Source organism: Myiozetetes cayanensis, unplaced genomic scaffold, assembly GCF_022539395.1.
Source record: "Myiozetetes cayanensis isolate MyiCay16 unplaced genomic scaffold, myiCay2020 scf4, whole genome shotgun sequence".
NCBI lineage: Eukaryota > Metazoa > Chordata > Aves > Passeriformes > Tyrannidae > Myiozetetes > Myiozetetes cayanensis.
In genome coordinates, this window is record NW_026087631.1 from 12,682,135 (window position 1) to 12,749,853 (window position 67,719).

At 39.4% G+C, this 67,719-nt stretch overlaps 1 protein-coding gene across 1 annotated transcript; it reads right to left on the reverse strand.

Moving 5' to 3' along the window:
• Positions 1–15,634: 15,634 nt before the first annotated feature.
• SUSD1 (sushi domain containing 1) lies at positions 15,635–58,472 on the reverse strand. The gene is made up of 16 exons (XM_050328608.1): positions 58,382–58,472; positions 56,380–56,511; positions 54,790–54,945; positions 53,987–54,139; positions 52,479–52,655; positions 50,865–51,044; positions 48,704–48,883; positions 42,097–42,191; positions 40,470–40,659; positions 39,436–39,530; positions 38,148–38,334; positions 26,092–26,185; positions 24,745–25,000; positions 20,361–20,400; positions 19,435–19,528; positions 15,635–16,691 (listed from the first exon to the last, which is right to left on the reverse strand). The coding sequence occupies exons 1-16, from the start codon at positions 58,470–58,472 to the stop codon at positions 16,553–16,555; spliced, it is 2,259 nt and encodes a 752-aa protein (XP_050184565.1). The 3' UTR covers positions 15,635–16,552.
• Positions 58,473–67,719: the final 9,247 nt, after the last annotated feature.

Below are 67,719 nucleotides of genomic sequence, written 5' to 3' on the forward strand. Positions count from 1 at the left end.
GAGCTGTGCAGACTTCTTTGGCAGAACTTCTTTCACCAGAACTAATTTTAAGGTAAACAGCCCCTTCACTATAGGATAACGCTAGCAATGACTTCTGCAGAAACACTTTTTATGAGTAAAAGGTTCAGTCTATTTTCAAAACTTACATGAAAATGACTACTGCTGTAATGAGAAGTACTGCTTCCCTCAGCTGTTTTTGGAAGTGACTGCAGAGGTTTGATCAGGACTTCACCATGAAATTGGAAATGCTTGAAGTTTCAAAGGAGCGTGACACGTGATTACTGCAGCATTATTTTATACACAGATCGCTGATGACACCATTTTACATTTCATTTTGTAATAAGCAGCTATCCTCCTATTTTCAGTAGCAACTAAATTTGGGATTCACACTGTTGGTACGTTCCTGCAGTTTACTGGTTATTAGAGTCTTTTCCATGACCTTTCTGCTTCTTTTTCATCTAAGTTCTGCTTCAGTGTCTCCATTTCTCCAGGCATTTTCAAGACTTTTGATATAACAAAATCTCAGTTCCGTAGTTTAATGAGAGTGACAAGAACCAGGTTAGATTTTGATATGGTTTGATTGCAATCTGTATAAAGCTGCCTGGTTTCTCCAAACTCCATGAAAGATCATATTTTGCCCAGTGATTTACCAGTTCATCTGGGTTTCAGTAGTAAAAACAGCTTAAGACAATTTTTAGTCAGCCGTGGCATTTGCACATGTTATCACTATAAAATTAGCCAAGGTGAAGCCCATCTATTACTGATTAGGCAGAAATGCAATGAGTGTTTTGCAAACCAAATTAAAGTGTGAAAATGATACTACTGGGTTTTGACATATGACCACACTGTTATGGTATCCATGGATCAACTCAGCATACAGGCTTGACCACACCTTTAATAATTTAAAATAGCAGTGAGTGCTCAGCTACCTAATTATCTAACTATATTTAATGTGTATACAATCCCTTAAATATTTCATTTCAGCACTGTAAAAAATCGTGTTAATAACAGAAAACACTTTAGCATGGGTGAAGATTTGCAAATGTGGGTGAGATAAAATTAGTGGTTTTATTTTAGTAGATAAATACAACAAGTGCCATGCTGTAGACCGATGCCACTGTATAAAAGTGTCCTTGGTAGCAAAGATGGTTTGTTTTAGACTGGCTTGATTTGTCTGTATGTTAAAGATTTCATCCAGGCACACAGCATTCTGCTGGACACCAATCCATCTTTAACATTATTCAAAAGTACTTATTTGATTGGACAACATTGAACGTACACATTAAATTACATTTAAAGAGATAAGACAAAACTATTGTGAAAGACCCATGAAAAAAAGCAACTGTAATACCATTGCATGTTACCCATTCACCAAATCAGAGCTGGAGGATTAGGAAACCTCTGAAGAATCTTTCTATTTCCATACCACAGCAGACAGGAGACTAAACCCTGGAGACTGGGGAGCACTGAGTGAATTTATAATTAGATTACTACTTCTGAAAGCATTTTCTAGAGCTAAGGTACTGCACAAACTTTGGACTCTTACAGTTTACAGAAATTTGGAATGGCAGCTGTAGTCCAATCAAGGACTTCATCACAGGGACAAGCAACACCAACGTGATTATTCCAGATGAGAAAAGAAAAAGCACCCTTCACTCTACTAGCAACATCCATTCTACAGGGTTCCTAATATTAAGCAAAATCTTTTTAGCAGAAAGAGGCTTCTTTACTGTGTAGGTAACAATGTACTGGAATAGATTGCCCAGAGACAATGTGGAGTCTCATCACTGGAGATATTTAAGAAGTGCCTGGACACAATCCTGTGCCATGTGCTCTAGGCTGATCCTGCCTGAGCAGGTGACTCTACCAGTGGTGCCCTCCAACCTGATCCATTCTGTGATTCTGTGAAGAAAATTGCTGTCAGAGTTTTAAGACTTTGAATTTTGGTTGGAACTTCCTGCTTTTAGAAGTAGTCTATTATCTCCATATATTCAAAATCTGATTCCAGTGCATACTGAGTCTTTTTATCTCAGAAGACTTAAGGGTCTTCTAGAACTGTTTGAATGGGAATTCAGTTTGTCTGTAACTACTTCTAAACTTTTCCTGTAATTCCTGTGCACAGCTTAAAGTTTCTGTACACAGCTTACCTGGAAAAATAACACAGGAACACTTGTGTGTTATTTTTTAGCAAGGACATGATGTCACAGCTTTCAAATTTAAAGTATTTTTTCTAAAGCATAAAGGTGTTTGCATAAAATTGCAATGGTTACAAAACTTAGTATTTAGTATGAGCCACAGGGACCCCATAAGAAATTTTTCTTCTGGCTGTGCTGGATTGTCTACTGAGCTACATGCTGATGAATGCTTTCAGATGAAATCCGTGAAACCTGAAAGGTCTTGGAACAGTGGGATTGATACACTTACCACATTGACTGTCTTTGTTTTGTTTGTTTGTTTGTTTGCTTTTAAATTTGAAATCCTGAGCATCTGGAGACTGAAAAATTTACTCTGTGGCTGTAAGGCACAATGTCTACCATAGCAATTAAATGTAAAGTACTACTAACCTCCTCTCTATAGACAACTACTTGCTTTCAGAAATTATGATGGGGAGGGGAGACAGCCAAGAATTTAATTTAGCTTATTTAATTTGGACTGGTAAAGGCATAAAGAAAGCAGAAATGGTCCTTACTTTCTATGGTATTTCTTCTTCTGAGCTAAAAATGTGACCTGCACATCCAATGAATCTTTGTCTTGTTGGATCTCCAGTGGTCCAGCCACCTGTCCCTGCAGCAGCAGGAACAACGTAAATCCTTGCATTAACAGGCTGGCTGGAACCTCCAGCAGTGGTAGTCTCTGACCTTCCCCCCCTCGACGACACTCAGCATCTGGGACAGTACAGTGGATCAGAACTACTTATATCAACTCTTCTCTGTAGTGTTTGAGACTTGTGCAGGTCTCAGCTGAAAAGCAATTAATTGGGAACAGCTATTTGCAGGGATCTAACTTATTCTACCAGAGACAAAAAGAGGAAGGTATTTTCTGTTGATTTGAAATCTACAGATTTAAGAAACCTGAACTTTTTCTGTCCATGTAAAACACATTATTGTTTTTTCTCCATTTTAATTTCTTCCGGAGTCAAGGGCCTTGATGCAGCAGGAGCCTGGCCTGCTCATCCTATTCACCTGAATACCTTCAGGACAAAGAAAGTCTATCAATGACTGCAGTGTAGTCCTGATTTTCTGTCACTATGCTCTGGCATAAATGAGGACTGATCATAGTCATCAATTAAGCATAACACAGTGTTAAAGGCTTGAATTTGCTTGATTTCTCCATGGCATTTCATGGTTATAATATTAACCTTGCTAAAGCACTCAATGAATTGCTATTAAGAAGTGCTAGAACATTTTAAAATACACAATGTTTCAAAAGTTTACAGTCTTCTGGTTTTCTTTTCAGCACTGTTTTCCAAACTAATGCAAAATACAACTAAGAAATCTGTAAGACTCTCCAAGTTGACCGTATTTTTACTCCTTCGACAAATTTGGAACACTGATGTTGACAAAACCTTTGGACTGTAATAAATTTTCTTAGGACAGAGGAGCAGAGCAGGATTTGAATCCTTGGCAGGGAATGAACAAACCAACAGGGCAATTGTTGCACTTCCCACGTCACCAGATCTTACCAGCGCATTTGCCTTTGTGTCCAGCTTACTGCCAGATGCACCCCTTGCTCCTCGTCCCAGGGGCGCTGTGCTGAGAGCTCCAGGTCTTGTGGCTCTTGCTGTATCAAAGCGCTGGTGCTGGTGCGTGCCCCTCTGTCAGAAGGAAAGCTGCATCCTCTTCCCCAACCTGGCACTACAAGGAATTCAGTTGATTTCCATATTCTTTGCTTTGGGTGGATGGCTCACAGAAGAGAACCAAGAGAAAGAAAAAGGTGGTGTTTTCCCTCGGGCCCCTTAGTTGAAAAAGCACCTTGCTGAGTGTTCCCTGACCAAATTTTCCTTCTCTACCACGGCCAGGTACTGTGCCAGTGCCTTCCTCTCGGTTCATAGGGGCAACTGCCGGTGCCCTGTGCCACTCACCCCATCATGGCAGCTCCAAGGGGAGCAAAGGGCTCCTGTGCTGGCCCAGCCGGGGGCGGGAGGCTGCGCTGCAGAGCGCTGAGCACTGGCAGGGGATGTGGGGAGGGGCTGCCATTGCAGCTCTGGGTGCTCGCCCTGCAACTCCAGCATCCAGCACGGTGCTGCAGAGCCCTCTGCACAGCCAGGCCAGGCCCTCACATCACAGTGGCTTAGGAAGTGGGGCAGGAGCAGGGGGGGCTGTTTGCGGGATCCCATCACAGACCTCTCTCCCGAGGTGAGGAGGCTGTCACGCCGGGTCCACACGTGTGGAAGCACCAAGCGTGCCCCTAACCCAAACCCCAACCCCCAACAGCTCCCATTCTGCAGCCACTGCCTGAACACCCCCCTGGGTCTGCAGAGCTATTCCAGGAGTGAACCCTCAAGAGTTTCCTATATTGCGTTTTCTGTGTTAGATTTTTGCTCCTACAGATCACAAGGGAAAGGTGCCAGAGGAAGAACCAGAGCAGATGATGAGCCATAGAAATGTTCAGGTAGAGATGAGCCAGGAGATTTGGGTCAGATTGGATCAGCTGCACACATGGCAGCAAAGGCAGATGAGCACAATGCAACCTGGAAGCGGTCTGTACGAGTAGCACTGAGATGTAGGGGAATTTACCTGCAGAGCACCCGGCCCAGGGGTTCTCTGCAGCCCAAAGCAGGGCCCCATCAGGCTCTGACACAGAAAACCCCTGATGAGGCACAAGCTGGTTCCCTGCCTGTTGTGTGGCTGTGGATTACACTCACTTGTGGGCGTGGGGGCAGGTCACTTGCTGGGATGTTCAAGACTGAGAGGTGCCAGCCAGGGTCCCCTAAAGCATGTGTCCTTGCTTTCATCTTTCCTTCCTTGCCTAGGATCCTTTGACTTCAGAGACATCCTGGCCCTTGGGAGTATTTTGCCTGAGGGAAAGGACTATTTGTGCAGCAGAGCTCAGGTTTTCCCAGTGCAGGAGCCAAACTCCCAGGAGGCCGAGCACAGGACTGCAAGCAGAGCTGTGCCTGGCTGGTGACACAGCACCAGCCACTAGTTCCTTTTTTACTGTCTGCCTCATAGAATTCATACCTTTGTGATGATGAACAGGATGGTGTGACGTTTGGTCAGAGATCAGGAAAACAAAGGCCACAGTCAGTACAGGGAATCACATGAGTGGGATTTCCAGAAATGACCAGTTTTGTTTCCAGGTACAACTGAATGTGGGCTGAGTTCTAAAGAAATTAAACAAAAAAGCCCTCAAAAAATCAAAGCCATACTGCATTTTCTTTTCAGATTACTGAAAAACAGTTAGTAGCTTCTGTGTGATACTGGATGAACTGATGAAGGTACAGTAAATGTGTTCTCAGCTTCAATGCTGTAGGAAGATTGGCAGCACTTTGAAGAGGACCAAGGCTACTCCTTTCCTGATTATTTAGTTGAAATGGGATTAAGTAGCCTGTCATTCTGTGTATTTGCTTGGTATGCTCACCTGGTGGTATTTCAAATTATAACAGAATTATCATATATATATATATATATATATATATATATATATATAAGGGCAGACTAAGGATCTCAAATATAGTGATTTATGATTTTATGGAATATTTGAGGGTGCTGTGGTGCTGGAATAAAGGTAATGTCACTCTAAGGGAGAATGGGAATTCAGCTAAATATGGATTCAAAACGGCTTGGAACATGCATGCACCTTTGTCAGAAAACTGCCTCTGCCACACCAACCATAAAGATGTGCCTGATCCCTGACAGTTCTGGGAGAGCAGAAGGAGGGGGAAGGAAGACCTAGTTTGAAGTGTGAGGGTTGTGTGAAAGAACTGACCCTCTTACAGCAAAACTACTTTGCAGCAAAATTGCTGGAGGTGGTCAGGCTCTACTGGCCTTCACAAGTACTTCCAGGCATTCTTACCACTTAGGCTGCAGGGATGCATTTTTTTACACTTGAGTTTTAACCAGCACAGTGTCTCTCAAGGGAAAAAATACAATTCCTGGCCACAGGGCCCAGGCAAGGCTCTATCTTAAAAGAAATGCTTCAAAAGTATTAATATCTGCACAAGACAGCTTGTGGCTAAAAATGGGGTTGTCCTAAAAAATGTTCTCTTTTCTGGCTGCAGAAAATTCAATGATCTCTTTGTGTTTCTAAATGACAGAACAAATATGTACCTGTGTGATAAGCCTGTATATCTTAAACCAGAGGGTCTGCAGTGCTGTTTCATTCCACATACCCCACCTCAAGTCTGCTTTCTGTTACAGAGTTTGTCTGTTGCAGCCAGTGGGTTCATCAGCCTGCTTATTGTTGCCAAACTTGCAGCACTGAAACAATAAAGATGATGCTAGTGCCCCCAAGGTGTATGATAAACACTGGAATACCATTTGCTGGGTGGATGGGTATTTGCTTTGTACTGTTACTGTGGAAGTGTCTACGATTATGGTATGCAGGGCCTTCTGCAAGAGAAGAAATTCAAATTGAAGCTCCTTCTCGCAATTACAAAGATCTGCCTTTTGATAGATCCTGAATGACCAGGTTAGAAAGGTGTCTACAGGTGCCTGCTGCCTCCTGAGCTTTGCAAAATTCAAGTCAGATGGAAAATTTCAGTGTTTCAGGAAGGGAAAAAACCCTCCTAATGTTTACAGGGGAAACTATGATCTCAGCTTTAACCTCAGGTTGCTTCATCTGTCCCCACTCTTCCCACTGCACCATTTTTTCTCTGTTGGTAAACACTTTTTCCTGCTCCCCTCCCCCTACCAGCACACCAGAGTGACCAGGATGTTACAATCACTATGCCCATGCTACTGACTTGCAAATGACCTGTCGGGCTAGCCCCTCAAATTGACAATTAAACATGGCTGGCTATGATGAACTGGAACAAAGATGGACATTGGGGAAAAAAAAAAGGTACAAAAAGTAGAAGTGGTGCATTCATCTCTTTGCAAATTTTGCCTGCTTTCTGTTCCTTTCTCTCTTGCTCTAGTCATTCCCCTCCTTAACCACGTTCTTGTGATAGTTTGTTTTCAGTGGCCTCTCTCTAAAGTTTCTCTGTCATAATTGTACTTTCCCTAGAAAATGCCTGTATTTTCCACCAGTGATTTATCTGTGGACCAAAAATATGACTGTTGGCCACAGCTTAGCACAGTTTTTCAGTTTCATAGAGGTGTTTTTTCACAAATCAGGAAGAAGAAAACTATAATTTCACTAAAATTGGCTGCTTTTTATTTTCCTTACTGGTCCTGAGGCCAAAAGGATTTTCAGCCATTTGTCATGCAGTAGCCACAATATTCAGATCACCAACCCAATATTCGAGGCCTAAGAACCCACTAGTCAATGCTTCTGATATTTCTAAACTCTCAGTCCTTGTACCCTGTACTAGTCACTGACAGACAAAGAGTATGAGAGCAACCAGATGACTCCACTGAAGTCCCATAGGGAGTACTGTCCTGTTCTGCCTCTCAGTACTGTTTTGGAGCTGTGGAAAACAGGGTACTGTGGGTTTAGCTGGTGGCCAGTTTAAAGCAACAGAGACTGCAAAGCTCACAGCAAGGCTGAGCGGATCCGCACAGGTAACGCTGCCTGTTGTTGACACTACATTTGCAGAATGGAGACAGGTTGCTTTACTCATAGTTTCCTTCCATAAGCAAGCTCACTGGTCTAATAGAGACCTGTGATCTCCTGCTCTTTCTGAAAACCAGTATCAGACATGCAGCTACAGAGTATTTTAGCATTTTTTTCATAGATTAGTACCCTTCAGTGCAACATACACACAGATAATTCTCACCAAACAGTTAAAAAATAAATAATGCATGAATTCCTACAGGATGGAATATTTTCCACCCACTCTCAAAATACATCACTCTAATCACAACCATAAAAAGGGCTAAAAATGCATGAGAAATACCCCTATACTAGCAAGCACCTTATGTAACCTTATCAGTCCCCAAAGTAATATAAAATCAATCTGTAAAATGCTACTGAAAACCAGGTCTTGATCACAGACAGGTATCTGTGGCAGAACCAGCTTTTAAACCACAAAAAGACAATTATCAGAAAAGAAAGGAGTAGTATTCTCTAAACCAGAGCTCACAATACAAAACTGACAGTCAAACCATAGCACCTCCAGTTTTATGCTCTTACCAATTCAGTCTGTGGCAGTCAGTACAACGCCTAACCTCCCCGTTCTTCATGCTTTCTTATGGTAAAGTGCTATGGGTTTATTGGGGAAAAAAGATATTCTATAAAGCACATGTAATGATTGACAGGTGTGGGAGTAAGATGATTATCTATATTCAGAGCCAGAGACAAGGTTTCTCATCCCAGTGAGCTGCATTTGAAGATAACTAACCCCAGCTAAGCAGCAGAAGAGACATCATAAAAGTTCTGTTGTACAAAGGGAAGAAAGGGTGTTGAGTACTAATACAGCTTTTCCCCAGTACAAAGGAGAAGCAGCAGTTGAAAACAAATAAGGAAGTGAATACAGCAATGCCTAAAAAGGCAGACTGCCCTGAACAGTTACATATCTTTTTCTGAAAAGCAAAACTGGATATTTTAATACTTTAAAAAAAACCCAAACAAACCTCCATATTTATTTTTGAGAACCTCTGACGATACATGTTTTTTATCAGTATTTTTCAAAAGGATGAACTCATAAATGATTTAAAGGGGTACCAGTGCCTCAGTTGCACAGAGTAACATAAGTAAACATCTGACCACAGATATGTATCCAAGTCCCTCATGAAAAACACTAAAGGTACATGCCCCAGACTTATCTTCCAAGCAAAACTTACCAGCATTGCCTTGGTGCAAACCCTAATTTACTTCTACAACATTTTGGAATCTTGTCTTCCTTACTCTTTTCTGTCTTATTCAAATTTTCTGTACTTTTTTGAAGAGAAGTGTACAGACTCCTGAAAAGAAATCTAAAGAAGTTAGGAGGCACTGCCTCTCTCTGTGCCTGACACAGCACTTTTAGGAACTGCAGCTTCAAAATAACAGCATGCCTTCAGTCTTCTCTCAAAAGGGGACCTATTTGGGCAGTCTTGACATGAATACTATTTTTTTAAAAAAAACAAAATCCCTTGATTAAAAATCTATTGGCAAAGACTGTCACACAAGCAAGTATCTGACAACTCTTCCTGCCAAACACACTAGAGAGATTAACCATGAGTCCTGGTCTTAAGTCACAGATGGTTTATTAAGAGTGCCATGGACTGGAAAAAAAAAAAGGACTGGAAGTCTTAAAAAAACCAAATCATAAAAAAAGCGCAATTGATATCCAGAGAGGAGGGCCAGTGTTGAGAAATAATATCTCTTTTAAGTATTGCCGTTTCTATACACTGCATCAAAGTACTTCAAATGATTTTCATCATGCCTTTATTCCTCTAATGAAGCATGTCCTGACTGGAGCCACTTTACCCACACAGACAGAGCATTTTATGATATGACACAGGAAGCAATTACTCAATACCCAAAGCATACTCATACTTGCCAGGGAAATATCTGGGAAGGGAAATTCCAAGTAAGCCAGATAAAACACCTGGAGGAAAAAGTATTTCACTATTACCCTGCTTTACTATTGTCTCCTGGGACATGTTTGTACTAAATCAGGTGACATCTAAATGGCATTAAATTGGATTGCTTCTCATATTAACTTAGTATTCTTGCTTGCTGATACTCTACCAAATGGCTGGGGTTCATCCCTCCTATGGTTACAAATCATTGTCATTTAAGTCTTATTTTGTCACACTAAAAGCAATTCTCTTTCAATGCACTAACTCTGCCTTTTGTTTCAGAGGGTAAACTTGGGCGAACCTAGAACTGGTGTTTGCATTAAATCGTATTATTGGATAAAGAAAGGCTTTCTTGTCAAAGACGGCATGGCTCTTCATTGCAAAATGCCCAAAGGCCAAAGTCAATACATGAAACCAGCCTGGATTCTCTGAGTAACATTAATCAGTCCTACTGTGGTAATTATCAGGTTGTGCAATAGAAAAAACAAACTCCAGGAGTGTCAGCAGAAAGCAGAAAAGAGCAACAGGATCCTAAACTAACTCCAATAATCCTATTTAATCTCAAACGCTATTAGACAGATTAAAAGAAAAATCTTTCAAGAAGAAGTTAAAAAAAAAAAATGGAATCACACAAAGGCAATATGCAGCTGGAAATTCCCATCTACCTTGCTTCACAATGACCTCCTGCATAGACAAACAGTGGATAAATAATAGTAGTGCTGAAGAGTCTTTGCTTTGGATACTGTTGTGACCATTGCAGGAAACATTCTTGCAGCTACTTTTCAATCTTTTTGCAAAAACACAAAATATATTCTTCTTCTCTTTCTGTCTTGAGTTAAAACATAACAGCAGAGTCTAAGCTAATCTCAGTATATGCATCATTGTAATAAATTTAGAAATAACATTAGAAACAAATGGCGTGGGGCAGTAACCTGGAAGACTCCATACTTTCAAGGGAATTTCGTGAAAATCTGGGGCAGAAAATTGAATTTCTCAGAATATCTGGATATATCTAGGCCCAATGTTGAGCCTGTTTTATTTTAATAAAAATTAACATCAGGCAGATTAAAGCCATGAAGAGTAACGTGATTAAGGTAGTATTTAGAAGAACCAGAAAAAGCCAGATTTCATTAAGCCACAAAACGCTCAAATCATCATTCTGAAACATGCCTCCTAAACACATAATAATAATATTATTCATTTGCCAGTAAGAGATTAGTATACCGTAAAATTGCAGAACTGCTGTTGAAGCACTATTTCCCTGTCTCTCAGCAGATATTCACAATTGCGACTAATTTGTCATTTCACATTCACCTGGCTCTGCTCTTCTGTACCCAAATGATTACTCCAGATTAGAGAAAAAGAATGGCCAATTGTAAACATGAAAATAAAATACCCAGAATGGGTCAGAATTCACAGAAATGCAGAACAAAATGGAACATCCTAACATCTTCCTTAGCCAAGAGAGAAACCGAGAAGGTCCTTTTACACAGTTAAAAGATGAAGCTGAGAACTGGCTTTTACCAAACCTACACTCTTGTTATGTTAGTCTTTATCCAACATATCAGCACAGCTGATTTGTGGCCATTAGTTTGAAACATCTTCACCAGACTGCTCTCATTTCATTTCTCCTAGGATGGCTACAGGAGTGACTTTTATATGGACTGTCACCAAAGTCAGGCTAAAATATTCTGGGCTAAATGCTGCTGAGGAAAATCTGGGCCTTTAGAAATTACTTTCTATTAAGATATGACTTTATTTCTATAACTTCCCATTCTATTAGGGTTTTTTATACTCTTAGGGGCAGAAAATAATTTCCTACAGCAGAAATACTTTCATCTGACCTAGAGACCTGCAAACTCACATGGGACTGGCTGAACTGTGCTGAATATGAAATGGCCCCTCAAAATAATGCAAGACCTCTTGTACTATACAGAAATGGTGACTGAGAACAGTTCAATCTGAGAGCATACATAGACACATGGAGCATATTGTCTTGCTTATGCATGTACAGTTGATTGATAATATAAATACTGAAACAAACAAGCCTGGACCCCACTCTCCAGAAAGTCTGCTGTCCTTCAGGGGCTCGAATAAAGGACATCACTGGAAAACTCTCCAGTCTAACAAGGCCCTCTGATTGCCATCCACTATTGGTTTTTCAGAGTGGCAATGAAAAAATAACAAAGAGAATGCCAAGGGCAGTCAGAGGAGACTTCAGTGGGATGACAGGCCAGGGGATCAGGAGCATAGGTAGTGATTTCCTTAAGTCTTCTGGTAATGAGGAATAGTATTGATAAGAATAGGCCAGTCTATCAGCTCAATGAATGGCTCTGAGGATGGTGTAATGGGAAAAATTTTGGGTTTTTTGACCATGGGATGATCTATTCAACATCTGGTCTACTGACACCTGAGGATGCACCTATCTCAGAGGGCAAAAAGAGTTCTAGCTTAGGAACTAGTGGGGCTCACTGACAGAGCTTTAAACTAGTTGGGAAGGGGGAAGGGGGAAATACCAGTCTTGGCAGCAATGAGCAATGGGACAGTGTGCCAAAACTTGAGGAAATGGGCATTAACGGGGTCTGTCAATCTGCTTCATGAGGTGTTGGCTACAGTGTCCCACACCTGGAATGTTTCTATACAGGGCACGCAGTGTGAGGAGTGAACCAGAGGAGCTCAAAGCTTTGTCCCAGTCCCAGAGATTTGACATCATTGGCATAAGAGAAACCTGGTGGGATGAGCCCTGTGACTGGAATGCCCTGTTGAATGGTTACAGGCTCTTCAGGAGGGATAGGCAGGGCGGAAGAGGCAGAGGGGTGGCACTGTGTGTACCAGAAGGGTTAGGATGTGTGGAGCTCACAGCTGGTAGTGGCACAGTGGAGAGCCTCTGGATAAGAATCAAGGGACAAACAAATAATGCAGATGTCACTGTGGGAGTCTGCTATAGACCTCCCAGCCAGGAGGTAATACCAATGAATTATGCTTTGAGGAACTAAGGAACACTTCCAAGTCAACTGCCCTTGTCCCTACAGGGGACTTCAGCTTGCCAGCAACAACTGGGAGCATCACACAGCTGGTGCAGCCTGGGCCAGAAGGTTCCTGAAAAACCTGGATGACAGTTTTATGGAACAGGTCCTAAGGGAGTTGACTTGGACAGACGCCCTCCCTGATCTGCTGCTTGTCCACAGAGCAGATCTCGTGAGCAAAGTGGAGACTGGTGGTCGTCTTGGCCAGAGTGACCGTAAAGTGATCAAGTTTAAAATATCTGCTGACAGGAGGAAAAGTTCAGCACAACCTCAGCTGTGGACATGAGGAGAGCAGATTTCAGGCTGCTCAGGGAATGACAGAGTAAAGTCCCCTGGGAAAATGTTTTTGCAGGTGCTGGGATCCATTGGTGCTGGTCACTTATCGAACAATACTCCCTAAGGGTACAGGAGCAGCAATTCCCAAATGTCAGAAGTCAAACAAGTGAGGCCAAAGGCCGGTTTGGCTGATACAGGATCTTCTCTCAGAAATAAGGCAAAAAAGGAAGGTGTATGCCCAGTGGAAGCAAGGTCAGGGGACACTGGAAGAATGCAGAGATGCTGTTTGCCACTGTAGGTAGAAAATTCATGCAGCCAAAGCTAAACTGGAGTTGAAGCTGCCAGAAATGTGGAGACAATAGAAAGAGATTTTTCCAAGTATGTTAATGGCAAAAGGCAGTATAGAAATATCATCACTGTTACAGGATGAGGATGGTCCCCACACAAACAGGGACAGAGGCAGGGCAGAGGTGTTTAATGCATTCTTTGCCTCTGTCTTCAACATGGATGATGGACCAAGGGGGTCTCAGTGCCCTGAGCCAGAGGATCGTGAGTGCAGTGATGATCAACTCCCTGAAATTGTGTAGGATCTGCTGCTCCAGCTGGATCCCTACAAATCTACAGGGCCTGATGGGGCCTCAAAGACCTGCTGATGTCATTGCAAAGCTCTCTCGATGATTTTTAAGCTGTCATGAGACTCCAGGGAGGTCCCAGATTACTGGAAGCTGGTGAATATTTTCTCGATTTTCAAGAAGGCCAAGAAGGAAGACCTTGTCAGTCTCACTTCAGTGCCTGGTGAAGTTATGGAGAAGATTATTCTAGGAGGTCAACACCTGGAGGACAATACAGTCATCAGTCACAGCCAGCATGGTTTCATGAGAGGAAAGTCCTGCTTATCAAACTCAATTTCCTTTTATGACAAGGTAAGCCAGTTAGTTGATCAAGGGAAGCCAGTTGATGTAATATTTTTGGATTTCAGTAAAGCTTTCAATACTGTCTCTCACAGGATCCTTCTGGACAAAATGTCCATCCCCCAGCTGGATAAACACATCATGGGCTGGGTGAGCAATCAGTTCACAGGTGGAACACAGGAAGTGATAGTGAATGGGGTTACATCAGACTGGTGATCTGTCACTAGTGGGGTGCCACAGGGTTCCACCTGGGGCCCTGTGCTTTTCAACATCCTCATAAATGACTTGGACTGGAGAGGATGCTAAGTAAGCTTGCAGACAACACAAAAGTGGGAGGAGCTGTTGACTCTGGCAAAGGCAGGGAGGCCCTGCAGAGAGACCTGGACAAATTAAAGACTGGGCAATCACCAATCACTCTGTGGTGACCTCTGACAGAACCCAAGGCAATGCCCTGAAATTGTGTCAGCAGAGGTTTAAGTTGGATGTTAGAAAGAGGTTCTTTACCCAGAGTGTGGTTGGGCACTGGAACAGGCTCCCCAGGGAAGTGGTCACAGCACCAAGCCTGACAGAGTTCAAGGAGCGTTCGGACAATAACCACAGGCACATGGTGTGACTCAGGGATGGTACTGTGAAGGGCTAAGAGTTGGACTTAGTGATCTTTGTGGGTCCCTTCCAACTCAGGATATTCTGTGATTCTGCGAAAATAGGCTCACAGCTAGAGATAGGTCTGCCAAGAGTGATACAGCAGGCAGAGGGAATGAGGGAAACTTGCAGGGCTGTAGCTGTTATGGAGAACTGAAGACAGCAGAGAATCCTGCCTTGTATCTTCTCCCTTATCAGACCATTCCTGACCTACACTGTGTGGAGATGTCCAAATGAGTCATTAAATACATTGTTTAAGTCCCAGCAGAAATATAGATGTTTCTATATATATAAGAAAAAAATCTGCTGTGAAAACTTTACATTATGAAAAAACAAGGTAGGTAAAGAAGGGGCACACAGAAAAAAAATTACTTGTTGAAACTCACTGGAAGACCTCCAATTTTCCAACTATACCGACTGACAAGATGGATATTCCTGATTCTGCTTAACATACTGGCACACTGCTGGTCTTAGCAAAGTGTAAAAGAAGTTTGTTTTTTTCACAGAGGATGGAACATCTGTCTCTTTAAATAATTTCCTGATTCTCTAGCTCTCCTTTATACAGGAATAGCTGCTCATGAACTCTCTCACAGGACCAGAGCTGTAGGAGATTGAATCAGAATGAAGTCGTGCAGTTTGTACTGCTATACCAAACCTTGCATTCTATTCAGCTGGGAAAGGGAATCAGGTGTGGAATGTGTGAGAATGAATTCCACAGGAAAAACTGAAAAATTAAGACATAGTTGTTCACTATGAACAGTTAAATCATCCTGTCTCAATTAGCAACAGAAAATGCCATTAACTCTTAATCTCTAATCCAAATAAAAGTGTTCTTACTCAGTTACTGACTAACTGGAAGTAAGTAGTGGAAATACTGGATAACAGAAAAGTACCCAGACCTGAAAAAGGCACTCTCAGTTAGATGCTGCAATTGAAAACTCTCTTTGGCTATCATTCGTCTCTGCTACTAAGTATGAAATCTTCTGTTACACTTTCAGTACCAAAAAATCGATTACACAGCTTAGAAAGACACAACATCTAAATTTATAAAAACAGTAGGAATCCAAAATACTTACAATTCCAAAAATGGGTAACATATATTTAAAGTGGTAAGACACAAAACATAACTTGAATAAAATCACAAAACCTAGTAAAAAGCAAAACTCTTGTTTCTTTATTTCATCAGTTCATAGAATTATTTTGCTAAAATGTATCAAAGCAACTTCTGAACAGGAGTGGAAGTAATCAAAACCACTTAATTCTTTCTTACAGGAGAAAAAAATATATTAACTGGGAGTATGCCATAGGAAATTGGTTAATTGTACTTTATTGATTCTAACCAGATGTAACACACCAGCCCATTAACCAGACAACGATTTAATGGCTTTACTCAGCAGTAATTACAGAATAGAGATTAGCAAACTGTACTTAACACAGGTAGGTTCTTCCATTAATTAGTTTCACGTGCCATTAAAGCTACTCAGCTTTTTGGCAAACTGCAGTTTTATAGATTGATAAATTATTTGCAGTGATTGCAATAAATGTGAAACACATCTGTTGCTGACACCATTTAAATGTGACAGCAAGGGTACATGTTACTGATGTACCATTACTCCTAAGTGACTTAAAAGTGTTCTACCCTTATACTTGGAAATACAATAGGTACTTTATCTCATATAAAGGTAGGTCTGTATTTTCTCTCATAATGGGTCAGTTTATGTGTCCAAAGGTATCTAAAGTAACAGTTAATCCTCAGACAGTCTCAACTGGATCAGGGGATTATGCATGTAATCGAGTACAATACAAGCACTCATTATCAGGCGCTCATGCAGCTGGAATAGCTGAAAGCCTGTGGCCAACACACAGGATGCATGATAATGTCTCTGATACAAATCCGTTTGTGAGGGAAGGTTCTCCTTTACACACCACATCATCTGGAATAAGGGAAGACAACAAACATCTCGCTTCCCATGACAAACGCATTTCAACTGCTATAGTACATATGTGACATGCAGATATGTCCATGCTTGACAGATGCTGGCAGTGATAAGAGTACATTTTCTCTTTGCTGACTTCAGGGGATAACTCATCAGAGAAGAGAGACATTTTCAGTCTCTAGGAAAGATGATGTAATCCTTGTTTGTGCCACATCTATTGTAGCAGATAAATGTACAGCCTCACAGGCTACAGCAGCAGGTGGGGGATGCACTGTGCTGTGGAGATAAGAGCTGAGGAAAGAAAAAAAAAATTCCAGTTAAAAAAAATACTTACAAATCATTCAATACTCAAGCATGGACCTGACAAAGAACTTATATGTCTCATATTGATGGGATACATGACAGTGTTTCTAAAGTTTTTTTAGGACCCACAGTGCTGATATAAATTCTGAACATCAAGGCCAATGTGAGATGAATTGAAAGCATTTCTATAGGTTACCTGATGAGTACCTGACCAAGGTTAACCTCACCATCAACAGCATTCATGCCTAGTGCAGATCCACAGAAATCTAAATTTCTGGCACTGTCCTTATGCATATGAATGGGTATCACATGTAAAGGAAAGCAAAGAACTGAGAGGAATGGAGCAAGGTGTGTGACTAGCCACTTTAATAACTATGGACTAACATATTTTTTTTATGAAAAAAATTAACATCTAAGGACATCAGAGTCAGACCTCACTGTGTGAATCCAGTCTCAGACTTTTACTCACTGAGGAACAATTCAAACTTCTGTCAGCAACCATGCTGGTGGGAATTCACAATCCAACCCACTGCAGTAACATAATCCCTGAGGCTGCAGACATGTGGCAGGCGGGTGAGCACTTGAATATAGTGGTTCTTTGTGACAGAAGCTTACAGGGACCCCAAGAAATAATCTGAGACCATTCACCTGACACCACGGCAGGATCAGCTGTAGCTGTGTCATTACTGACAAGTTTGTTTAACCTGCCTTTGCAGACCACCCAGAAGCTGCATTCACAGCAATCTGCTCCCATGCCTCTCTCTCCTACAATTCAGAAGCACATGGGTACCCTCTGCATGGATGGTACATGCACCACTGGCACTATGAACAGGAGGAAGCTGGCCTTTCTATAATGGAATTCTGTATATTTGTGTATCATGCTTCTTGGCAGCATCTTCTCTGCCAGGCCAAGAAAACTGCCACTAGATTGCCCTACTTGAAGTTGGATCAGATGGATTTCAGGCCTCTCCTGTCAAATTCCTGTCTCTCTTTCTCCTACTAGGCCACATCTATCTTGGAGTACAGTGCATAAAACAGGACCATGATTTTGCAATTGGATAGAGCAGAAGGCTGACTTCATATGCTTTTTTTCCCCCAAGTCATACTCTTCCTCAGAAATGCATTAAACTGATGTCTAACTCCAACTAAAAGAGTATTTGTTATTTATAAATATTACAGATTCTTCTTGTGAGCAATCTGAAGTGTTGTATCACAACTGACGTCTGGGTTTTCCCTTCTCTGCCTCCTACTGAGATGGGACACTTTCAATTTCTGCCAAGGACTCTGCATGATGCTCCCTAGAACAGAAAAATGGATTCAAGAATTTCTCTGTACATGGGATCAAGGACCTTAAAGATACTTCTTGAATTATTAAATCCTTGTCCCCAGAAATACACTACACTACAGCCTGACCCCTGACAAATGTACTCAATGTACCCAGCTCCCTAAGGATTTCATCTGCTCTCACTCCTTCTAAAAGAAGACTGAAATGTGTCTATTTTCTCTACACTCATTCACAAGTGCTCCTACTGTCTGTGTTCTTCAATTGCTATCCTATCACTATGATCCTAATTTATATGACATCATTTTTAAAGGTACTAATATCCCTCTGTCATATTTTCACCAAAGAAACTGAAATAACTGAGAAGACTTTTGCAATGTGACAGGCTAGGGGAGCCCTTCCTCCTGCAATAAGCCCCCTGCCAGAAAAACTGGTTTAGAAACAAAGACAGTTACACCCTCTTCATCCTCAAATATCAAATCTGACTCTCACACTGTTTTTAAAACCCCCAAAACAATCAAGACTGCAAGCTAAGTTTACCACTGCATGCTGCTTCCAAGGGAAGTACGTAAAGATAAGAAAGGACACAATGGAACATTTAATTTGGAACTCTGATTACAAGAACTGATTTGAAATTTAGACCACCACAAATAATCAGAATAATCCTACTTTCTCCAGCCCTCTACAAGACTAACTCTTTCTGTTTCTGAATGCAAAATAAGCAGCTTAACCAATCAATGCTGCACTTCATAGCCCCCAAGCTGGAGGCTCCTGACCTTTCAAGGGACATAAGTCAGAAGACTATTCTTAGAGATAAGCATATTAAAACAACAACAAAGACGTATTTTTAGTTAAGAGATTTGTACATGTACACAGACATCCACAATTACATAACTCACATATTTGTTTTACCTATGAAAGAAAAAACGTTATAAAGTTACCAACCCTGCTTAAAGGATCGTGAAACATACATAAATTTCTTAAAAATTTCTAATGTGTTTTTCTCGATATTTGGATATTTAGATCAACTGCTAATGAAAAACGATCCTTTTAGGCCTTTTGAATAAAGCTGGGAGGACTAAAAATTGGCTTTATACATGAGCAAAGTACACCAACATTTCAACAGCATATAAATTTCATTTATTAAGTTCCTATTAAATCAAAACACTTCTGAACTACAGTCCTGGTGCTACTCACTGTCTTGAATACTTCCTTTATTAAGACAAGCCCCAAGATTTTCAGATATTTTGCCAGTGATTGCAAAGATCCAGAGGACATCAGTTCAAGTAATGGAACGCATTATTGGCCACCAAAAGTACTCCTGACAGTAGTTTCTAACAACCCAAGATGCCTAAACCAAGCAGGTTGGCAAGAAAAACTATCTGAAAACGAAAGCACGTAAGCCTTGTAGAGGAGGACCATAGACATAGAGTTAATAACAATACGTACCGTGCCGCTGAGAATGACAGGAACAGGATAAGGCAGATGGCAGCCACTGACCCCAATCCAACAGCAGTCATGTACCTCGGAGTGGGTGACAAATCTGAAACAAAACATCAAACCATTCAAACAAACAAACTCAACACCAAAACTTGACCTCTAGTGGATTCCAAACTCCTCTGAGGTAAAAACTCATTAACTGGAAACATTTTATAACTAAAAAGTAAATCACGATAAAACCATGCTAAGATATTTACTTTTTTTTTTTTTAAAGTTATGACACTATATATTTAAGAGACTGTCCTTACAAGTACAAAAATTAGCTGTATTTTCCTTTCTGCATGGAATCTTGTATTTTTTTAAGATGATAAAAAGACTTAATTCTCTGAGGACCACCTGAACATTACAAAATAAATAAAGTGGCCTCCAAAAACCAGAATGTTGTGGGGTTTTTGGTTGGTTGGATTTGCTCTGGGGTTTTTTAATTGTTGTTGTTTGGTTTTCGGGATTTTTTAGTGGGTTTGTTTTTGTGTGTGTGTGTGGTTTTGTTGTTGTTATTGTTTGGTTTGGGGGTTTTTTTTTACCCTTTAAGCCAATATAGTGCTATCTTAAAATGGGCTTCTAAAATTCGCATTTTCTCTGCTTCAAATCCTTTGTGCACAAAAATTGCAGTAAAGATTTGGATGTGATGTACAGAAATAGCAACATTGAAAACCACGGAGAAATAAGAGAATACATTTTAGAATGGATTGGTGAATCCATCAGAAGGGAATATTGAAGAGGAAGGTAAATTTTCTGTCTCTAACCTTTGCAATCCTCAAAATCAACAGATCACTAATGGCAAATGAAGAAACAGCCACAGCAAGTATTAGTTTATGCTGCCAAGCAAAGCCATGACAAATTATACTTTCTTATTGAAGGAAAAATTGACTTACTTTTGATTTGTGCCCAAAAAGCACAGGACTGTGTTCTTACCTGAAAGTGAAAACATAAAAATTACTGTTTCTCATAAGAGAGATTTATTATTACTAACATCCTGTGAAAGATCAGCCATTCACAACATACTACAAGGTACTACTATTTTTACTACTATGTATTTTACTACTATTGGGAATAGAGTTTGTTATTCCCTTAATAGCAATCTCTAGCTTGTCTTAAAAGATTATAAATTATAAAGATAAGATTTGAGATAAAGTTTTGATGAAAGGCTCACTGTAGTCTGGTAGCTCATTACTCTTCCTTGCTTTCTACAACCTAGGCATGTTAGTAACATGGAAGGATCTTTGAAGTTTCTTCAATATGGATTCAGAATTTATGAAATGTAAAGATAAGGTTGAATATGTTGTATTAACTCTATCCCCATGCAGAATGTGTATGTTAAAATATAGTACCTAATGGCATGTTTTACCAATACTGGATCTAGCATTTTCTTTAGTTTAGACAACTTGTTTGGTAATTTCTAACAGTTCGTATAGAATACTTATAACGGTTCGTGTTCACAACAGTTGAATAAATGTTTATCAGGGCTCTGCTTCTGCAGACTCGTTAAACAATTTTGGGTTTTTTACTGTAAGCTTTGGGACATTGGAAGCTTTTTCTCCCAGAACTTCACAGTCATAAACACAGAAGTAGTTCTGTTCTAAGTTCTTGTCTATTGTGTAAGTACTGTGAAGTCTATTTTTGTAGTGCTTCTACACACACTTTCCTTTCACTTTCCATAATGCATACACAGTTCATATATTTTCATGTAGCAAAATATGTATTAAGTAAAGAATAACAGTACATTTCTATGAAATAGAAGGCTACATTTTTAAGTATTTGCATAAAAAGATGAAAAAACATTTGTGTGCTTAACCTCTTGTATTTGTGTTCTTTATCTCATGTCTGCATGCTCAACTGTGGAATCTCAGTGACTCTTCAACTGATTTTTTATAAGGAACTTTCTGGTCAATTAAAAAGACAAAAGATTGACAAAATCCTCTTAGAAGAGGAAGGATAAAGAACACGGGATGAGTTTAAAAGCTCACCCAAATGCCAGATTCTGAAGGCACTGGCATGAGCGCCATCATTTTGAAATAGCTACATTCATGACACATTCTAGTGTGCAGAAAATTAGTCATCTCCTGCCTATCAGGGAAGTTACAGAAGTCCCATGAATCTCACCAGAAATGTTCACATTTCTTCACTTTATACTAAATCAAACCATAAATTCCTTTCTCTGATACAATTAGAACCTTTCCAGAAATGCGAAATTACTCCTCTAAATACCTGAATATCCAACTGATCTTAAAGTCCATATGACAACTTGCATGAACACAGTTAGCTAAACTGCAGACAGAAATCACTTCCACAGCTGCAGACTTAAAGGAGTTCTGAAGGAAAAACATTCTGTCATGCATATACACTTTCCTCAGATAATTCATATTAGGCTAATTTTAACAGATTTCTCTCGTGGTAGGGATTGTTTTGATTCCAATTTTAAAAAAACTAAAATCCCAAACAAAAATAAAACAAACAAACAAACCCAAAAAAACACCCATAGCTTTATTCTTGAAAAGCTTATGTCACCTTCACCTTTCACAGTCCTGCTCTTACTTCTGTTGGATGCACAAACTGTTTGATTCTAAAAAAGCTGCTGCTGACACCGAACAAAAGCTATGGTAAAGAAACTAAAATAAGTTTAGATTCCAAATTTTTTCTTTTTTTAGTTCTTTCCCTTCACTGTGAGCTGTGGCTTTCTGCACAGCATGAAATTCGTAAAGTAATCTCAGAAGATTAAAATAGGCATCGGTTGCTTTTGAGCTATTTAATTAGGATCATCCCTCATGGAGATGGACCTTTCTAAAGGTGGACAATTTGTTCCAGTTAAGTAAGGTTAACTTCCTAACTGCTTTCCATGTGTATCCCCAATGATCTCCTTGGGTCATCTGACCAGCCTTTTAACATATCTGGATATCCTGCATAAAATGCATAAATGAAATAAGGATTTTAAATAGTCCACCTTGAAAAATAAATGGAAAGTAAAAACCTCACAGCAGACACCCTTCACAAGACCTCCAAATCTGAAAAATGCATAAATGAACACAGTATGTCAGCTATATTAGGAATGATGACAATAAAGTTTACAATCAAGCCATGATGACACAAATTGTACCATTCTCAGTATGAGAGGATCTGGAGACAGAGGGGACCCTGAAGCACGCCAGAACATAAAAATCAATAACGAGAACATTAGTTAAAAGTCTATGGCATCTCTTTCTAATTTGTCTGTATTCAAATAGAAATGTGTTAACAAATTAAAAACACTATAGAAATGCTGATTTCACAGGTAATAATAATTGAGAGCCAAGCAAACTAAGAAACAAAAACAAACCAACCAACTTTTAAATCTTAACTCTTGAATCCAAATTCAGTTAGTTAAGTAATCAGATTTTCAGAAATTCTCAAAACTGAACAACAATTCATAATTTTGAATTTTTTTGGCCTTTTAATACCACCAATTGCACAGAATGTAACGTCTTGAGAATTAAAGATAAACCAGTACTTTTGAAGCATTGGTCTAAGTCCCATTTCAAAGAAGCAGAGCTGTGAACCAAAGCTGTTTGGTATTTCCAACCCTAAAACTGATTCATAAGTGTTGTATGTAACTTTGTGTACTTCAACAGCTAACAAAAGTCATACTGCATACTGGTTGTGTACTAAGGAGCTGGTGCATTCTAAACTGAAGGACGCAAGAGTGACTTCAACAAATGACAGTGATAATAATCCATTAAATCAGTGCCCTAGAAAATATGTCTGCACATGTTAGCAATGAAAGATCAGGAAACAATCTATTAGAAAGAGAAAGAATAAAGTAACTTAGAAGCCACTTAATAAACAAGCTGCCAGAGATGTATAAGCAATTGGTTCTGTTCTGCGCAAGAAAGGCCTCCACACAGGTAACAAAAGGAAAAATACCCCAGTATAGAAAATACTGAAGGGAAAGAGCTAGGGAAAACAACACATAAAACCCAAGGATAAATAAATTAAGTTCAAGGATGTATTTAGCAGTGCTTGTAGAGGCCAAACTTTTACACATTTGACTGATAAACAATCCTGCTCCATAGAGTAAATATTTCTAAAAAATACAGCTCATTGTCCAAATTCCAGGGCATTTTGGGCTAACTTAACATTATTTATGAACTGAAATGCCTTCTATTGTCATTTCCCTACTTTTTCCTCTCCCACAATCAATTAAAAGTTTATGACAAACAGAGTTATGATCAGAAACCACTTCATCTCTGCTATAAGGAAACTTCTCAGTCTATTATTAAAGTAGGTACCACACAAAATATGTGCTGCACAGGTCAGCAGATACCAGAAACATGTACTTGTTTTATTTCACTCAATTTGGACTGAGGCAGTCACATTTCTTAACAAAAGTTCTTTTAACTTACTGAGATTTGTGTATAGGCTTCCAAATAAGTGACCCACAGATCAGTTTTTGCATGCCTCCTTGCTTTTTGCTGTATACACAAAGCCCTAAAAACTCTATTTTAATATTTTTCAGATAGCAAGGTGAGGCAGTGTTTAGGCGTTTTTTTTTTTTTCTTTATTAAGGAGTGCTTAGTTCAGTTTTTATATTTGACATTCACAAACTATATTGCACAGAAAGAGTTATCACTTGCTCCATATGAGAAGAACTTCCTACGGTTGGAACTTATTATAAAAACATTGCTGACCCCTGAGATAGATACCACTAGAAAACTAGACCAGATGTACATTCTAGAAACTTTTTGTTTCTAATTAAAAATGCATATTTACTTTAAAATTATAAAAAACTTAATGCTAACAATATACTTTTTTTTCCACAAGGCTTTCTCAGTGGAGCTGGAGTTGATATCCATGGACATCCATGGCTCGTGGAAGGTAACACACGTGATAAAATACATTTTTTCACGTCATTTCAAGAATAAAACATTGGATTAAAAATTAAAATGGGTAAAGGAGTAGTTTTTTAATTCTCATACTAATCTGTTTCACTAAATTCTGGCCCAATAAAGACATCCTCAATTACTGAGGGCAGTGATGGCCTTTCATTTTTAGTAATTTTCTGTTGTTTGTCTTTTGACATCCAGAGTTGCTTCAACATTACAATGACATAAACATCTGTAAGGAATTAAAAGAGATATTTGAAGAACATCAGATTTAATCTAATTCAGTCAACTTAAGAGATCCTTGGAGAATCATAAAAAATTTAACACATTAAAATTTTCCTCTTTTTCCCCAGTAACATTTCATTCAACAAGTGTAAGAAAGAGGTTTTAAAATATCCATTACCTTATTCCACTCACTTATTATTCTCAAAAAAACACAATACTCTTCTCCCAGCTTTAAAGGAGCATTATAAAACTTCCCGTAGTAATGTCTGTCTCCAAGAGCAATTGACATGTTATCAGCAACATCCTTCGCCCGAAATTCAGCTGCCACATATCCTTTAACATCAGTGGTGTTACTAAAGAAAGTTGCAGCAGCAAAGGAGTCACAAATAAAACTGCTTTGCAAACCCAGAGGAAGCACAATCACTTGATACAGACTAGAGTGAAACAAAAAAGAGTAAATATTAGCCCTTACTTCAATGAACAAAGCATAGACATTCATTAATTCATACTGTCTTTTCTATTTGTAGCCTCTTAACTGTTTCTTATTATCAATGTCCAATATGAACACTTCTTATACTAAAATATCTGTGTGTATGAGTGTGTGTTCCACTGCATTTTGATCCAAAAGCACTGAATGTAAAGCTTAGAGCTCCTCATCATTTGCACATTAATGTTCAATGTTTATTTTGTTCAGAAAAACATCAAACTGAGATATTTCAGGCTATCTCCTCCTCCTCCTCTCGTCAAAGTTCACCTATGAAATAAGACATTGTTTGCTTCTAAAAATGATGTGTAAGTTCCTAGAAACAAGACTTTTTCTATTGAAAGGACAGGTACCATTTGTAAATAAATAAATAAAGCCTGTCTTCAGACCTCTCAAAACAATGTTTAGTCTATGGTATCCAATGACAGAAGGGCTGTTTATTAGGGTTGTTAAACTAGTCATTTCCTGAAACATTATTAGCTTTCAAATATCTTCTATTTCATTGTAATATTGAATTATGATTACCTTTCCCTTCTATCACCAACAGCACTTAGTAAATCCTTTTTCTCTAGAAATATATTTTGTTAGCAATAAACTAATATGAAAACACTATTTCAGAGTATGCATAAATTCTGAAATTGTTATTCACTATTTACTCTGGCTCTTAGGGGTCAAAAAAGGGAATTGGATGCGTGAGTTCGTTGGAAAAGGAACATCACATGAGTAGAGGTGTGTTTGGATCCATCAGTAAAGATTTACTGTAACCTCACTGTGGATAAAGGGAAAAGAAAAACAAAACAGAACTAAACCACAAACCCAACTGCAGAAACTCACAATTATCACAACCAGATTTTGTTCCAGAAAACAGAGAAGAGTCTGAAGCAAATATTACTTTGCTAAAGGAGGAGAAACTGTGAGTTACAGTATAAATTTTCTCCCATTGCTAATAAAAATAATCCAACCCTCAGAAACAGTTCTAATCTGTGAGTAATATAAATCTGCAGAATGTTTTTTGAAAGGGTGAAGAGCACACAGACAAACCTGATCGGTCCATTTTGATCTTCTGCTTTCCGGAGTCTAAGCAAGGGTGCAGAACCTTTTACTGCAACAAATTCTACATCTGGGAAAGGGGGATCTAAAAAAGTAAACAAATACCAGTACTTCAGAGAGGTTTTTAGAAATATTTTGGGTATCAGAGTTCTTAGCTACTTTTCCCCCAAAAGTTCCTTGTTCATTGAGTCTCAAACCCCTGACAGACAAAGCCTGCAGGCAAATTAAAACTGGTAAAGTAAAACCTAGAGCAAATATGAGCATGACAGCCTGGCAGCCCCAACTCAAAACCCTGCACTGAAGTATATTTGCTATCTAGTGCCCAAAAATGACAGTAGACCTGGAAGATGCAGTATTATTTATTAGAGTATCTGGCATGGCCAAGGAGAAGGAAAATACAAAACTCGGGGCACAAAACCCACTGCAAGAAATAAAACAGTATGGAAAAGAGGAGAATTTAGTAGCACCGAAAGTACTTGCAAGAAGGCAACTTCCTTAGTTACTTCCTCGCAGTCAGTTAGTAATATCCAGCTCCCTGAATTGGATTTCAGTATCAGTACAGAGCTCTAATCTGTTTTGGTGGGAATTTGAATCAAGGCCAACACTGAACAAATCTTTCTCCCTCTAATTTCAATGGCAATGATGACAGCTGCACACTGATATGGAAATTACCACTACCAGCCTGAAAGCAAAAAGGAAAACAGCTTCAATGTGCACAACCAAGGGGGCAGAGTATGAAGCATGGGTACTATCTACCCCAGAAGTCTGAAAGAACTTGCACAAATATCTATAGATATGGCTAGGCTTTTTGAACACCAGTATATCAGGCTGCTGGTGTGATATCTGTAATAAAGAGTAACAAATGCAGTGCTAATGTACAGAAAAGCAGGGTTTCAGATCTAGAAAGAATAATCAAAGTCATGGAGAGAACCAAAAGAAAACGCAGATCTGCCGAAGTTAAGTTACATCAGGCAAAATCTCTCTGAAATGCATGGATTTTTCAAACAGCTGGATTACAGACAGGTGCACGTACATTTGAAGCATAGAAAATCATTCATTTTGCAGAATGAGGTCTGTTAGAAGAACTGGCAAGAGGGTAAACAATAGGGAGATAGAAAAATACCTCATGTTTAAAGCAGAAGTACTGGGGTGCAGGAAGGTTCATAAAGGGGTTCTTTAAAGACTAAAAGGAAGTACTAAGTCTGGCATTTTGTTCACAATCACTGTGCAAAATCCCACTGTGTATAGATGAATTTTGCTGCTCAATGCTAGAAATAGACATTACACAAGAAGAATTGCATCACCTTTACAACTACTGTTTTGCAAAAACAAGATCAAATTCATCCGTATAAAATACAAAGTGATACACTTGGAACTACTAACAAGAATTTATGCTACATATTCTGATTTCATTTGATTAGTAGGAAGATCATATTAGTACACATCAGAATGAGTGTTAGTCACCAAAATGACAACAGAAAGAAAAGAAAGTCTGCTCTGAAAAGCGTAAGAAACAGATTTATGTAACACTAGAATAGTGCCACCAAAGGTGCTCAAGGCTCAGGTGTGACCACTTTAGTGTCTGAAGTTCCAATCATTATTGCAACAGAGCTCTGAGAAACCAGTGCACAGGATACAAGGAAGACATGGACAGAGAAGAAATCATCTTACATGAGGGAACCAAAATCTTAGGTTCATACATTTTGTAACCTATGAAGAGGAAATCTGAAAGCTAACATGACCTCTGCTTTATTCAGATGAAAGAGGGGGAAGGGATACAACTTAAGCACAGTATGTCCAAAATAAAGCTAATGGACCATAAAGGTATCCCTAGCTAGAAAAACACCAACCTTACCCTTGACAAAAATCACCCCCAAGAGAACCTCCTGAAAGCTGACCTAGCCAAATAGACTGCTTTGGTAGTTCTCTTTACCATGTTCTTTTCAAAACCAGGCTACGGGTGAACTACCAGTGAAGAAATCAGCTACAAATGTTTAGGATTGAAATGAGAATAAGATTTATATAGTGGTTTACAGCTTCCTCACGAGGGAAAGCAGAGGGGCAGGCATTGATCCGCTTTTCTTCAGTGACCAGTAACAGGACCAGAGGGAATGGCATGAAGCTGCATCAGGGGAGGTTTAGGTTGGATATTAGGAAGAGGTTCTTCACCAGAGAGTGACTGGGCACTGTAAGAGGCTCCCTGGGGAAGCGGTTACAGCACCAAGCTTGTCTGAGTTCAAGAAATGTTTGGACAGTGCTCTTAGGCACATGGTGTGATTCTCAGGGCTGTCCTGTGCAGGTCCAGGAGTTGGACTTTGATGATCCTTGTGGGTCCCTTCCAACTCAGAATATTCTGTGATTCTATGAAAACTAAGAGTTTTCTGAGTTAATGAGGTGTATTGCATGGCTGCTTGCAAGAACAGGAAATGGTCTTTGCTTCAGGTCTTTTCAACACCTCTGCAACTGCAGATATTGTAATATGTACAGAGAGAATTTCCACCTGAACAAAATAAATGAACAAAGTGACATTTGACAGCCAATCTTATTGTCCTTTGCCCATTGCAAACTTAAGAAAACATAATTTAGGGGTCATAAATTTTCTGTTAACTTCAGTGGTTCCTCAGGACATTGTCAACAGGACAATATATATGACAGGAAGATATAGATGTCAGGGTAGATTCATCTGGTATATTTCTCCTATCTTCCCTTCCTTTGACATTCAGGATCATCAGGAGACACTATTATTAATTTCTATTAAGAATTTTCCAATTTCCAAGAAAAAACTTGGGAATTTCTTATTTAATACCAGAAAGAATCTGCATTGCATGCAGCAGTTTTGCATTATTTTTCCAGATAAGCAGTACAAGGGGAAATGGGACAAAAAGATGCTAAGGGCATAACAACTACTTTTTTAATTTTCTGTAATTTGACAGGGAAATGCAAACCATGAAAATACACAGCCATCCAGCACTGACAGCCCTAGCAAGTGGGTAAAACAGAGCAAAATCTGGAAAAACATAGTGCTTTTAAAGGTTGGAGTCTTTTGCCATATTTAGTTTCTAGTAAGAAATACTAATTATTATGCATACAGTAGACAAACTGCCTGTTTTAATAAGACAAGTGAATGGTGTGCAACAACATAAAGGAGGAATAATAATAATTAAAAGCAATAGATTTCATTTTTGCTTCAGTGACCAGAAAGTAAACTCTGAAGGAGTTATTCCATTTGTAGTATTTGCCCAGTATGACTTCTTCAATCAAAGAAGAACCTTTTCAAAAATTTAACACTTAAAAATAACATTAAAAAAATCTGCTGGGAGGTAATCATTATTACCAGGTTTAAAAATCCACACAGAAAAATACTGACTTAACAGCACCTAGAACGAGTGAAGGGAAGGGGGGAATGTTACAGAGAGGTGAGGATTTGCAGTAGGTGGGCTGTGAGAAGAAAGCAAGATCCTCCACTCTGTTCAGGTGCTGCCAGCACCTTGCCTTTCTTAAAGAGTTTTTTTTCCTTAACTTTTCACCAGCAAAACAGACTAAAATATCTGTAGCAGCACCAGGAAAACAGACAACATAGCAAGAAATGCAAATAGGTCCAGAGATAATCCCACTCTAAGCACTTCCTTGTCATAGCAGTGCTATGTTGATAATACTTGAACATTTCACATGCAGGCTAATTTTCTACAATAAGAATCCATCCAGCAATTGTCCCTCTGAACCTGAAGACAAGTGACAGGAAAGAAGGCATATGACAGGAAGTGCCTACGACTGTAGAAGCACAAAGAAACACCACATGCCTGGACAAAAGCCTGCCTAGTGCTATACTGTAATCATACATTTTAGAAGAAGTTAGCATGTTGAAAGCAGTTCACTATTAGTTATAACGAAACCACTTCACAACAAAAGAGCTATTTTTTTTCTTTAATCCTAGAAATGAGCTGTTTACTTCTTGTGCAAAGCCCTGGTTTATGCCTATACTGCTTCCTGCTGAGGACTGCACAACCGAATCACTGCAATAAAAGGAATATGTGAACTTTTGTGACATTCTTCAGGAGTGGTAACAGGAACATTTAACGCCTTTCCTGTCACATGACCTTTTGTACAGCTCTGAAACATTAACTCAGGGACAACATTGTGCTACTAACTTTTCGATATATAATACAGGCAACAAGGCTGTAAGTTGCCTTTTACACAGTCACATAAAAAATGAATGCACAAATCCATTTCTATCCCACACTACATATGGATATGCATAATACCTGTTAAACTTAATCTAACTTGTTGAAAAACCTTTTCTTGGTGCCAGTACAGCTCTCTTTACAGCTTCCCTGCATCATTTTATGGTAATGACAAAGCTTGAAAAATAATAATGGAATTGAACCACAAAGTCCAAAACCACATGGCAACTCTTCACTGAAACTTACAGTCCAGAGAAATTAAATCAAAGGCTCCTCTGAAGGCCAGGTTTTAACTAAAACAACCCTTTGCTGAAATAAGACCACTTTCATGATCTTAATTTCTTGTAAACAAGGGATTTTTTTTCATGGTTATTTGAGGGATTTTTGTCCAAAAGGTTTTTACTGAATTTTAAACCAAGGAAATCAAAAATTCTGCTAATAAAGTAAAACTAAAAAAATATGATCGAGACATTGGTACAACAGAAAAGATTGTTTATCATTTGTGTGTCTGAAGACATATGAAAATATAATTTTTAAAATAGAGAGTGAAAAGAGATTTTTGACTTAGTGAAAAACATTACTTCAAGAAGGAAAGGAAGGAATGTGGATAAATAAATCAAGACCACATCTATAGAAAAAGATCATTTAAATCTTTTTTAAGGACGGGTCATTTCTGGAAATCCCACTCATGTGATTCCCTGTACTGACTGTGGCCTTTGTTTTCCTGATCTCTGACCAAACGTCACACCATCCTGTTCATCATCACAAAGGTATGAATTCTATGAGGCAGACAGTAAAAAAGGAACTAGTAGCTGGTGCTGTGTCACCAGCCAGGCACAGCTCTGCTTGCAGTCCTGTGCTCGGCCTCCTGGGAGTTTGGCTCCTGCACTGGGAAAACCTGAGCTCTGCTGCACAAATAGTCCTTTCCCTCAGGCAAAATACTCCCAAGGGCCAGGATGTCTCTGAAGTCAAAGGATCCTAGGCAAGGAAGGAAAGATGAAAGCAAGGAGATGTGCTTTAGGGGACCCTGGCTGGCACCTCTCAGTCTTGAACATCCCAGCAAGTGACCTGCCCCCATGCCCACAAGTGAGTGTACTCCACAGCCACACAACAGGCAGGGAACCAGCTTGTGCCTCGTCAGGGGTTTTCTGTATCAGAGCCTGATGGGGCCCTTCTTTGGGCTGCAGAGAACCCCTGGACTGGGTGCTCTGCAGGTAAATTCCCCTACATCTCAGTGCTACTCGTACAGACCGCTTCCAGGTTGCATTGTGCTCATCTGCCTTTGCTGCCATGTGTGCAGCTGATCCAATCTGACCCAAATCTCCTGGCTCATCTCTACCTGAACATTTCTATGGCTTATCATCTGCTCTGGTTCTTCCTCTGGCACCTTTCCCCTGTGATCTCTAGGAGTAAAAATCTAACACAGAAAACACAACGTAGGAAACTCTTGAGCGTTCACTCCTGGAATAGCTCTGCAGACCCAGGGGGGTGTTCAGGCAGTGGCTGCAGAATGGGAGCTGTTGGGGGTTGGGGTTTGGGTTAGGGGCACGCTTGGTGCTTCCACACGTGTGGACCCGGCGTGACAGCCTCCTCACCTCGGGAGAGAGGTCTGTGATGGGATCCCGCAAACAGCCCCCCCTGCTCCCGCCCCACTTCCTAAGCCACTGTGATGTGAGGGCCTGGCCTGGCTGTGCAGAGGGCTCTGCAGCACCGTGCTGGATGCTGGAGTTGCAGGGCGAGCACCCAGAGCTGCAGTGGCAGCCCCTCCCCACATCCCCTGCCGGTGCTCAGCGCTCTGCAGCACAGCCTCCTGCCCCTGGTTGGGCCAGCACAGGAGCCCTTTGCTCCCCTTGGAGCTGCCATGATGGGGTGAGTGGCACAGGGCACCGGCAGTTGCCCCTATGAACCGAGAGGAAGGCACTGGCACAGTACCTGGCCGTGGTAGAGAAGGAAAATTTGGTCAGGGAACACTCAGCAAGGTGCTTTTTCAACTAAGGGGCCCGAGGGAAAACACCACCTTTTTCTTTCTCTTGGTTCTCTTCTGTGAGCCATCCACCCAAAGCAAAGAATATGGAAATCAACTGAATTCCTTGTAGTGCCAGGTTGGGGAAGAGGATGCAGCTTTCCTTCTGACAGAGGGGCACTCACCAGCACCAGCACTTTGATAGAGCAAGAGCCACAAGACCTGGAGCTCTCAGCACAGCGCCCCTGGGACGAGGAGCAAGGGGTGCACCTGGCAGTAAGCTGGACACAAAGGCAAATGTGCTGGTAGGATCTAGTGATGTTGGAAGTGCAACAATTGCCCAGATATTCTTTCTCTGATGAGGATTCAAAACCTGTCTCTGCTCGTCTGCCCTGAGAAACAATGAAGTTCAAACCTTCCTGAGTGAATATCAGATTTCAGAGTGAGGCAAATTGTAAACAGAACGAGTTTCCTCGCTTCCTCATGAAAGAGAAGAGGTATATGTTTTATAGATATATTATTATTATTATTAACTGCTTTAACTAGCTTTGTTGTATTCCACATGTAATGTTTAAAGCAATGCAAGGCAGCATTATCAGCAGCCTAGCCAACCAGAAAGTGTAACTTTAAGCAGCTTAGCTTTATCAAACTATTGGAATACATAGAGCTAAATGACACCAAGCTGAATGGAGCAGCTGATGTGCCTGAGAGATGAGATACCATCCAGAGAGACCTGGACAAATTCAAGAAATGGGCCCATGGGAACCTCATGAGGTTTAACAGGACCAAGTGCAAGGTGCTGCACCTGGGATGGGACAGCGCCAAGCACAAATACAGGCTGGGTGGAGGACGAATTGAGAGGAGCCCTGAGGAGAAGGATTTGGGAGTGCTGGTGGATGAGAAGTTCAGCGTGACCTGGCAATGTGCCCTCACAGTCCAGAAAGCCAACTGTGTTCTGTGCCATATCGAACAAAGCGGGGCCAGCAGGATAAGGGAGAGGATTTTTTTCCTTCTACTCTGTTCTTGTGAGACCCAACCTGAACTGCTGCATCTAGTTCTGGGCTCCTCAGCACAGGAAAGAAGTGGACCTGTTGGAGCAAGTGCAGAGGAGGGCCACAAAAAGGATTAGAGAGACAAACACCTCTCCTTTGAGGAAAGGCTGAGACGGGGTTGTGCAGTTGTGCAGCCTGGAGAAGAGGAGGCTCCAGACAGACCTTGCTGTGGCCTGTCAGTACTTGAGGCAGCTTCTTAGAAAGACAGAGACAGACTTTTTAATGTCTGTATTGACAACACAAAGGGTAATAGTTTTAATTTAAGAGTGCAGATTCAGATTAGATAGTAAGGGAAACATTTTTTACTTTGAGAGCAGTAAAATATTGGAAGAGGCATCCCAGAGGGGTGGTCAATGCCCCATACCTTGAAACATTCAAGATTAGGTTGGACAGGGCCCTGAACAACCTGATCTGATTGCAGGGCGGGTTGGAGTAGATGACCTTTATAGGTCCCTTCCAACCCAAACTGCTCTATGATTCTGTGATTGTATCTTAAAATGGAAATACTAACAGCGTGTACACATGACCTTTTCTCATATAAATTCATAGCCGAACAGGATTTACAATCCGTATTCCTCCCCCACATAGCCTATTCTTGTATTGGTTTTTTTTCCATTTTGCATTTCACTCATTTCATTTTCACTATAAATTTGTAATGTACCAGGCCTTTACTAAAGAGGTCCCAGTTCAAACTGGTGGAAAAGACTAAAAAGGCAGAGTTTTCTTCCACTTGCAAAGCACTGGTTTTAAAGCAGAGGCCGTGTCATTGATATCAATTGCTTTGTAAACAGAATGAGAGAAGAACTGTTCAGAATTATTATGACTTCACAGATACTTATGAAAAATTCTTACTATGAAAGAGTTCAGAAAAATGGTAGAGAAGTGGAGTTCATATGAACTTAAATACCAGGCATTTGAATAGTCAGTGCATAAAAATACAAAGTGCATGCATATGTATGAAAGTTGTTTACATGATTAGCATCTAATTTCTTCCCTGCTTTAAAAAAAAAAAAAAAAAAAAGAAATCACACTCAGGTTTTCATCACTCTCTCCATTACGTAAAGCAGAAACTCCCTTCTTTGCAATTCTTGTGTTCTGAAGCTGCACACTTCAATTCTTCCAGATCCACCAGATCTCCAGATTTTCTCTCTGGAGGACCTGATGTGCTGCCACAGTAAGAGTTGTTGGATTACTACAGCTCCAACAGTCTTTCACTTCCTCACTGGAAAGTAGGTTTTGGGTTTTCCCTCCTTTTCCAGATCTTGAAGAATTCCCCTTATGAAAGAATAAGTGTCTTTTCCATCATACAATAGAGTAGAGTAACAGTCTATCTTTTATGTGCATGTGTATATCCATGGGCAGGTGAACAAATCACATCACAACCTGATCTGTGATGCAGTATGTTATCCATATACAAACACAAAAGTGCAGAACTCTAGGAGATTATACTTCATTTGTGGTGGAATACTTCTTCTAATTCAAGTCACTTTCTAGGCTCTCTGCTTGAGTGTCTACATTCTGACTGAAGTGTTCATAGAGAAAGATGATACACAAGCAAGAGAATGTGGCCTGTAAGAATATCCTGGGACTAAACAAAAAGAATAGCAGCTGACAAACACAGGAAGTACTTAAACTGTCTGAGGAATACAGACCCAGGGTCAAGCCTACTCAAACCCACTGGAAAGTGCTTGTACAAAAATGTAAGAAATTGTAGGATGTGTGAATAGTATGCATTGAACAAGCTCAAAATACACCTTGATTCTAAGCAGAAAATTCAGAGGAGGAAGAGCAATGAGAAACAATTATTGAATCTAATATGTATTATTTTTCAGGAAGGAAATATAACTGGTAGTTCAGGCACAAAAAAATCTTTTCTGTCTTATGATTTCCTAAAGTCACAGTGGACTGCTCTAAACCAAAAAAAAAAGATTAGGCAGATTCTCTAAATATGTAGGCACTCATGAACTTTCCAAACCCCACAGTTTTGTCATATCCTTCATAAAGAATCTACTCAAAGTTCACAAATTCAAATATCAATAGAATTTTGATATGGTTCAACTGTAGAAATTACTCCTATTTAGAACATTAGAAGTGAAAGTAAAAAAGTCTTAGCACTTTGTCTATTATTCTGTTTTTCAAACTCTTGAAAAATGGTTGCCAAAGTTCAATCATCTTAAATTCATATATTAAAATAGGCCGTGAAATTAAGAACAATGCCTTGTCTGACCATAATAATAATATGATAATAATAAATGATATTCCAAAAGGAAAATGAACAGAGCCATGTGTAAGTAGTATAATTGCATGTATGCCCACAAGACATTCCTTTTCTCTGGAAACAGACACAAACTCCCTTCTTGATTAAAAGATCTTGCTACCATCTTTCTTACAACTACAATACAATGACTGCCTAATCATTTTTTGTAATTGACTGAAATTTCCTACTTCAGGTAGACAGGTGTTGAGAGTTTCTCTAAAGTAAGCAAAGACAACATAAAAGACTGAGCTATTGCTTTTTTTGATTTAGAAATACTATGGACATAATATATTCACAAGGTATGCAGATACAGATATTCAGGATATAGAAGCAAATTTCATAACATGCATTTACAAATCTTATTTTTTTGAAAAAAACACACAAAGTTATCGCTAAGATTTACATACTCACTGTATTCTGCAACAGTCTAAAAATTTACAGAGATTATTATCCTTGTCAGGAAATCTAGTCTGTAAAGCAGTGATCATCCAATTGTCTGGGACATGTCTCTTCATACCAGTTGAAAAACCACAGTTAAGACCTCCCAAGCTCTCAAAATGTAGGAGGTGTGTGAAAGTTGAGGAGACACAACATCTGTATTTCCTCCTAGCAGTGGAAACAGACAAACTAACCATGCACTTGTTAAAGGATGGCATATGAAACCTTAACCAATGAGGCCATAAACCGTAAAACACTTCTGTAAATTTCTGTTTCCTTAGAGCCTGTATGCTTAAAGCATATCTCGCATTTACATGGTACAGTATGGTTTTACTATATACAGGATTACAAAATAAGTGGACAAATGAAGAAGAAAATTATACACCTACCTCTACAATTATAAATAGTTTTTATATAAATTAAGTTGCTTTTATAGACCATGCAAAACCAAAAGCAGAAGGCACAGAAGTCAAAGGTACACTGCCAGAAGAATAATTTCAAATGTATCTTTTTCATCTTAGATGAGACAGTAACACATTTAACATCTTATTTAAATTCTCATTATTTGGTGGGTTTTGCAGCATGATTGGCTTTTTAATTTTCACTCAGTTTCAACTGCAAAAAGACATACCTTTATTTTTTTGTTTTCCATTGGAAAAAAGCATAGTAACTGTTTGCATGGAAACTTTTAGATAAAGACTCCTTTATCCTTAGATAAAGACTCCTGACAGAGCAACACTACCTTTTACTGCTTACCAAAATAAGGACCTACCAGATATAAGAATGCTCGTGTAGTAGAATCTTCTTTCAAAATGGCAATGACCTAAATTGCATACAAGGACCTTTCCTGGGGCTATGCTTGTGCATTTATGAAGCACTAACTCAGCAGAGAGGAAAATACGCCAGCTGCCAAGGCACAAATACCACTTCACACAGCACCTGCTGCAAAGTGTTTCCAGAGCACTGCTGAGTTAAGTGACCTGATGCAATCCTGCAGAATTTAGGATACCTCACAGGATGACAGAGTAAAGAGCTACAACTGAGTAGCTCATACTCTGAGTATGTATTCAAAAATTACCTAAGTCAACAGAATTCTGAAACAACTTACTCGTTTTTTTTAAAAAAGACGCATCAACTCACAGGCACTACTCCCTGGCACAACAGGAAACTTGTGAAAATGAATTATCAGATCATTACTATAAATCCATTAAAAAAAAAATCCAATTCATTGTGTATCTAAAGAGTAGCTTTAGAAAACAAGAGATGTTTTGCCTTTCATGAAGCTTAAAACCATCAGATTTACTATTAAAAATACAGTAACACTATCGATTTCAAAAATCCCCAGAAATCCCCAGTTCTTCCTAAGCAGTCAGAAGAGAATTGCTTCCATCTAGTGGTTGAACAAAGTTACAGACAACAGGGAGCTCCCATGTCTCTTACTTATCCCAACTCAGGTTCCCGATGGGAAAGGCGATACCATCATCAAACATTGCACTTCACACTGCAGCAGTAATAGCCGAACAGAGAAAGTCTGACAGTACGAGGAAGGTGCAAAACAAAGGTTTCTAAACAAAGAAATTAGCTATAAGATGTTTCTTATCACAGCATTTTAGTGCCATATGTCTCGCTGAATTGTGAGGCCAAGGCTCTCCCTACAGAACCGTACTTGCTCAAATGCCTTTTGTGTTCTGTACTCTGCCAATCAGAGGCAAAGGTGTCTGTCCTAGGTACTTGCAGGACCCTCTACACCCTAAAATTCCTGTGTCTTTTAGTGTTATCTATTGTCACAAATATCCATACAAAGTGCAGTTGCACTGTTAACTCTCACTGAAAAAGTGACTTAGCTTCTAACAGGGCAGGGGATTTAACCTGACTCTCCTAGATACCAATCTGGTATCTAACCCACCAAACTGTCTTTTCCCTGCTGGGCCAGAAGGACACTTCAACACTCTGCACCCTCATGTCTCTCCCACTTCTGCCACTGGACTGTAAACCCTATGAAATCTCTGAAAACAAACAATGACCAATTTTGAGCATGGAAAGAGTATTTTGACAACCCACCATATAACACTGAGATCAACAATGCTGATTTGCTTGAGCCTCTTGCACCCAACTAGGAGCTATTGTAAATATATAAAATAAATGACAGGACCTACCTGTAATTTGTGTTGTCATGGAAACGAGCAATGAAAAATTCAAAGCTACCATGGAAATATTAACGGAGTAATTGGTGCCTGGCTGCAAATCAAAACAAACTTCAGGAGCTTTCTTGTGTGTGGTAAGTTCAAAGGTCATCTCATGAATGAAGTCCTTCTGGTACCAACGCTGGCCACGCACATGAAACTGCAACCAATCAATCACAGTGTGGAAATTGCAGTATTTTAATATATTACTTGGATTCAGTCACCTCATGCTCTTAATTAGAAGAAATAGCAGAACACATCAATGCAGAGTACCAAAACTGTTCACACTGATAGTTACTCAGATTCCAAAGCTTCCAAAATTTGACAGGAATTGCACTCCCTCAGATCAGATCTGACATTGTCCTTGTTCTTTCACTTCTCCTCCAGTCTATCCTCTTTTTTAATACTGTAGTTTCCCCCAATCTATATTTCCTGCTAACATATAGGTTTCCAGGAACAGTTCACTTTCACAGTAATATACCCTCATGGTGAGTTACAAAAGTAAGTTACAACCCCATAAATCTGGTTGCAACCTGAGGATCAAGACAAAATCAAGCTATTTTGACCCATGCCAAAGTGCCAGCTACACTTCAGGATCTGTCTCAGGCACCTCTCTTTCCAGGCAAATTTACAGACCCATGGGGCTTTTTTTTGTTTCAGTAGTTTGCTTTGTTTGTTCGTTTTGTTGTTGATTACTCAAATGATCATGAAGTTATTAACTTTAGACCTCTCCTGATTGAATTATTCCTCTGTTAATGAAATGTACTTTAATCAAGTGATAATTTTCCTTTAAATAGATCCCATGCCTTTAGATAATTTCTTAGTGCCTCCTAGCCCAAGGAGACTTGAGAGAACAGCAGGTGGTCTAGAGTCCTGGCAGAGATAGTTCATGTGGAAATTCCATGCTGGGATAACAGGAGACTAGAGGCATATCACAAGGCAGAGGGAACTGACTCAGAGGAACTGGAATAGAGTTGTTGTCTGAGGCCTGAAGATGACAAACTTGAAAGTATAGATAAGGAAAGCAAAATAAGAGTATAACATAGGAAAAATTAAGCAAGAATCAGGGGACTACAACAGAGCATAGTGATTTCTTTCTTTTTTGAAGGCTGCCATGCAAGCTTACTCTCTGGGTTTTTACAAGGCACAATATTATAATGAGGAACACCTCCAGCAGTGAGTGTTTGAAAAATTAGGTTTTTTTCACAAAGGTGATTGATAAAATTTTTTTTCTAGATTCAAAACATAGATTGTCACTTACTGAATATCTGTCTTCCACATCAGTTTCCCTGACATTTCTCCGCCATTTCAAGCAGGTATCATTAAAAATTAATACATTATTGAAAGCTTCTTTTACTGCAGAGACAATTAAAAAAGGAATCATCTTATTATGAAAATGTTACCTTCTTCGACTTAATTGAATATGAGTAGTGAAAATAAATTTTTAAAAAAGGAGTTTAATTTCATTATTTTCTGAGATAAAGGTACAATCTCATTTCTGTGTGAATGAACAAACATGGCAAATAAAGTATGATTATCTTCCAGAGAAAATGGCTTTTGGAGAAACCGAAGCACACTATTCAGGAAACTTGTCCAGGCCTAGGAGGTTATAATTACAGAAAGATCCAAGGGTTCAGACCTTCTGATGTAAATAAAATTTGTTGCCCTTTAGGAAAAAGGAAGTGAGAAAAAGCATCTTTGTGGATTTGTAAGACAATTATTTTTCAAGGTCTGTGACACCAGAATTATCATGTCAGAAGGCAAGCCTAAAGTTCCCATGACTGCAATACTACAGAGACCCTCTCTTAGAACATCCCTTGTCTGAAAACTACTTGAACACTGTTAATCAGTGGCAAACATAGGAGCATTGTCAATAATGCTGATAGCACTTAGATTAGTATCACACAGCTAAGCAACAGGGAATTCTCCCACGGGCAGAGAATAATTTTTCAAGGCAAGAAATGGAAACCAGTAGGCACTGCACCATGGAATAAATTCTGGCCTGTAGCCAATCCTGCCTCAGCCAGAAGGCAAATCCCAAAGAAGCAAGGTTGTTGAATCTTTCTGAAGGGCACTTACACTGCCACTGCTCTGTTTGCAATGGCCACAGTCAGCAGAAAGAAAAACGTTTTGCAGAAAAAGAGGATGCTGACAGTGTCTACACATTCGTAGTCAGCACAAAGAATTACAAAGTCTAGGAAACAGCCCATTTCCCTGCCTGCTAGAGTCAAATCAGTGAACTCTGCAGCACAGCAAGTCCTTTGGTAAGCACAGAGAATACAAAACACAACCTACCCTTTGTTTGAACTGATACTGTAACTGAGACAGTGATGTTTTTGGAAGAGATGGTAGTAATATTCACCACGTAGTTACTGGCAGGATTCAGCTCTAAACACACCTGTGGATTATCTTCACTTGTACTGATGTTAAATATCACATCTTCTGAGAATATCTTCTCATCCCACCTTTGGCCCAGTATATGAAACTATTGGAAAAAAAACAATAGTGCAATTGGTTGTGGCTCTCCAAAATTCAGAATACTAGTTCATTTAATCTTAGTAGTTCTTACAGAGAATGTGGGGTTACACCTGTTTTAGAAATCCTTTCAACCAGAAAAATAGGCTTTTGACTAACTGTTTTGGTGCTACAAGAGGGATCTTTAATGTCTTCTGGCTATTAAAATTATTCACATTTTTCCCTATATTTCTGAAACAAATAGAAGAATCTATTACAGAATCTAATCCGATCTACTAGCAATCTTTTGTGGACCCTGAAAATAACTCCAACACAAACAGTAAGATGTAAACAAATACCGTTTCTTATTTATAGCACACGTCTAGAAGCTACATTTGCTTGTTACTGTCTTTCTTTTTTTCTGATTTTTCCCCCTGACCTACAGAAACAGTAATAAGACTGAATGCTAAACATGGATAAAAAACAAGCCTTGCTAAGATTGTCCCAGTGCAATGGAAAATAAATCTGTTGTTTGTATGACATGAAGGGACAGAAAAAACTTACCTACTTTGACTATTCTAAAGTGTCTTGCAGAAAGCTGAGTTCAGGTAAGAGCATGTGCATAGAGCACATTATATCAGAGATCAACAGCTTGCCAATTACCACTGGGCACATAAAACCCAGGTTTGAACTGTTAGGGGAACTGGGAAGCTGTTTTTTCCATCTCAGCAATCCTCAGTAAAAGTATAGAAACTAAAAATACATCGGTTTATAACACAGGAGGAGAAAGATGGGTTGTTTTCCAAAATTATTACCCAGTCTTTAAACATATTTGCTATATTAATGCACCTACCCTAGAGACCCTAAATAATCCCCTTTTTATTTTTTTCCTTATTTGTACATACTTAAAAAAAAAACCTCAAACCCCCAAACCTTTCCTAGGATGTTACTGTCAAAACATTCTTACTACTTTTTTATTCTTATGCTTATAGTTGGGAAAAAAATAAAAACATTGAACCTTTTGAGCAAGGCACACTAATTCAATATACTTTGCATTTCTAAAACAAGTTACATCCAGTATCTCTAAGTGATATGCTATTCACTTGAAATACTTGGGTCACAGATAGGGATGGAGCCCAAGTTTTGCAATGTTTTCTCTGGTAATGGGAGCTTAAGCTCTACAACAGAATTCATTGATGCATAAACTTATGCTGAAACTTCTCACAGATTCAAGCAGGTGTTTAGGTGATTTATTGGAATGGGACTCCCAAGATTTTGAGTTTTGCACATAACCTGGGTTAGGTTTTGCAGCCACCTGGGTTAGGTTTCTAGGTGTTTCATTGGGAAGATCCAGACAAATTACCACACAAACAAACGCCACACAATAAATCTCCACTGCTGGTTTAGCAGATTTAACCAGAACAAAGTTACTTCCAATCTCAAATACTTCAAATATTGCCCTACTTACTGTGTATGTTTTCTGCACTCCCCGTCTTCCAGTTTTCCTTTGCCACCTCACACATGTTTCATTGAATATGGACAAATCACTGAATAATTCCTCTTCTGTGAAAAAAAACATGAACACAAAAAGAAAATCATTATTTCTCATGTAAATCTTAAGTTTGGAACAATTGTTTTTTTTGTTTTGTTTTGTTTTGTTTTTTGCTTTTTTCCTAAACAGAAAAAACCAAACAAGGTAGGCACATGTTAGGAAGACAGTTTTCTCTTAACTCTGTTGGCTCCTAAACTTAAAATAACAGGCTAAAGGAAGAAGCATGTTGTAAGATAATGACTGTGAAGTCTTTAAATACATAGCCAGGATTACATAAACTGAACCCTGACTTTTAAGAAAGTTTCTGTGTTAGACTGGAAAAGATCATACTTGTAGCTGAATGAATGTTTTGGTTCATTATTTATTTGGGTTGTTTCTTAAAAGCTATTGATTTTTTGGTTGTTTTTTAATAAATAAAATTAAATAACATGGTCACAGTAAAACACTTTTCAAAACAAACACTAGATTAAAAGAGTGAAGCCCACAGAATGAAGTATGTAGGACGTACAGTTGTAGCAAGCAGAGATACATCCCTCAGCATACCTGCATAAATATACACACTTTTAAGAGTAGGCTTATGCCTCAGAGACAGAACACATCCAGAAAGCTCAACTCATCCACTCTTCTTTTAAGGCAGTTCTCTCACTGCTGTCATCAGACGCAGTGCAATTGCTCTCACATGACGAGATAATGAAGCATCTTCACAGAGCCAAGAACAAAGCTCCTTCTGGTCACAGCTCAGATTGACAGTGAATGTATTTGCTCCTCTTTTTTCACTCACCAGCCTTCAAATAGTCATTCCTTTGTCCTACTACCATATTTTATTATTACATTCACTACATAATCAAGGTCTTACAAATCCAACCTCATCTAGATTCCAAGCTGAAAAGCCCTTACTGGCTGCTGAAAAATTGAAGGGAATTCATAGGACAGCAGTGGTAAATACTTCAAAATATTCATAAAACAGTTTATGTAATGTCCTGCTATGAAAGCGAGCACAGACCAGGGTACTCTTCCTCTCTATATAAACTTCATTACCATCTCACAGGGGCCCCCTTGTAGCACATGAGAATCAAGCTGTCATAAAATAAGTGTATACATCAATAGTTTCTAACATACCTATTTGTAGGCAGTTATTTAGAACTAAAGTGCAACTGTTTATGTATTTTGCAGCACTTTTTCTTTACTTTTTTGGGATTATTAATACTACCATAAAAAAGTTTTCTAATATTATATCCCTCTCCATATATTCAAAAAATAGATGCCTTACTCACTAGACCAATTTATCTCCCAACTAATTTTAACTACTCCATTCTACACTCCTTAAATATGAAAAAGCTGTTGAAAACTTCCATGTCTCCAGAACAGAAGAAAGAGATTAATCTGTGTGTCCTCTAAAGCAAATTTCCTTACAAATGGTTGTGAGATTAATTGCATCTAAGTCCTCCTTATTACTATTTTTATCTGTTTCACAGTACTGTTCAAAAACTGCAGCATAAGACTTCAGTATCAACGCAGAGCAAAAGATTATGTTCAGTTGTTGAATTCTTTAAGTGAGACACATTTTTTAAAAGACTGGATGACAAAAATCATTCACAGACAGAGGGAAAACATTTGCATACCCATGAGATCTGAATTAAAATGCTTAACAAGGCGGAGGGAGATGGGGGGCAGAGGGGAATAATTTCCAAGACTGTTTGGCAAGCAAATCTGGAACTTGACTAATGAGTTTATAAAGCAAAACAAAGTAGCAAACAACAAAAGAGATCATGCTGGTTATTCAGTCAAGGAAAGAAATCTTGTGTGGTTCCTTGGAAGGAAGAAAGCAGAACTAGTAGGGTTTTCTTCTCCTGTAACTACAAAGCATGACAAATTTTTTTTTTATGCTTTCTGAATTTTGAGGAGGAAAAGAAGGCCACCAGGTAATTACCACACATTTACCATACACTCACAGAGTAGCTGGCAGACTTTTTTTCAAAAGTTTTCATTTCGAATGGGTGGGAGTGAAAGCGTATGAAAAGCTGTACAGAGCAATTACTACAAAATCCTGGGCTTCTGAAGGGACCATTTTCCTCCCTTATTCCTACAGATCACATACTCTTTGCTCAGATAACCAAATATACATAAAGTGCTTGGTTTAACATCAATCCCAATAACACAAACACGGTATCCAAGAACAGCACAAATGCATCTCTGCACAAAATACTCTTGCACCTAAAGAGAAACAGGTTCCTTGACACACTAGTGTTCCTGTGAAATCTAACAGAGCCAGTGACTTCCAGAGCTTGGGAACTCTGCTTGTGAAACACACTGTATGTGCTGTCTTCAATGTGATATCTTAGCAGATAGTAGCATCCAGGTCATAAATGCATCTGATTTTGGTCAACAGCTTATACTCAACCTCACAAATGAGATGGGATAAGCAAAGACCTTCGATTTTCCCATACCTCAGCACTATAAATTACAACTTGTGATTAACCAAGGCCAGTGGATGTCACTGCTACTCCACTGACCTTCAGGTTGCCTTCACAATCTCCTTCCCATTCCAAGGGAAAGAGTCCTAGAAACAGTATGCAAATAAATACCTGGAGAACAGAGCAGAAGGGTGGAAAAAGATCCTGGAAGAGTCAAATACTGAAAGGCAAATTTGGGATAGGACAGAGAGATACAAATAGCACCTGGCTGTTGGCAGCCAGGAAAGACAGGTGCTGCTGAACTGCACAGAAACGGTAGAACACAAAAAAACCAGCAAAGTGATTCAACAGCACCAGTGAGCGTCAAAAGGGGAGAAAAAATATTAAGAAAACCAAATGTATCAATTCTAAGAAGGAAAACAAGAAGTGACGGTCTCAGTCTTGCTTACTCCACTTTTAAAGCTCTAGTTGGAATGAGGGACCCTCTCTGTGCTTGAGTATCTACAAAAAACTTCACAGCACCTACAACCAGTGCATAAATGCGTGTCCTGTCATGTTCTTCTGCTTTAACACTGTACCATCAGGACCAACCTTAATAATTTGCTTAGCAGCCCCTGCGAGTTCAGGTCCCAGTATTAAGTGTTATTATTTGCTGATTCATAAAAAATAAAAAAAGTCACACACATACAACTGTGTCTGAATGGTCATTAAAACCACATGACTTCTTTCACATACATAATCGACTTGTCTTCAATTGAAAGAACATTTGACTACCACTGATCTCAGCTCAAGATACCTCTTGTCAGTGCAGTATTTTTGAACCTGCATGAAAAACCAGTATTTGCCAGAAAGCAGATAGGACCAGCTCCACTCTGATATTTATCTTCAGAAAGTAGATAAAGGGGCATCCACACATGCAAGTTCACTTACAGAGCTCTTCCCACCAATCCCCATACCTTCATGAAATTTTAGGGAGAGAAAAAAATCCAGCTATTAGATTTTTTTGTGCATTTTGCCTGTTCAATTCTGTGAAAGCAGTGGATGATGGGGTAAATACAATCCGCTACTAATATGGATCACACAGTCTTCAGACACAGAAATTAAATGAGAACAAACAACATCTCTAAGAGAACTTCTGCTCAGACTGCTTCAATGCATAAGGACAAACTCCTCCTGCACAGTAGCCTTCAAAAATACATATGGAATTTACTTTACAAAGATTATCTTCATTATTTATAACTTTCAGGTAAGTCTTTAAGAGCTTTTCACACTTTGAATAAATTTTAAAAATTTATCAAATTTATCAAAATTCATCAAACATTTAAAAATTTTATCAAGTGCTTCACAGTGCTCTGTGGAATCAAAAAGAAAAACTAGTGGCAAGACTTTTTTTTATATTTTCCTCTTTAATTAAAAAAAAAAAAGGCAACTCTAAGTGTTACATTACCTAATGTCTTACTCTGAGTCACATTCAGAACGAGCTGTCTTGGTGAGAGAAACGTTAAGGCTGACAATTTCTGCTCTGAAATTCACAGTGAGAAAAGCAAGCTTCTTGTTTCCAACTATCTTGTATTCCACCACTGCATGCTATAGTGCTTCATAGGCAAAGCCCTTCCCTGAAACAAACTGAAATATCAATCCCACATGGGAATCTCATTTTCACTCTGAGAAAAACTTCCCATTTTACCATAACATCTCACCAGAGCTCAATATAATGTGCATCTGGAGTTAACAGCACACCATTTTAGCAATGAAATAAATGAAAAGGCACAGGCCAAGTGGAAGCTGCCAGACTATTTTTGGTGGTGCCCAGTGACAGGACAAGGAGCAACAGCCACGAACTAAAATACAAGAAGTTCCACCTCCACATGTGGAAGGACTTCTTTACACTGAAGGTGGCCAAGCACAGGAACAGGCTGTCCAGGGATGTCGTGGGGTCTCCGTCTCTGGAAACATTCAAAACCCACCTGGACACACTCCTGTGTCACCTGCTCTAGGTGACCCAGCCTTGGTAGGGGGATTGGACTGGATGACCTCCAGAGGTCCCCTCCAACCTAATGATTTTGTGATTCTGTGGAACAAAACATTCCTACTCCACATGGGAAGAAGTTTTGCAAGGGCAAACTACACAGGATGTCCAGGCTCACACCCTGAGCATACCAGCCAGCAGATATTTAATTGCTGGTATGTTCTCTGCACTTTAGTCTCCTGATTTTATGTATACAAATCAAGGGTTGGTAAAGAAAGACTGTAATCCAGCTGACTATTGCCACATTTTACTGATGGCTTAATCCAATCATCATCACTGGTAAAACTAATTGTGTAAAGCAATTTTTTAATATTTAAACTAGCTCCTAATAATGGTACTCACACACACACACACACATTTATCATATATCTGAACAGACAATACAAATAAAGGGCATTCCATTGCAATCACTTTCTAAGAAATGAAGAAACTATTTGTCAAAGACAGTTTCCTGAGAATGTTCTATTAATTTCCCTACTTCTAATGCAGTTTTCAGGCAGCAGGAAAAGACAAATGGCTTTCCATCTTCTATTATAAGTTATTTGGAAATGGTACATAATTTCCTCTCATTTTAATGGGAATTATTGATTAATTACATACACCCTTAAGATCAGGTGTATCTCAAAGGCATCGATACCAAAACGGAAAGTTTATTTCATGTTGAAGTATTTTGTTATATTTGTTACCTCTAGTAGATGCAAAAAATGCAGAAGTCAAGAAGATATAAAACCTTTGTATTAATTTCCTGTCCATGATTAGGGTTTTTTAAAGGAGGCTGGACTATTTAGGCTACTTTTACAAGTGTTTTTTTTCCATTCTACTTGATCATAACTATGACTCTTTTGGCCTATGATTCAACAACTAAAGCTGGAGTCTATACTTTGTCTCTGGCAAAGCTCTTGTTGAAATATAACCCTGATTTAACGCAGTCTGCAGGTTCAGGCCCTCCAAAGCTTCAGAGTGCTCAAGACAGAACTCTTGGCAAAGCCAAGTCTGACAGACCTGATTTAATTTAGCCACCCTACACAATATTGTCTTCAAAATCAATTCATAAAGTACAGCCACACAAATTGCCTAAATTGAAATATGAATCATGACTTCCAACAATGGCAGTTCATTTTTATTTGGGTACTATAAATGCCAAGAGAACTGCTTTTCTAAGTGCTCATTTTGTTTTATGTCACGTTTTATATTCACAGTGAATGCTCAAGATGTCAAGTAGGGCAAGAGAGGCATCACGCAGTAATTCTGTGTAAAGTGAAGTGGTAGCAGTCAAGGACACACTTCTAGTCCTTTTGAAGAACATGAGGATGTTACAAAGCTAAATGAACACTATCATCTGCAAAAGACAGCATCACTACTTAAGAACAAGAGATGGACAGCTGTAGAACTGTCTTGTGACACCTCTTTCTTAGGATGCAGAAGAACACTAAGGAGCACAACAGTCACAGTCCAAAACATCTGTTATTTTTTGCTATTATTGAAATGTCTGTTTCCAAGGCCAAAGCAGGGCAACAACTTCATTACAGGTCCCCCTTCTCTGGACTCAGTTAAGAAAATCATTCTGTACTGAAATTCAGACAACTAGATCTAGGTCGTATAGGCAACAATGAACAAATATTATTTTGGTCATTATGAGAAAAGAAAAAAAAAACAAAACAAGGAGAAAAAGGGGTTTGAATTCCATTTCCATTACTTCCACTGCAGTGCACTTTATAATATTAGATCCACAAGAAAAAACTATTAAATGCCTGCTGCCTCTCTGGTGACACTCCATGGGCTTTTAAAGCTGAAGGTTCTCAGTGCAGCAATGAACTTCCAGTTGCTTTAGTCCTTTTCTGTCTGAGGTAAAAAGCTAGGCAGTTATAGAAAGATCTGTGGCATCCACTAGAAGCTGCTGTATGGATAATACTCTCTTCCACAACTGTTTCATCCAAAAGTACCACCATGTTTGCTACATCATACATTAAAAGGGCATTTCTTGCCTTCATCCTTCCTCTTCTTTCTACCTTCAAAATAGCAATGACAAACTATTTAAATTGCACAGCAATTCACATCAACTTTCTACAGTAATTTTTACCTTTGCATATGTATGTAATATTCTCCCATGACTGATCTATTGTGCATTCTGAAAAATTCTTGTCTCCACTGAAATAATATCCTTCTTTACACCCATAGTACACTCTGCTCCATAGAGTGGTAGAGTTATTCCAGGTCATTGTTGTGTGTGGAATCAGCAAGGGTTTGCCACAGTCTATTTCTGGAACAGAATAAAACAGGAAAACAAAACCTGTAAAGGACAGCAGGCAAAGCATATCAAAGTGTTTAAGATGGAGGGATGAATTGTCCCAGCAAGTAATTAATAGTTCAGTTTTTCTCACTTCTTTGTGACTTATAGAACAAAGGCCAGTTCATCAGAACCCAAAATTTTATGAAAGGAGACTTTCTAGCAGGGCAGGGCATTTATCCTACAAGATGAACCATAAAATAAAACAAAGTGTCCTGATTAGAAATGGAGAGCAAGGATCTCTAAGAAAACATTTAAAAATAGATCTGTCTTCCCATAACACTCTCTTATCTCCCACGTGCTATTTATTCCTTTACTTTACCTATCATTAGTAGCAATAGATATGAAAAAAGACACATGGCCCAAGGAGTGACATTAAAGAATAGCATCAAGAAGGTCACGTTCCTTTGTCAGTGGATTTAATTCAAGCTTTGAAAAAAAGAAGCTGCTACACACAAGCAGAAGGAGAACTTCAGAGGGAAGATCTGAGGGACTATTCAAGCCACCTTACAGATAATTAGAAATTTGGGATAATGAATTTATAAATTAATTCATTTGGTCAGTTTTCAGGGACTTCATAATAAAATTAAGGAACAAAAAGAATAAAAGTGAAGATAAAATAAATGGAACCATATTATTTAGTTTAGGGTTAAAATTTGCTTTTACATCCACAGTGGACATTATAAGCCAATAAAAGATTCTGCATCACTTCAGTTACAAGAAGCACACACTGCCAGAAGTAAAATCTTACCTTCACTAAAGATTATATGCAGAAAACAAGTGCTTTTAAAACCATTTCATAATCTTAAGTGATTCTGAAATTCTACTCAAAAAAAAAAAAGAGAGTAAAGAAGTAAAAACCAAGGTTTATAGAATCGTGATCTGTACACGCTTTAAAGGAAAAATGAAACATTATGTGCTGCAATGGGCATCCACTTCCACCACCATGACTACCTTTCTTTTCATATCCCAATGTGTATGAATGTATGTATCTACTGTAAGTCATCAGAACAAGCTTCAGAATAACTAACCCACATGTAAAGCATATGTTTAACTTACAGAAGAACAGTGTGTGATGAGATACAAAAACTCCTGCTGCTTAGTTCCAGCTATCTACCCAAGGTCATTCTGTAAGCAGACTGAACTGCAGCATGTTTCTGTGTAACACTGCAAACCTTCTATTTAGACTCATAACTCAGAGCTAAAATATTAAAGAAGACTCTAAAAGTACAGAGTGGTTTTACCTTACATTTTATTGCAATAAGCAGAAGACTTGTTCCTGCTGGATCAAGCTGAAGAGATTTTAATCGTTCAACAAATGAAAAAGTGAAGCTGTGCCCGTGTGAAAACTGACTAAAGAACCTAATTATTCTGAGGCCTCTTAATTAATAATATGAGCTCAGATTAAAACAACACTTCAAATTTTGCTGGGTAAAATACCTTTTAAAGAAACCTCTGTGATTCATCCTTATTGAGGAATTCTTTAGGTTACAATCTCCCAAACCATAGTAATATAAGGGATTTGAATCATTCGAAATACCAACAGCATGCTTGAGCATTCATAGTTTGCAGCTTGAAACTTTCTGAGTATCAGAATTTTGAGGGGATGCTAATGACAAGCCAGCAGTTCAGTTTCTGTGTAGCAGCTTCAACCACAGAGTAGATATTGAACTAGAAAAATGTAAGCAATTAGGGCTGAATTTTCATCTCCTGATGCCAAACATGTATTGGGATTATGTTCTTAGAATGTTAACTTTTAACAATTTATTGCAACTTTATTAGCAACACAGAATTAAAAAAAAAAACCCTTTTAGTATATGTTTTTTGTTTTGGGACTGAGCTTCCTATGCCAGAAAACTGTATGAACTGAATGCCCACAGAAGATAACTGCTATTTATTACGGTGGCTGAAACAGTATCTACGGTAAATAAATCTGAAGGCAGATCTTATTTACCTTTGCACACCAAATCAGGACCTTCCCACCGTCCTTTGGCATTACAGACTGCAGTCCAGTTCCCGCTTGCAATCAAGTAACCAGGAAGACAACTGTAAGTAACTTCACTTCTGTATGTGGTCCCACTTACAAATGCTGGACTTGCATTCAAAACAGAAGGTGGAACCCCACAATCCACACCTAGAGAGACGAAGGAAGAGGAAGATAACCTTGTTAGTCAAGCAGCAGGAGTAATGACAGCTGCACTCCCACAAGGGAGTTTACCCTTACCTTTACCAGCTAACCCTCTTCTCCTGCAGTAATCCAACACTCCCTGATGTCCTCTGCAGCATTCCCACTATGACTACCAGAGCTGTAGCTACTCCAGATCTGCTTCCAAATGACATCATCTTTTCTGCCTTTCTTTCCGAATGGTATGCTAACTCTGTGACTCCTTCCTTAGTCTAGCTGCAGAATACGGAAAACTTCCTGGTTTTCTTTTATATCTGTAAAGATTCCCCTGCTTCTACAAACCTGATTACACGTGGTAAGTTGGTTTTATACAATTTGCAGGGAGTGACAACTCAGAGGGAGGCAGATGATCAGAAACTGCCTTTAGAAAGCAAAATTTTAAAAAGTATTCAAAGACCATAAAAATGCAAAACCATAGAAAAGGTTACAACATACCAATACAAAAACTTCCTGCTAAAGCAAGAGTCTACATGATGTTCAAAGTGCGCTATAATAGTTGCTGTATTCACAAACATGCCGAGTTGTCATTAGCAAATGCAAAAAACAAAGTCAAGTAGCACCCAGAAAAAATCAATTATTTAAAAGTACCTTTAATAGTGTTAAAAAAAAAAATGAGGCTTGCTGGTTTTACAAAAAGAGAAGTCCTAATTTAAATTCAGGAAAAGAGCTTGTAATACAAAGGGGAAATAAGTTTGTCATTTTAGACTTACAAGCTGTTTCTTGGTGTATCATGTATTTTATTTCAGTTAACCATAAGAGATGTGCCAGAAACTCTGAACTGACCTACTGTTTGACTGCAGAAATTAAAAAATCACAGGAAAAAGATATTTATGAAAAAATATTAACAAAAAAATAAATGTACCAAAAACTCACAAGGATTGTATTCCACAATCTTTCTTTAGGGACCACTTGAAACTTTGGCCACTCCCTTTTTGTTTTAAAATTCATTGTTCTTTTATTTATTTATTGGAAAAAATGTTATTTCAATTTTTTATTTCTGATGTCAGTAATTTAGTATTAAATTGGTTTATCTTTTCTTTGTTATGAATTTTCTGGTGATATTTAATATTTTCCTTTTCCCAGCCACATTGGTTCAGCATCCTTATTTTAATTTATTCACTTCCCATAGACACACAGAGAAACATTGCATTTCTATTCATTCTCAAAGGACAAAAAAAAAAAAGACAAAGGGAAAGATTACAAACTACAAAAGAGGGATTTTTTTGTAGGGCTCTTTTTGTTCTATTCTTTTTTTGTAAATAGCCAGATCTTGAAAAAACTATCCTTCGGACTGAGAAAACAGACTACCAACTCCACAAACACACTTTTCATGCATAAACCCCCTTAATGAAGAATTTTAAGAATATTTCAGACTCTCTTCACCTTCACAGCTTAGAGTGGCAGGCTCCCAAGTTTCATTTGCAGTGCAGTATGAGAATTTGCCCTTGCTGCTGTAAAACCCTTCTTGACATTCATAATGAACCGTACTTCCTGGTAGCAAGCTGTAGTTCCCCACAATGTAGCCATGCTTCATTTCAGGGGGGGAACCACATCCAATTTCTGCAAAGAGACTGGGTTAAAAATCTCACAGTACAAAAATCGCAACACTTGACCACTTTAAAACAAGCTGAACTAGATGGGCGCAAAATATACCTGATCTGATGAATCTGAGAAGTTGCCAAAAGGGTAGATGACAAGCTGAAGAGTAGTCCTGCCCACATTTAGAAGAGCACAGGGAATGAGTTATTGAGCTATATCTTTACTAACATACAGTTGGAGCCATTCACAACACCAAAGAGGTGACACTGCAGTGTGAAGGTGCTTGGCGTGTGCCACTCTCATTACAGCAATGGTTGAATGATACTTTAGCACCAGAGCAGAGGAAAATTTCAGGCCCCAATGAACAGCTTTATTTCCCTATGCACGGAAAAAGTGAGGCACTGTGGATAAGCAGAAATGAAATGGTCTGCCCCTCAATTCCTTCATCTCACTGAACCAGCTTGCACACGAAACCCACATTCCTTTGGCACACCTGCTTGACAGGGTTCCCTTGTCCGACTCCACAACACAGTCAGTACAGACAAGCTACCACAAAATATTGAGGGGAAAGTCAATGAGATAAGCAGGGTTATCAGCAATTTTGGCAAACAAAGCAGAGCACTCCACTCAGGAAAACTAGGAAATAACAGGCAGTGAGCTTTACTGACAGTTCTGGCAATAATTCAGAAATAAAGGCTGGATATAATCTAGGCAGCTTCTTCCATCTGGGATGCCTGGGTTCATTACATACTCTGACATCTACAGCTTACCCTGCTAGCAATTTGCATCTGTGAAAACCTACACCAAAGAGGAATTTTCGAATTGGAAACTTGGTTTTGGTTGGGCTTTTTTTTGTAACAGCAAGAAAAAGAGAACAGTTTGTTCAGTTTATTCATGCAGGGGGTACAGTACGTAGTAAATAGCTAAACTGTTATTTTTTTTATTCCGTTCCCCTAGGCTTGCTTCATTCAGCTAACCTCTCTTACCAGCTACTTAGTCCCTTCCCTTTCCCTTCATGCAGTGTGATTATATAAAAAAGTGGATTACACCACACTTCCTTTCTATTCAGAAACTAACTACATTACCTTCATGGCATTATTAAGCTTCTCTGACCCTTTACACCTGGAAGCACTGATGAGAACCTGCAGGAATCATATCTGGTGTTGACTCTATAATCCAGACATTACTGAAACAAACTGAACCCAAAAGAAGAAAAAAAATATACAGCTAGCAAAGTCCAGAGATAAAGCTTCTGCCTTTCAGACTTAAAAGCACAGTCAAGAGCATCTACTACTGTGTCACATAACAGCTGATTTTCTCTGCTAGCAAAAACAGCATCCAAAGACTCTCACCTTTGCATGAAACTCCGCTTCCATCTGGATGAAATGAAAGCTCTCCATTTTCTAATTTATAACCATCATTGCAGTAGCACTTGTAGCTTCCTTCAGTGTTCACGCATCTTGCATTGCGACCACACAGCCCAGACTCCTCACATTCATCTATATCTAAAAATTCAGAAATAAATACATGCAATTCATAACAGTCTTTTCTTAGTTAACTAATTAATATAGGGCCCAAGCTTTACTCTTCCTTGAAGAGTTCTACATGGCTTCTGACGGCTCTTCTGGTAAAACAAACGAGCTTATAACTGTCTGGTCTTTAAGCAACTGGAAAGAGGATTCTTTCAGTTTTGTAGTTAACTATCCTTAGAATTATCTCTGGTTTACTTGACAAAGAGTTCCCAATATTATCTCCTGTTACAACAATCCTAGAAAAACCCTGTGTCTGCACATCTTGATTAGTTGCAACAGTTTTGTTACTGTAACAAGGAAATGGCTAATATTCTACACTAAACATAAATATGACATTCTGGTGAATTTCAAGTATAATTTTCTTTAATCTGGCTCCTTCTTATTCTGGAAAGATCATTGTCTGGATGTAACTCTGAAGCAATGATTTGTAACATAGCAGAGAATTCAAAATAGAACCAATGCACAGCTGTTAGGAACCTGGATGTCAAGTAAGTGTTTGCATCCCCAACAGAAAGCACTCTGATATGGTGTTACAAAGTAAGTTCTACAGTGATGGGAAAGACTGGGGTGGTAAAGAATTAAGTTCTGGATTCATCATGTGCAAGATTATTTGGGATGTCTACCTGTACAGTTTGTGCCATCATTGGGAATAAATGTCTTGTTGTTGTTGGAGGCTCGGTATCCATGAAGGCAAACACAGTAAAAACTTCCATGTGTGTTATGACACAGCGTATGATTTCCACAGATCTTGCTGGCTCCAATCTGGCATTCATCTTTATCTGTCAATATATTTAAAACACATCAGATTAGGAAAAGTGGAGTATCCTTCCTTCCTTACTCTTTCTTGTGTAACCAGACTTCTCCTTATTATTTTTCTCTGTAAATTATGTGGGAAGTAAACACTGCAAGTAAGCTGAAATATTCAGACCATCAGAGGTTGTCATGCCTAGATGAAGAGTTTCATGACACAGCTCAAGCTGTTTTGAGAGTCTAAGAGCTGGTGAAACAAGAGGACCCTGCTCTCTGCTTCTGCCCTTCCTTATGGCATGCACTGACTGCAGCACTTAATGGAACACCTGAGTGCGGGTAATCCCAAGCACAGGTACATGCCAGGTGTTATCAATGGATCAAGAGCAGCCGAGAAGGACTTGGGGGTGTTGGTGGATGAGAGGCTGGACATGACTCAGCAATGTGCACCTACAGCCCAGAAAGCCAACTATGTTCTGGTTTGCTCCAAAAGCAGAGTGGCCAGCAGGTCGAGGGAGGTGATTCTACCTCTCCACTCCACTCTGGTGAGACCCCACATGGAGTGCTGTGCCTAGTTCTGAGTTCCCTAACATAAGGACATCAACCTGATGGAGAAAGTCCAGAGTAGACCACAAAGATGATTAGAGGACTGGAGCACCTCTCCTACAAGGAAAGGCTGAAAGTGTTGGGAGTTGTTCAACCTGGAGAAGAGGAGGCTCTGAGGAGTCCTTATGGTGGCCTTCCAGTACCTAAAAGGGACATGCAGGAAAGCTGAAAAGGGACTTTTGACAAGGTCCTGTAGTCATAGGACAAGGGGAATGGCTTGAAACGGAGAGAAGGTGGGTTTAGATTGGATATGAGGAGGGAATTCTTTACTGTGAGGGTGGTGAGGGAGTGGTACAGGATGTCCAGAGAAGCAACCTGGTCTAGTGAAAGATATCCCTGCCCATGGCAAAGGGGTTGGAACTGGGTGACCCTTAAGGTCCCTTCTAACTTTAACCATTCTAAGACTCTATGTTTCTCCTACAGTAAAGGAGATAACTGAACTCTGTGCAGGGTCCAGCAGCTGCCAATGCTTTGTGAAGGAAGGATAAGAGATGGAGTGAAAGACAGTAGTGGAGGACCATCCCCTTTAAGCAGTGGTAAGCTATTACACACACTCAGACACAGCATTTGACACCATTCTTTGATTCACATATTGATTTGTCATGTATGAGATAGTCTTAGAAGGACACTATCAGCCACAGTAACAAAACAAAGCTGAACAACATTTCTCGTGTAGCAATCTTTTGGTAATGAAAAACAATCCACACACATCCTATGCTTGGGAAGATCTGCTTAGAAATTACAAAGCTTTTAGCACGTTTTGAAGAATTCATTAATAGAAGAATTCATCACTGTTACTTGAGAAAGAGCATTTTAGGAATGTACTGAGTTCCTTGCCACTTAATTCACAGGCAGCCTACCTTGACAATGGGTTCTTCCATTGCCTACAAATCCATAGTTGCAGATGCAAACACTTTTTCCTTCAATTTGATGACATGTTGCATGAACGTGGCAAGTTGCACAGACATCTGGAACCGATCTGTTCACAATTGCTTTAAGGACAAAAAGACACAATTACTTTGGTGTTGGTTTTTTTTTTTAGAGGACCTTGAGGGTGGCCTGGGTAACTGGCAAAGAATTTAAAGTGGAGATAAAATTAAAACACATAGAATAGACTCCTATCTTCTCCCACCTCATTTTCAAACTTGCTGGAAAACAACAGCCATAGTATTCAAAGACTAAAGATGAAAAATAAACAGAAAGGATTAAACAAAATAACTACACTGAACATTTTTGTCCATTCATCTCTTCTCTGACAATAAGTTAAAGAGCTTTTCAACAGTCAGTAAGAATTACAAGGTATATAATAAATAGGTCTATTCAATATTATTAATACTTTCTTCATAATAATTTCTTTCCCTTTTCTCTTGATTTCTGTTTCCTCTGGGGGTTTTGTGTTTGTTTGGGTTTTTTTCTTATTATTTACACATAGACATTTTGGCTGGTTATCAATCTATTTGAATCATGTGTCATGAACATGTATATGGTATAAATGTTATTCATAAAAACGAGGTTGAGAATGCTGCCAGGAGTAAAATTACTTAAAGTCATTTTAATTAAATTAATTTTAGGATTAATTTAATCAAATTAATTTTAGAAATTAATTTTATATTAAAAGTGGTTTAGCAGCATTCAACACACAATCTAATTTACTATAATTTGACAGAACTAGAAATATACATGAAATCAGAATAAAATACAAACTTACTTTCTTCTTTGTTTTCATGTATTCATGGCGTTACGTTCACTTTTGTCCATTTTTTTGTAAGCACTTTTTGTTATCTTCACACATGCACTCCCTTTCTAAATGATAAACCTCAGAATGGACGGCTTTAATTTAAACAAAGCATGCACATGTTTACAAATTTTTACATTTTAAAAGAAATAACTGACACTGCACGAGCAGATGTTTCATGATGCTTGACACAGAAATAAGAAATTCTTTACTCTTCTAAGGTAGCTGAAAATGGTAGGAACACAAACCTCACTGCATATATTGCAGTGATAAAATTTTGACTACCTTACAAGGTGTCTCAATACATAACCATAACCAGATGGAGAAGGCATCTGAACACTTTTAGCTTCTAGCTTATCACTGTGATAAAACTGTCCTTCGACATGCACAGGGTTTGTTTTACTCACAGTGCATTTCTGTGCCTTAAGATTTGTGCGAAGCATCACAGATTGCTGCTAATTACCCATGCTTTTATATACTTATGTATATATATATATCTGTGTTTCTGATAATAAAACAGAAACTGTCAGCATGCAATGGAAGTCAACATAGATCAGAAAATTAGATTTACAGCCACGGTAAGAACTTTCTCATGATACCTCAGTCTTCTAATAAAACATGGGAGTATCCTCCTCAGATTGCTGCTCCAGGAGATAAAAAACATGTGTCCACTCTGTGTGCCCCTTTACTACTTCATGACTTATTTCTCCATCGCAACACACATTTTATCACCCCAGCCCTACAGTCGGTTTCGGTCCTACGGATGTGTTCCCTCAGGCACAGCTCCTGCCCTGGCCAGGCCCTCTCAGCCAGGCAGGTCGCGGCCACCACAGCCCTCACCGAGCGGCGAGGAGACGCTCCAGCCAGTACAAAGCACGACACCCACCACGGGCTGCTCCACCACTAGCATGGACTGCCTTTGCCATCACCACCAAGGGATGCTCTGCCACCGCCACGGGCTGCCTCCAACACCACTACCAAGAGATGCTCCGCCACCACCACCACCGGGCCCTGGACGCCTCGGTGAGGCTGCGACCACCTCCCGCCCCCAATCCTCCCAGCGCCCCCACCCCCGCGGCCCGGGACGAGGGAGCGGAGCCGACTCGGGCGGTCCCGGCCGCACTTACTCCTCCGCAGCCCCGCGCACGGCGGCACCAGCACCAGCACCAGCAGCGGCAGCAGGAGCAGCCCCTGGGCCCGGCCGTCCCCCGAGCTCATGTCCCCGCCGCCGCCGCGCCCCTCGGTGCTGCAGGACCCCGGCGCTTCTGCATCGTCCCCTCGGGGCGGAGGGAGGGCAGCCCGAGGGCAGGGCAGGGCAGGGCAGAGCCCGCGGCCGGGGCGGAGGGCGCCTGGCGCTGCCCCTCGGCGGGCGGGGCACCCTTATCTGCGCCGCCAAGCCCTAGGCCCCCCGGGCTTTAACACTCTGAGAGGCCTCTTTCCACGCCCGGCCCTACTGCCGCAAACCCCTCTTTTTTCTTCCTTTTTTTTTTTTTTTTTTTTTTTTTTTTTTTGTTGGTGGTGGTGGTGTGTTTTTCTCTCTTCTGGCACAACCCCTTTCCTTCCCCGAGACACCGCCTCAGTCCGGCCGGGCGGGTGGCCGGGCTGATAAGGGCAGATGCCGTCCATAGTCAGGGGGCGGGGGGAGAGGCGGAGGACAGGGTTATTTATGATTCCAGGGAGGCACGGCTGGAAAGATACACGGTTCGTACGTGGGAAAGGAAAACACGAATGTGCCGCTCCCCGGCCGCCGGCGGCAAACGGGACCGGGCAGCACGTCGGGTGGTGTCGGTGCCGTCGAACAGAGGTGGCCGCCGGCTGTTCCCGGGGCTGGGAGCGCCCGGCGTGCCCCGCTGCCATCGGGAGGGAGTTGCACCTGATCCCACCCGGCACCGCCTGCGCGACGGCACCAAGAGTTGGCGCATCGGGTGTACGATGCGTTCAGGCGCTCACCGACAGCCCTCGACGCTTTGTCACTCACTGCAGGCCTTCGCCGCGGTACAGGTGAATTCCAAAACCTCATTTGCAGGCAGCACCAGTAGCGCTAGTAGCAGTAGCGCTGCCTGAAAAGCAGTAAAATACTCCTAACGCTGACAGCCCTCATTCGTGTCTCTGAGCCTGAATTTTAGAAAGAGGAGTGCCAAGGCAATGAATAGGAGAAGCTGAACACAAAGGTAGAATTAGGTATATCTGGTAGCTCTAACGAGATTCCTGAAGAAGTTTTGCTCATATGAGATGTTGTCTTTACATTAACATCCCTACACAGCCGAGTCCTCCATCACAACTGCATCTGAGTGACATAACCTGATGTTTTACAGCTGTGTTATATAACAACAAAGATGAAATAATCTGTGTCTAATTTCAATGGATGCAAACCCAGTTTCATTAAACTATCAGCTTTATTGATTTATTTAGGTAAGTTGGTCACTTTCACTCTTTTTTTAATTACTATTCTGCCCACTTAAGTAGGTATGCATTTTTAACCAGTTTCTGCTACCCTTATTCATCCCAACCAGATTCTTCAGCAGCAGTCAGTTACCTTGCAAGTGACTCTGTTTTTGGAAAACAGACTACATATGTCAGTACTGCATATTTCTGCCTTAAATTACTGAAACTGGAGGCATGCATGTTCAGTGGTGGCAAGTACCTTATCATTATAAGGAATGGTTCAGAGAGGAATTGTTCTGCACAACATATTAAAATTATTTGGAAACATATTTTTCCTCTTCCTTGGCAGCTCACGAAGTAGCAGACCCACTAATCACTGCAATTTCTACCGTTCCCGTCATAAAAAGTAGTGGAAGCAACTTTTTATAATTATACACAGCTCATGCAACAAAGAGGAAAATACTTTTAGCAGCAAGCCTGAAGAAATACATCATATTTATAAAGAGAACAAGCTAAAAAGTGTAACAGATATTCTTTAAAGAAAGTAACAAGGATGTGTATCAATTGAAAAAAGTACAGGACCTAGACTGGAACAAACCTTGCTTTATTCAGTCTGTTACGTCTCAACAGAAAATTAATTGCTGTTTAAGACATAGTTCAGAATCAAATAATTAAACTACACACAAAGGGTACTTTAAATATATATTGTTTGCATATCTAAATTCAATGCACAGTCATAAGTGTCAAAGATGTTGCGAAGTCATCTGCTCTGTTTTTTTGCTCTTCAAGAAGATAGACAAATATGTCAAGAATAATAAGAGTTTAACTTGCTCTTTATAGAGACATGATGTAGAACTCACAGCATTCCCAAGCAATCTCTTCCAGTATTTCACTGAAATGAACCACAGATCATTTCTTCCCTGAGGTCACCTGCCCAAGTCATGACCTAATTTATTTGGAAAGGTAATTAAACATTTGGGAGGGTAAAACGGATTAGTGTCCACACATGCTGGTTCCTAATTGCTTAGGTAATCCTGCTTGTTGCATGTAAAAATCTCTCTAATGAAAACACAGAATAATATCCACCTTTATTTTCTCTTCTTGACAGGATAAAGGTTTTAATCCTTTCACTGTTAAACCTAAAGGAAATTTAGTTTCTAATTACAGTGTTTCCTTTCTCTCTAACATTAAATTGCCCAGAGGGCATCTGTACCAGTATTTGCTTCCATGTCTCTTCTTTTTGATAGGAAAATAATTGTGATGGTCAAAGTAGTTGAATTCATCCAGAGATGTCTGGAAGTTTCCTGTGCATTTTTTCCTTGCAACTGTCTAAATGGAGATAATTGAAAATCAGAAAGCCAAGCTGGATTAAACATCTCCTCAGCCACCTATATTCATTCAGTCTCCTTTGCAGACAGTTGAATGTCACTGTGTCATCTAAATCCCACTTTTTTCTTAAGGATATTTGGCAGAAATTACTTATTTTGACATACGAAGAAAAATTTGATACTAATGGCTCTTTCAACAAACAGAATTTTAAAAACACAGCAAACATCACCTAGAGTAAATAAATGTATTCCATCCCTGTTAATAGATCACTCAGCTATTCATAATGCAGTTGCATTCTCAAACAGCTTGCTATCAAGCACTTCTTCCAGCTGGCAATGAAAAGGGTAACTGCAGCTTGATGGAAGATTCCTTCTATCTCAATTCTGCCTCTGTTGCCTATTTAAAATGAATCAGCTTAATAACTGGTTTCTGGTTATCCATTTAATTCCCAAAATAAGAAACAGCAATTGTTGAAGGAGAAATAACTGAAAAAAATTGGCTGACCCTCTTCAGTTTCTTCTGAAAATGCTTCAGTAAATATTGCGCAGAAGAAAAACAGTCTCATGTATGAATTTTTCTACAAAAGAGATATTACCGCTCAAGTTGTTTTCAGCATTTCTGTCTGTGCTCTCAGGTGTGCCTATGCCACTGTCTCAACTCCTGGCAAATGAAGTCAAGATAAAAAAATAAATGAGATTTCTTCAAAAGCAGAATTTGAACTTTAAATATGGAATGCTTCTAGAAAATTTCCCTGGAGGATAGGCCTCAGAGCATGCTGTATACATCTCATAGCAAGAGCATGAGATAAAGCCTGCTGACAGTTGCTGCTAATCAGAGAAGCAGTTCTACAGAGCAAAAGGGCTGCTATCTGTGGGTTTTAGCATAGGAGTAAGAGACCAAATGGAGCTTTGCCACAAACCCACTGTGAGCGTTGATAAGAAAACCCCTTTCTGCCTCTCTTCACCTCTCCCTCCCACCTAGTTTTGAAACGGGGATAGTATTCCTACACGTGTTGAGGCTTAATATAATCTGAGATGATGCAACATAAACTCTGATAGCAGCTTTGGTGCCACTACACTTTGTCTCAATTTTTAATGCACTAGGATTTAGCGTCAACCAGTTTATTGAACAGCATCCTAATGTTGCTAGATCTTGGAATATTGTTCAAGAAGATTGCTGACTAGCCCTTGCTTCTGATTGTTTCATGCTCTGTCACTGAGGGCTGTGCTAAAGGCAATAGTTATGAGGAGAGAGGCACAAAGAAAAAGTACAGAAAAAAGGAGTAACAGCACTCTTTCATATATTATGAAAATAATAAATAATAAAATACTTTTGTGGTTTTCTTAACTCCCAGTATACAAACAGATATCTTCTCCTTTTTGATCCTAGAGTATCTGCTAAAATCTGAAGAGAAAGAACTGGGCAACAAGCTTAATGCTTCCTTCTCTGCCAGGCTCCCCAAGCTCATCCACAGGGGGGCTGGTCTTACTACTGCAGCTGCACAAAACTTAGTAGCAACCTGTAGATCAGGCAAAAATGAATGATCATTTATTTAGTGAGTACAGGAAGAAAACTAAATCACACTGACTGCAGTATTATTCTTGTATTACACTACTCTCACCACTAGCTTTTCCTATTTTTATGGGCAAGATGAGTCTAAAGTGCTACAATTATTAAATGGGAAATATGGCAACTTGTCAAGTTATATTATCCATGAAGATGAAAAATTTCATACATGTGTCTTATGAGAAGAAAAACCCAAATATTGTTTCCTGGACATGCTGCCTGAACACACTCCTGTGCAATTTCCTCTTAGTGATCCTGCTTTAAGCAGGGAGGTTGAACAAGATGAACTCCAGGGGCCAATTTCAACCCCAGCCATTCTGTGGTTCTGTGACCAGAGATTATGAACCAAACCTCTTCTCCTCAAGCTGTTAAATCAGGTGGGGATTCTTTTGCTATGGCTTCCTTCTTTACAGACCAACTGTATTTTGTCCCCTATCAATCTCCTATTTGAATCAACATTTTGTAGTAGGAAAGAGGAGAATAATCTAACAACCAAACCTTTCATACTAAATACCTTGGCCTTCACTTGCTGAGTTGTTCTGTAAGCAATTAAGCTTTCCTATGCTGTTTATCCAGTTTAAAGTAACTGTTTTTATGTCAATTAGAAAGCACCTCAAATTACTGTGGAATCAAATTTCAGCAGAATGAGTTGGACTTCGGAAATAATGCATTCATTTTTGGCATACAAAATGAGAGTGCTTTTTTTTGGTTACAAAACCAGCACAAGCTCTGCTCTTTGATCTTGTAAAATTAAATTAGGTGTAACTCTATTATTTCTACATTTACTGGCAATCAAGGAGAAAGACACCCTGAGTGATGGCATTCTTATGGTGTCATAAATTGTAATAAAGGTTTAGATTGACATTTCTAGTGAAATAAAAGGTCACTTAGTCTTTTTTCTCATTCTAATTGCAAAGTTGATAGTCCTCTTTAACTTCAAATAATTTCTGCAAGAAATCAAGTTTGTCTTACAATCACAGAATGATGGAATGGGTAAGGCTGGAAGTGACCACCGACAAGTACATCTGGTCCAACTTCCCTGCTCCAGAAGGGTCATCCTAGAACACACAGCACAGGATTCCATCCAGACCATTCCTGAATATCTCCAGTGAGGGAAAGTCCACAACCTCCCTGGGCAGCCTGTTCCAGTATAGCACAGTCACTTGCACAGTAAAGTTCTTTTTCATTCTAATGGAACTTAGGAAGTTACTGCACCATTTCTACCCATTGCCTTGTCCTATTGCTTGACACCACCGAGAAGAGCCTGGCTTCATTCTCTTGACACCCTCCCTGTAGATACTTACAAACATTAAGAGGTCCTCTCTAAATTGTCTCTTTTGAGGCTGAACAGGCCCAGTTCCCTCAGCCTTTCCTCACAAGAGAGATATTCCAGTCCCTTTATCATCTTTGTTGCCCTCCACTGGACCCACTCCAGGAGCTTCATGTCCCTCTTGTCCTGAGTAGCCCAAAGTGGGACACAGCCCTGCAGGTGAGGCCTCACCAGGGCTGAGCAGAGGGGCAGGATCACCTGCCCCAACCTGCTGGCAGTGCTCTTCCTAATACACCCCAGGATGCCATTGGCCTGCTTGGTCACATGGACACACTGCTGGCTTGTGAACTTTCTATACACCAGAAGAACCTGAGATTCAAATAATGTAGGCCTCTGAGAACTAAATGATGACTGACCGTTTAGTCCTGCACTAGGGTGAGAATGTTTTTCTTACTATGTACTACATCAACCCATTGTCTAATTACAATTACAGATTTTATTTCAGACCCATTTGATGTACAAACAGATGTACACCAGAGAGTGTTTTAAAGATTGGCTGAATGTACAGTCCCATCATTTGGAGAGTAAGTGAGAAGATACATTAATGTAAGTTTAGCAGTGTGGCCGTTTAGATTGGGTCCTAGACTTTGAAATGGACAAGATCAAGATTAGTCAGCAAGATTTCTCAACTTACATTCAGCATCTTAATCAAACTCATTGTTTCTAGGCAATTGATCTGCAAAGTTATCAGCAATTTTCCTGTCAGATTTCATGTGACATAAGGGAGTAAGATATCCCAGGCAAGACAGGATACATAACATCTTTTGGTCAGACCCTTCAAAAATAATCTCTTCCTTATCTATTTTCCTGCTGATGATTGGCAACAATGACTGTGAAAATATTTTTTGAAGGACCCTGATCAAAATATATGCATTAAAATAAAAAATAAGTAAAAAGTGTAATCTTCCCATAATATAAAATTGGGAGAATCTGACCCACACAAAATAAGCATAAAAGTAATACAGTGATTGAACACTGTTCTCAGAGAAGAACCATTTACACAAGAAACATAGTTCTGCACTGAGTGCTGAATAATAGCTCCATAAAGAGTTCCAGGAAGTTCTCTGGGAATCTTACAAGCATATATAGTATGGCTTGACGGAGAAATCAACCCAAGCCACCTTGTGTCAAGCAGGCTGTAACCAACAGTGCCAAATCAGAGCAGAAGGAGAGAAAAAGACATTTATGCCATAACAAGTCTTAGCATCACGAAGCATGGTATTGTGTATTAACTTTCATTAGCCCTCATGGTTGAATTAATATTGAAAGATCTTACACCTAATCTGAAGAACTCAAATAGCATAATGCATTGTCATTTACTGTTGAAATTAAATGCACTCAACAACTGGGAGAGGTCTGCTACCAAAATCTTCAACCAGTTCAGTATCTGGTAGACCAGGTGAAGGCTCTGAGAGGGTAAACTCATTGAATCACATAGAGCAACAGTATGAATGCATTATGCTTTTGACAAGATAATTAAAGCCTCAGCAAGAGAGAATTTTAAGATGTTCAGTCATACTGAGGGCATCCACACAAAAAGAAAAGAGTATGTCGCACAACCAAACATCAGGAAGGAAGGTGGGGAAACCACTTTCAGTTAACAGATGTAATAGAAGAGAATACTGAGGTAGCAAACCCTTTTCAGAAACTTACTGTGCCCTTAAACAGAAATTTTTACAGCTTTCAAAAATGAGGAACAACAATTACACAATTCAGAAGACACTTCCAAGTCTGATGACCAGATGGGTCAAATTCAGCGTATACAGAAATGACATTTTGCTGAATACGCAATATGGCTGATATTAAATGTCACACTGCTTTTGGACAATTTGGGCACAGGTGAGAACTGGAAATAAAAGAGGAGAGAAGGAAAGAACAGGTTAGAAATGCTGAAAAATTGACTAGTGACATTGCCATGTTCTTTGGTAAGAACTAAACCTGACTTCAATGTTTTGCCAAGTCTTATCTGTGAGTTTTTAATTAGAAAGGAACTCACAACCCTCCCTTCCGGCACCCACACATATTGCACTTACTAAAATAATTCATGAAGCTACAGACAGTTCTTCCCAGATCATCGACAGAATTCACAGCACTGAATAGCAGTTATCTTAATTTCTTCAACCTTGTGTAATTTTTTGGTGTTAATATAGTATTTTTTAAAAAAGCTTCATTTTTATTTTCACAGGCAGTGATACTCATTGAACAGTGTTTGCAAATATATTCTCTAGGTGTGTGCTGGGTAGCATCACAGTAAGGTAGAAATAGAACCCATATTCAACCACAGAGCTGCAAGCCTGCAGTATTAAGCAATATCCTTTAGTCTGTCTGCTTTTAAAAAAGTTTCCAAACATTGAGTAATGTGGCTGTTCAGACCAAGATGGGCTCTGGAGGGGAAAAAAAAACCCCACAAAGCCCCCAATAAGAACTATCACAGACCCTTCATCATACAAATAATATGCACATACAAAAGAAACTATTCATAGAATGGCAGTTGTTGGAAGGCACCTTAAAGACCGTGTACTTCAATCTGCTTGCTGTGGGCAGTGACACTTGAACACCTGCAGGGATGGGGAGTCCACAACTTCTCTGGGCAACCTGTCAAGTGCCTCACCACTCTCACAGAAAAGAACTTCTTCCTTATACCTAATCTAAACCTATTCTCCTTCAGTTTAAGGCCATTTGCCCTTGTCGTATTGCTACAAGCCCTTGTGAAAAGTCCCTCTCCAACCTTCTTGTATTAGGTACTGGAAGGCTTAGTTAAACCATAGCTAGAAAACACTTTACACAGTAGATTTAATGGAGGTATTAGAGAAGGTATGCTTTTGCTTGCATTAAAAGCTCTGATTCTCTCAAATGTACTCTGACCAGCTGCACTTGAAGCAGAAAAACAGGACCTAAAAGCGTTACTGGCTTAGACTAAGCGGCAAATGTAACTTGCGACTAAAGCATTACTCTCCTTAGAAGAACTCTTTTGGAGTTAGGCAACTCATATTGCTACCTTAATACTACTCTAAAGTGTTCTCCTGGTCAGTGGACTGTTTCTCTTGCAGCATCTGTGATGAGTTTATGGTTGACAGCAAAAACATTGGTCTGGAAATGGTCTCTGTGAAGATTCACTACTCTGAAGTGTCTTTTCCCCTTAACCTCTAGCAGTCCCATGCCTTTTCTCATCTACATATTCTACCATATAATTTCCACTTTCATATCTTTTGTTTACATGTCCTTGTACTCACCTGCTACATGCTGAATAACTGAAATCCAAGTATCTCAGTGCACTTAAAAAAATGCAAGTGGAAATTTTTACTTTATTTTTAAAGCACACATTATCTTCTTTCCATCTCTGTAAATGGGTGAGGCCTGGGGCTATGGAGAAATCATTTAGGATTGATACAAACCATATGAGATCTTACATGTTGGCAAATTCAGCAATTACTGCCCTTTCTGTTTCAGCTTCCAAGTATTAAAAATTTTATATTTATTCTAATTACAAGTGATTTTCATTTTCAAAGAGGGACACTTATATTAACTGCTTAGGAAACCAAAATTACTTGTGATTATATTACAGCGTTACAGCAGCTGACAAGAATTCAAGATGGGATTTACTTTTTTTGTTAGGTAGGAAGGGGAAAAGACAACATACAGGAATTCTACTTTCCTATTATACTTTCTCAGGCAGACCTGGTCAAAAAATATGAAGCCAGATTTTGGCCACCAAAAGCTAACATTTTCCACAGAATTCTCATCAAATATTTAAGTATCAAGGACAAAATCAAGAATTACATATGAGGACTTCATATCCAGCCTTTGGAGAATAAGTATTTTGCTGAAAGCTGCAATTCAGCTAAACTCAATTAG

What these genes read in the sequence shown, in the direction of transcription:
- SUSD1 (XM_050328608.1), bottom strand. Translation starts at nt 58,472, where the DNA reads ATGAGCTCGGGGGACGGCCGGGCCCAGGGGCTGCTCCTGCTGCCGCTG. An exon ending in GAGTGCAGAAAACATACACA is followed by an intron (nt 40,660 to 42,096) that starts GTAAGTAGGGCA and finishes TTTTTCCAATAG; the next exon opens with TTTCATATACTGGGCCAAAG. An exon ending in CATGACAACACAAATTACAG is followed by an intron (nt 26,186 to 38,147) that starts GTAGGTCCTGTC and finishes TTACTTTTTTAG; the next exon opens with ATCCCCCTTTCCCAGATGTA.